Genomic DNA, 72,089 nt, shown 5'->3' with positions numbered 1-72,089 from the left:
TGCCACTTTGTGTTAATAGCATCTACCGGCAAAAGAAACTGCAATGTGTTGTCATAGAAGACAAAACAGGGCACTATAGCGAATGTAGCTTATGCGCCATTAAACCCCAATAACACATAAGATAACAATTATTAATAGGCTGGGAAAGAGTGGAACCGCTGTATCTCTTGATAAGATTTTTAACGTTGGTAAAGCAACCGTATCTGACAGAAATGAAATTTTGAAGTTTACTTCAAAGTTAGACAATGAACATGGCTCTAAAAAAAAAAAAAAGGGCTAGTGATGAGGAATTAGAAGATGCTGTTTATGGTTTCTACAAAAGAGAAGTCAAGGCAAACCTATTTCTGGATCTCTTATGTGAAAAGCATTACAATTGAATCAAAATTTTAAAAGCCAGTAAGTACAGGATGGCTGAAAATTTTCGAATCTTGCCGCGGTATAAAGGAGCTTGAAATTCAAGGAGAAACTATCAGGTGATGGAGTCTTTTCTAAAAATGGCGGAGGAAGAAGGTTTTCCAAGGATGACATTTACAATGCAGATGAAACTTCTTAATTGGAAGTCACTCCCTCGTAAATCGCTTGCATCACGACGCGAAATGGCTGCTCCTTGTTTCAAAGGTAACAGACAGCACTTTACAGTTATGGTAAGTGGACAGCATGTTTTACCATTGTTGGTAATCGGCGAATCCAAGGTGCTTTGAAGGTGTAAAGTGCCTACCAGTACAATAAAACGGTCAGAAAAATGCTTAGATGAATTCCAACAGTTTTTTGGATTGGTTTAGCCAAGATTTTATTTCAGGTGTGAAGAGGCATTGAGAAAACGAGGGTAAAGCTGGTAAAATTTTGTTTTTCAATAATGCACCATCCTCAACCTTTTGAATAAATGAATTCAATTGATGAGAACTTCATTGTCAGTGTTTTACCACCAAATGCTGCAGCCAATGGATCAATGTGTTATAGTTAACCCCTAAAAAATGATGTACAAAATACAAGTCTTGTGTTGCTTGCTGCTACCAGAGGGAGATGAAGAGAGCGTGACAAGAAGTGGTAAACATGTTTATCGTGACGAAGAGTTCTGTCTTAAGGGAGCTTACTTCGTTTAAGAGTAAATCTGTTTTGAGGAGAGAAAGGAAGAGCAATAAACAAGAAAAATTGACTAATGTGTTGAATGAAGTAGAGGTATTTAAGAATAATGATGAAGAAATAAGACAAGTGAACAGGAATATTGAAATGGACTTAAACATTGACAGTAAATATACGAATCCAGTTGAGGCTATTGACAATTTTAATGATTCTGCCAACATTGGTGCCGATAAACATCAGTATCATCATCATCAGCCATTTTCAATCCACTGCAGGATGAAGGCCTCTCCAGCAACTTTCCCGTTCCTTCTGTTTTGAGCACTGGCCATCCATTTACTACTCAAAAACTCATGAATGTCATCTATCCATCTCCGCCTTTGTCTTCCAGGTTTTCTTCTAGCTCCTCTTGGGTACCATTCTGTTATTTTCTTAGTCCATCTGTCATCATGTCTTTGAGCTATGTGTCCTGCCCAAGACCATTTTAGTTCTTTAGTTTTGATAAGAATGTCCTTTCTGCCTAATCCATGTGTTTCTCTTCTTATCTAACAGTCTGATTCCCAATATAATTCGTTCCATTCTTCGCTGTGTAGTTCTTAGCTTCTCTTCCATTCTTTTGGTGAGTGCCCAAGTTTCACTTCCATAAGTCATGGTGGGGAGTATACATTGATTCATTATTTTACGTTTCAGACAAACTGGGATATTGCTCTTCAGTATGTGACTATATTTCCTGAATGCTATCCATCCAAAATTTATTCTTCTCTTGACTTCCAGCCATTTATCATTATTACAGCTAATAACTTGTCCCAGATAAGTATATGACTCCACCTTTTCAATTACTGCTCCTTCAATCATTATTTCCCTTTCCGTGGCATACTTTTTCATCATTACTTTTGTTTTAGCCATATTCATCTTTAGTCCAAAATCCTTACTAACTGTGCATAACTGATTAAGATTTTCCTCTAATTCTTTGGGATCGTGGCTTATGACCACAATTTCATCTGCAAATCGTAAATGGTTTAGGTACTCTCCGTTCACATTGACTCCTTTCTGCGACCAGTCTAATCTTCTGAAAGCTTCCTCAAGGGCAGCAGTAAACAGCTTCGGAGATATTGTGTCTCCTTGTCGGACTCCTTTCTCGATTTTAAATTTCCTACTGTCTTTGTCTAGTCTAATAAAGGATGTAGCACTCTCATATATTTTCTTCAAAATCATAATATATGGAGTATCTATGCCTTGTCTTTCCAGTGCCCCAAACATTGCCTTATGCTGTATGGAGTCAAATGCCTTTTCATAATCCACAAATGCCAGGCATAATGGTGTTTTATATTCATTTGCTTTCTCCATTAGCTGTGATATTACGTGTAGGTGATCCATAGTTGAGAATCCTGTCCTAAAGCCAGCTTGCTCTTTCGGTTGATTCTCATCAAGTATTCTTTCTAATCTGTTAGTAATGACCCTTGTGAACAACTTGTAGATATGGGATAACAAGCTAATTGGTCTATAATTTCCAATTTCTGATTTATCTCCTTTCTTATGCAGCAAAACTATGATTGCATTATTCCACTGCTTAGGCATCACACCTTTTCTAATGCACTTTGTGAAGAGCCTTGCCAGTTTTTGTGTTATGTCTCATCCTCCCAATTTTAACAACTCTACAGTAACTTCATCTTCCCCTGGGGCTTTCCGATTCTTCATTTTCTTCAATGCATGTTCTACCTCATTAGGAAGAATATCGGGTATGTCGTATGTGTTGCTACTTTGCAATCCATGTTCCCCACTGCTGGTATCATTCCCTTGCTCCTTGTATAATTCTCTATAGTAGTCTTCTGCTATTTGAATTATGCCTTCTCTGCTGTTTATAAGTACACCATCGCTATTCTTCAGTTTCAGTATCATTTGTCTTTCTGTATTACTGCTCATGGCTGCTGATTTAAATCCTTTGTTTTCCCTTAATGCTTGTTCTACTTTTCTTGTGTTAAATCTTCTTATGTCCTCTCTGAGTCTCTTTCTAATAGCTTTGCATAACTCAGTATACTCAATTTTCTCCCTGTCAGTGTTTTTCTTGCTCTTCATTTGTCGTCTTTGGTTCATCATGACAAGTGTTTCTTGACTAATTTTTTCTTCTTTGGATTTCTGTTTCCCTATAGGTTTCTTGGGCTTTATCACTTTCAGAAAGTTGTAATATTCCTCGTCGATATCTTGGTCCTGAGCAGTCTGCAGAAGCACAAACTTGTTCTTAAGTTCCAGTACATACTGTTTTTTCTCCTCCTCTGTTATTTCAAAGACCTTTGTATTATTTACTCGAGTCAGTTTTTTCCTTTCCTTTCCTACATCTATATCAAGTGTACATCTTACCATTCTGTGATCACTTCCAACATTTACCTTATTCAGGACGGTAACATCATTCACAATATATCTTCTGTTAGTGAGGATGAAGTCGATTTCATTAGTTGTTAATCCATTTGGACTCTTCCATGTCCACTTTCTGTTCACCCTTTTCTTGAAAAAAGTGTTCATTACTGACAGTCCTTGTGATTCTGCAAATTCCACAAGTCTTTCACCTCTTTTATTTCTTTCACCAATTCCAAAATTTCCTATAGTTCCTCTTTCTGCGCTGTTTTGCCTTTTTCCAACCTTAGCATTGAAGTCCCCCATAATAATAGTGTAGTGGGTTTTCTGCTCATCTAGAAGACTCTCAATTTCAGTGTACATTTCTTCAACCTCTTCATCATCATGGCTCGATGTTGGTGCATAAATCATTATAATCTTTAGCTTGTACCTCTTAGAAATCTTGAGTATTAGTCTTGACACTCTTGGTGATGTACTTTTGAATTCCAAAATGTTGTTTTTAAAATCTTTATGGACCAGAAACCCAACTCCACCTTCACTCCTTTCACTGTTTCCATTGGTGTACAGCAGATTTCCACTTGATAAACTTATAAGTGATTCATTTCTTCTTCTTGTTTCAGCCAAACCGATGATATTCCAATTCACATTTTCTAATTCCTTTTCCAGCTCTAATATCCTGTCTTCACCGATGAGTGATCGTACGTTATAACAGGCCAAGTTCAATTTCCGTATACTTACACGCTTATACTTATATCAGTATACGTACACGCTTCTGGATATCAGTCACAAGATTTAGTAGAAAATGAACTGGATTATGAACCAGATTTAATAGATTCACAGTTGTTTGATAGAGATGGACTGAATAACCAAAATAAGCAGAAACAAGCACTTAACGATTTCCGTAACGAACCAATCAATGTCATGACATGTATGAGAAGAAAGTTAGAGGAATTTTTATTTGCCAAAAAATGTGGAATCAATAATGATGCTATCTCTCAAATATTGGCTAGATAGGGTTATTGAAAATTTGTCCTTGAAATTGGGAATAGATAACACCTAAGAAAGAGACGTTTAGTGGCGTCACTAACTGAATATATTGCAGTAATTACAGGTTTTAGGTGTACTGGTAAGCTATACAGTGAGGTTAAAAAATAGGAAGAACAACCAAATATGACAGCCCTCAAAGCAGAATAATGGGCTTAGAAATGTAGTTCAAATGATGTACTTCTGATGAGGCGTGAGCATGATTCCAAACTTAAGTCTAGCATGTATGTAGAAAAAGCAGTCACTAAAATGGAAAATTCGCTTAAAAGGGTACGAATTAGGAGAATGCGAAGTCTACCTGACAAGGGTATTGCGATTGAGACGGAGTCTAACAAGGAGCTTGAGTATAGGACATGACCTCATAAAGAAATTGAGATTGAATATCAGCCTAAGACACCTGGTGTGATGTAATTTAGGACATAAAGAAAATCTACTGAATAAGTTATATGAAAGAAACCTAATACGTATGTGTCTATGCAAAGATGACGTCAATGATGAGATGAAAATACATTTTTCTAATGAAAACAAAAATGGAATTAACTAGACCTTGAAAATATCCTGTTGAGTTAAAAAGTTTATTGATAAACACAGATCTTTATTGGATTGATGTCCTACAGGTTTAAGGAATTTCGTTTGGTTACCATTTGTTATAATTGTCAAAGGTATGGGCACGCTTCTAAGACATGTAGAAGTGATTTGCTGGTTTGCAGTCATTGTGGTGTGACCGATCATAATTTTAAATTCTGTGAAAATAAAAACAAACCTCAGCGTTCCAATTGTAGTGTGAAAAATAGGTATGCTGCTCATTCTGTTAGAGAAGTGTCCTGAATTTGCACTGAAAATTACTAAGGAAAGAGCGTATTCTGCACTTTACGGTAATGAGCAATAGCGCTCTTACCCATAGAAATAATATGTACGACGAACTCAAGGTTTTCCAAATAAATGCGCAGCGTGCAAGATCTGGAGCAGATGAACTAAGATTAGTTTGTGAACATGAAAGGGTTGACATTGTGTTCAGGAACCTTATGTTTATAGAGGTCAGCTAACTGGGTATCCCAACTCTATTAGAATTGTCTCAAAGAAGTCTGACAAACTAAGGGCTGCCATACTAATTTTCAGCTCTGATCTGGTTGTGACCAGAATTGATTAATTATGTGCGTCGCATGCAGTCTGTATTGGTATTGAATCTAGTTGGGGACAAATTTTCATTATATTTATGTACTGTCAGCCTGATGCAGGCCTTAATTGCTCTCTCAGCTATTTGGAAGAGGCATTATTCAAATTGAAAGGCAGAAAAGTGATTATCTGTCAAATGCTAAAAATCTTATGGTATTCTAGATTTACGGATGCCAGAGGCAGGTTATTGGAAGAACTGATATTCTCATCTAAACTTGAAATCATTAATAAACCGACGTTTTGCACTATTAATGAGGAATCTAGCATAGATGTAATGTTAGCCAATAGTATGGCCTTCAATTTCATATCTAATTATTATTTGATTATTATTATTAGCCATATGGTGCAAGGAAGCAAGAGGCTTATGCTGCACCAGGCAAAAAAAAAAAAAAAAAAAAAAATATTCTGAATTACCCAGAGAGAGATTTTTTGGTAAGTTAAACCAGATTGGAGTAACAGCGATTACTTTCAACTTAGGATATGCTAGAAGCAAATTTATTGAGCCTCATTCGTTACAACTTCAAAGATTTGCGATTAAGCACGCTCATCTGGGGGTAAGTTTGACAGATTTGTTAGGATAATTTTTGGTGAAAAGTCGTTAGCTGAGTTGGATAGGATTAATGCATTCGATTTGGTTCAATTATTACAACAGAAATTATTTGATGCCTCGAGTGTATCAATGAAATTAAAGCAAAGTAAACGTGCTACGGTGCAATAGTGGTCCTATGATATCAGGGCATGTAGGAAGTTCCAACTTCAGAATTGTGGGATAATAAAGAATCTGCTAGGTTGAAAACTGAGTATCAACTGATCAAAAGAAAATATACCCATTTAATAGCTAAAAAGAAATTTGATGCATAGAAAAACTTAGTGCAAGCAGCTGGTAATGAGGATCAATGGGGTATTGTCTATAAGTTGTTTGCACAAATTAAGGCCATCTGAGGATGTGATAAGTTCTATAGAACGCATAGAACTTACTCGGCAGTATTAATGTTATACTTGGTCATCTGGTCAATAGATCTCATCAGATGGAGCATTCTGATAGTACTGATCGGTTAGATGATGGTTGTGATATAGAAGAGCTTAATACAGCTGTTAACAAAATTTGTAATAACCAGGTGTCCTGCTGGTATGGGCTTCATTGAAGGGGAAGATATTAAGCGTTTCTTCAAACTGTTTCCTCAGCATCTGGTTTTCAACAAATGCCTGCTTGAACGAATTTTTCCCTCGCCTTGCATGGATACTCTTCTTAAGATCATTTTGAAGTCACCTGAAAAACCTAAAACAGCTCTTCTTATCTTCCGATTGCGCTTCCAGGTTTCGGCAAGGTCTATGAATGCATGTTTTCACAGCGAATGTGGCAATATACGAAGAAAATTTGGCGTTCTCAAATAAACAATATAGCTTTACTCCTGGTCATAGTACAGAGAATGGCGCCTCCGTAGCCAGGTGGGAAGGAGAAGCAGTGCGTAGCACATGCTTCTTGATTAGACCGGGGTTCGAGCCCGTTACCACCAAATACAGAGGATGCGGAAAGGTCAGGGAATGACCACCGCGTATGCCCGGAGTAATATGGCCTGAGTTGCTAATGCCCCTAAAAACCAAATAACAAACAAACAGTACAGAGAGAATGCTTTAAAATCTTTGGCTAAATTGATTAGAGATTCAAATGCAAAATATGTCCTTGGCATTTTCGTTGATTTTCAAGGGGCTTTTGATAATATCTCTTGTGACTGTTTTATTGATGCTTCGCCTTGCAAAATGCTCCTATCAGCTTTATAGCGTCATAGTGGATTATTTTCAGGAAAGACCTTTTACGGTTAAGTCTAGTTGGAATTCGGCAAATAGATCTGTTTTCAGTGTCTGCAAGGATCTGTTTTTGTGCCACTAATGTAGAAATTGCCATTACTTCATTGGAATATATTCAAGTCACTTGCAGTCTGCCAAACCCCTTGTACTTTTTCTGACAGAATCTCAGTTATCAGTTAATTCAACTATTGCTCATCTCAGTTGCTCAATTATTCACTGTATGCAGAGGCGGATTTAACGGCGGGTGCACTAGGCGCACGCCCTGGCCCCCAACTACTGAAGGGTCCATGCAAAACTCCAACTTTATATGCAAAACCCCAACAAATTAGTTGAACATATTAGTTCAACTAATAGTTGAACTAATATGTTCAACTATTAGTTCAAAACTTTGTGATTATTATTATGCTATTATTAATTATATTATACATATATTATATTCAAATTTTATTGGAAATAAAACATTAGTAGTACATAATATTTTTTCTTTATTTAAAAATATGGTTAACATGTATTTTTATTTTCCCCGTCTCTCTTTTTTTTTAAGGGGCCCAATATTTTCTTCTGCGCCTGGGGCCTCAACCGACCTTAATCCGCTCCTGACTGTATGATTCCTTTCGCCTGAAAGGTGGTACTTGTGTATATGTCCGTTCCGCTGTTTCCTGTCAGAGACTTGGTAATTTAGAATTTCCTCTCTTCGATCTTCTCTGGCTTAAAATCTGTCTACCTCACTGTGTCAAATTCATTTGTTGTCTCTACCGTTCTACCAACTCCACTAATCACTTGGAGCTCTTTGACTTCCTCTCTTTGCAACTTGACTCTCTTCAGTCCAACTTTCCTAACAGTGAGGTGATTTTAATGTACACAACTCTAGCTGGCTTCCGTTTTCTAGTCACACCGACCCAGCTGGTCGAGATGCTGAGGCTTTTACAATTTCTAATGACGTTGCACGGATTGTGCATTTACCTACAAGAATACCGGACAATCCTAACCATACAGCCAACACGCTTGATCCTTTTCTCACAAACAACCCTTCTAAGTACACGGTCGAAGTGAGTGGTCCTTTAGGTACCTCAGATCACAACTTGCTGATTGTTTCTTCTCCAATGGAGCCTTTCTCTCATGGCTATTCCCAACCTCGTATTGTTTGGCATTACAAGAATGCAAAATGGGATGAACTGTGAGATTTCTTTTCCTTGGTCGGATTACTGTTTCAAAACTTCTGATGTTAACGTTTGCTCAGATCGTGTCAGTGAAATTATTCTTGTAGGAATGGAATCTTTTATTCCACACTCCACTCTAAAATCTGGTCCTTTATCTAAACCTTAGTGTTCCAATAAATGTGGTAAGGCTGTTCAAGAGAAGAATGTTGCATGTCGTAATTGGCTTGTTTCCAATTGTTCAGTTTCATTTTCTGCCTACACCAAAGCTCTCAACAATTATAAAGATGTCATTAATCAGTCCAAACTAGATTTTGAACTGGCTAAGAGTAGAAAACTTGCTTCTTGACCTAATGGTAGCCGAACATTCTGGTCTCTTGCCAAAGCTATTGGCCGCAACTTTTGCCTATCTCTGCTCCCACCTCTGTCAAAACCAGATGGTTCTATTGTCACTTCAGCCAAGGCTAAAGCTAGCATCCCATTTCTCTTCCAACTCTTGTATTAATGATCTTGGTAAAACACCTCTCACCATTGCTAACACGCTCCATTCAATGCCTCCTGTGGTCTTCTGTCTTTCAGAAGAATTTTGGCGAATCTTGATGCTAAGAAAGCTCCAGGACCTGATGGTATTTCTTCACTTGTTCTCAAAATCTGTGCTCCTGAACTTACTCCTGTTCTTTGCCGTCTTTTTTGACTTTCTTATTCCAAAGGAGAAATCCATGTGTTTCTCTTCTTATCTAACAGTCTGATTCCCAATATAATTCGTTCCATTCTTCGCTGTGTAGTTCTCAGCTTCTCTTCCATTCTTTTGGTGAGTGCCCAAGTTTCACTTCCATAAGTCATGGTGGGGAGTATACATTGGTTCATTATTTTACGTTTCAGACAAACTGGGATATTTTTTCCTTATGCTTGGAAATTGGTCATATCCAGCCAGTTCCTATAAAAGAGTGACAAGTCCCTCCCATCCAATTATCGTTCCATTACAATTACTTCTACTCTTTCTAAAGTAATGGAGAAATTAATTAACCGCCAACTCTTAAACTACCTAAAATCCTTCCATCTGATCAACGATCACAACTATAGATTCCGTTAGTGTCGATCCATTGGTGATATTCTATCTTATGGAGAAATTCAATGTAAAATTTTGGTGAAACGCAAGCAGTTGCTGTTGATATCTCAAAGGCTTTCGATCGTGTTTGGCATAAAGGTCTAAACAAGCTTCCATCATCATCAGCCATTTTCAATCCACTGCAGGATGAAGGCCTTTCCAGTTCATTCTCTTTTGTGAAATGACCATCCATTTACTATCCACAAACTCATGAATTTCATCTATCCATCTCCGCCGTTGTCTTCCAGGTTTTCTTCTAACTCCTCTTGAGTACCATTCTGTTATTTTCTTAGTCCATCTGTCATCATGTCTTCGAGCTGTGTGTCCTGCCCAAGACCATTTCAGTTCTCTAGTTTTGATAAGAATGTCCTTTACTTGAGTATGCTACCTGTTAACTTGTCCCAGATAAGTATATGACTCCACCTTTTCAATTACTGCTCCTTCAATCATTATGTTCCTTTCTGTGGCATACTTGTTCATCATTTCTTTTGTTTTAGCCATATTCAGCTTTAGTCCAAAATCCTTACTAACTGTGCATAACTGATTAAGGTTTTCCTCTAATTCTCTGGAATCATGGCTTATGACCACAATGTCATCTGCAAATCGTAAATGGTTTAGATACTCTCCATTTACATTGACTGCTTTCTGCGACCAGTCTAATCTTCTGAAAGCCTCCTCAAGGCAATAGTAAACAGCTTCGGAGATATTGTCTCACTTTGTCGAAATCCTTTCTCGATTTTAAATATGCTACTGTCTTTCTCTAGTCTAATAAAGGAGGTAGCATTCTCATATATTTTCTTCAAATTCATAATATATGGGGGTATCTATGCCTTGTCTTTCCAGTGCTCGAAACATTGCCGTATGTTTCGAAACAGTGCCCGAAACAAATGCCTTTTCATAATCCACAAATGCCAGGCATAATGGTGTTTTATATTCATTTGCTTTCTCCATTAGCTGTGATATTACGTGAAGGTGATCCATAGTTGAGAATCCTGTCCTAAAGCCAACTTGCTCTTTCGGTTAATTCTCATCAAGTATTCTTTCTAATCTGTTAGTAATGATCCTTCTGTGAACAACTTGTAGATGTGGGATAACAAGCTAATTGGTCTATAATTTCCAATTTCTGATTTATCTCCTTTCTTATGCAGCAAAACTATGATTGCATTATTCCACTGCTCAGCCGTCACCCCTTTTCTAATGCACTTTGTGAAGAGCCTTGCCAGTTTTTGTGTTATGTCTCTTCCTCCCAATTTTAACAACTCTACAGTAACTTCATCTTCCCCCGGGGCTTTCTCATTCTTCATTTTCTTCAACGCCTGTTCTACCTCATCAGGAAGAATATCGGGTATGTCGTATGTGTTGCTAATTTGCGATCCATCTTCCCGCTCCTTGTATAATTCTCTATAGTATTCTTCTGCTATTTGAATTATGCCGTCTCTGCTATTTATAAGTACACCATCGCTATTCTTCAGTTTCTGTATTACTGCTCATGGCTGGTGATTTAAATCCTTTGTTTTCCCTTAATGCTTGTTCTACTTTTCTTGTGTTAAATCTTTTTATGTCCTCTCTAAGCCTTTTTCTAATGACTTTGCATAACTCAGTATACTCAATTTTCTACTTGTCAGTGTTTATTTTGCTCTTCATTTGTCGCCTTCGGTTCATCATAAGTGTTTCTTGACTAATTTTTCTTCTTTGGATTTCTTTTTCCCTGTAGGTTTCTTGGGCTTTAGGATCTGTGGAAATTGGCATTAGATCATTGGTTACGAAAGGAATATAGTCATATCACTTGCAGTCTGCCAAACCCCTTGTACTCTTTCTGACAGAAACTCAGTTATCGGTTAATTCAACTACTGCTCAGTACACTGTCCCTTTAACACCTGCCCATCGGAGATACCGTTTACAGTGGTGCATCGATCAAAAGGACCGGACAGCAGCGCAATGGGGTAAGGTACTCTTTACTGATGAGAGTAGATTCAGTCTCAGCAGCGATTCTGGACGTCAACTAATCTCTCGAGAGGTTGGCACACGGTATCACCCCCGCATACATCACTGAAAGGGATCGATATGGCGGTCGAGGTGTTCTCATCTGGGAAGGCGTTATCTTGGATGGAACGTACACAACTCCAGATACTGGAAGGTGGTACTGTAACTGGTGCATGCTACTGTACTGAGGTAATCTTTCCCCATGTGCGTCTGTTCCGAGGTGCCATTGGCCCCGAATTCGTGTTTATGGATGATAATGGGACACCCCATCGCACTGCAGCTGCTGATATGCTTTTGGAAAGTGAGGACATTGTTTGTATGGATTGGCCTGCCGGTTTCCGTCGATCTAAATCCCATCGAACACATATGGGACGCTCTGGGGAGACTCCTAGCGGCACATCCACACTCACCAGAAAATGTTCACCAGCGGAAGATGGTACTGACAGAGGAATGGATGAATACAGCTGCAAGTTACAGGCTCCGAAAAAACGATAAGTTTTTGCTTTTTATTTACATAATTGTTATTTTATATTGTACTTAATACGTAGTCTTATAGTTCTAATTACGCTGGTTATTTTTATTTTAATTTGTATAAACAGTTTTTGTAGATATACGTAATACTTTATAAAACCGTTATTTCATTCGAATATTGCAGGCATTGTTTTTGTATATAGTGATAGGGAATTCAAATTTTTAATTGAGGTAGTTAGGTAGCACTAACGTAGAATTATAGAAACAGTAATACGCTTCACTGTTTCTATTAGATAGCGTAGTATTGACATTTAATTTAATTTAATTTATTGATCTTATTAATTTAAAATATCATGCCCCAAACTAGAGCAGCAAAGCAACGGGCACAAAGTGGCAGGAGTGCTGTGACTCGGGGAAGAACTGCGGGGGGCGATTCTCCAACGCATCACAGCCTAAAAAAATGTGCAACTTGTGAACTGTTTGCCGAACTATCTGGAACGGAACATGATATTGCCATGGGGGATGTCTTTGTGTGTGCGATGCAAGGAGTGTAAGGAAATCAGGCGACAACTCAGCGTTGTTATGGGCCTATATGAGAGTTTGAAGGAAAGGGTGGATGCCCTGGAAAGATCTAAATTGAGGGGCCCATCAGGCTCTCAGCTGCCCACATCAACGCCAGAGCTTGAACTTGGTCATCATTGCACTTGGTCATCACCCCCAAGGCAGATTGCGCTGGTCCCAAAGGAACTAGTAGTTGTTGGTGACTCTATTGTCAGGGAAACGGGAAATATATTGTGTAAAAAGGATAGGTGGAACAGGACCAGGATATGTCTGCCAGGGGCAAGGGTTGATGACGTTGTAGAGCAGATATCATCTTTTAAGGGCACAAAAGGTGATATAGTTGTACACGTTGGCACTAATGATATTAAGAGTAGGAGACCGGCAGAATTACTTAACAAGTACAGGTCACTGTTGAAAAAAAGCCGTGAAGTAGGGTTGAATTTGAAAGTGTCTGCAATTCTGCCCAGACACGATAGGAGGGAGTATATGATGAGAGCCTTGTCGATCAATTCGGCCCTGAAAAGATTGTGCAAGGCTCAAGGGGTAGAATTTTTTTCAGTCTGGACTGTACTTGTTAACAGGAGAGATTGCTTCTACAGGGATGGGATACACTTAAATAGAAAGGGTGCAAGAATATTTGCTGATGCTATCGAGGCAGTGTTAAGTGGGTCGGAAAACTGATAGCTTGGGGGGATACAAGGACTAATAGTTTAACAGTAGCCGTAGGCAGAGTTGAAGGTGATTCTTGCACAACTTCTATTAGAATAAGTAGCGACCTGGAGCGAGGGGTGTTGGGGGTTTCAGGGACGGATGTCAGTCATCGTGAAACAGCTGGGTATATAGGATGTGTTAGAGTGGCTGGGAATAGGAATAGGTGCATGCAGGGCTCCCACTCCTGGGTTTTTCCACCCAGATCTGGGTTTTTTGATTGTCATCTGGGTTGATAGGTTTTTTTCACAAAAATATCTCATTATCTGGGTTTTTTCGGTAATTTTTAATTTTAAGTCAAAATTTATTTTTATTTCTTGTAAATACAATAAAATTTAATACATATAATAACAGTTTACAATTTTCTTAATTTTATATTCTAACAATACTGATCATAATTTGTAATATCTCAAGTGCTTTTACAAAATACTACAAATGTAAAAGGATTTCAAAGTTTTCGCAGGGTTTTACACTATGAAATTACGCTTACATGTTCGTGTTACTAACATGTATGAGCAGCCTATTGAGCAGGCTGAAGGCGGTCTTTACTGCACAGTCTTTCGCGATCGTTCGTGGTATTATTGCATTATTTGGTGTGATTTTTACATTTATGCGTGTACTACGTACAGTGATATAATAAATTTAAATTGTAGTGACTATTTCTATTTAATGTTAATGGTTAGTGATTTATTTTTTATTTTATAGAACATTTTAAATAAGATAACTGCTAATTAGCCATACCCACAAATTGCCCACAATGTCTGAAACTTGTTCCCCACAGAGAAAGATGAGCAAACGGTGGTATACTCAAAATTTTAGAAATGAATGGTTAGAAGATCCGGAATTAAAGGATTGGTTGAAAGAAGACAGTAATGAAAAAGGTGCATCTTACTATATTTGTTGTGAAATGAAATTAAAGAATGGCTACTATATAGATCGATATTACTAGCGCATAAAAATACAGTTAAACATAAAAAAAGTGAAAATATTGCTAAGACAAGTTCAACGTTAGACACGTTCTTCAAAAACATAAACCTACGGAGAATGAAGAAGTAGCAAAGGCAGAGTTAACAATTGCTGCACTCATTTCTGAGCATAATATTCCATTTGTGCAATGTGTTCACCTTATAGAAGCATGTAAGAAAGCATTTCATGATAGCAATATTGCAAAACAAGTTCAGATGAAGGCAACTAAAGTCTCTTATCTTATACAAGATGGCATAGCCTATCATGAAAAAAATATACATTTCTAACATATGCAGAAACAACAAGTTTTCAATGATAATAGATGAAAGTACAGATTTATCTTTATCGCAAGTTCTAGCTGTTGTTGTTAGATATTTTGATATTCAAAAACTTGATGTTGTAGATATGTTACTTGACACTGTTTGTGTCGAAAATGGTACTTCAGAAGGGCTGTATCAAGCTGTAAAAGATCTTTTCATAGAAAAAAACATTCAAATAAGTAATCTCATTGGCTTTGAAAGTGATAATTGTGCCACTATGATGGGTACTAAGAGTGGGTTCCAGTCATTGCTAAAAAAGGATGTACCATCAGTATTTATAATGGGATGTATTTGCCATTCTTTTGCATTATGTGCTAGTCATTCAGTCAAGGTACTACCATCATATCTAGAAATATTTATAAAAGATATCTCTTGTTATTTTTCCCGTAGTAGTAAAAGATTAAACGAGTTCAAAATGATTCAAGATGTTGTAGATACTGCTAAGCATAAAATCCCCAAATTAGCACAAACACGTTGGTTATCCTGTGGCAATGTAATAAAAATTATTATTGAGCAGCGGGATGCGTTAGTTCTTTATTTTCAGTCTCAATCAAAAATTGACAAAATCGATGGTGCAGGGAATATTTACAATACTATGATCACCAAAGGAACTAAGCATATGTTGTTGTTTTTAGGATATGTACTGGAGAAAATAAACTGTCTGAATATTGAATTTCAATCTGAGCATTTCAGATTGCACTTACTTCATTCAATGGTTTCAATTGAGTATAAAAATATTCTTAGTTTTTTCATAAAAGAAGAAGTCATTACTTCATGCAAGCTGGTTGAAATAGATCCAAGCAATGCAATAAATCATAAGCCTCTGAATAAAATATATTTGGGAGGTCGTTGTATGGCCTTATTAAATTCAACACCACTTGGTGACAGTGAAAGCAGGTTTAAAAATGACTGTTTAAAATTTCTTGTTGAATTTTGTATAGAAATCAGAAAAAGATTTCCTCTAAATGATGATAGAATTATCGCCAGTCTCAATGTTCTTGACCCAGCAGTGATATATGATCGTGCCAATTCGCCATCCTCAATTTTCCATTCTGAAGACAAACTAGATCTTCTAGATGATGAATGGAGATCATTTCGTTTAAATCAAGATTTAGATTTCTCTTACAAAACCATCCCTGAGTTTTGGTATCTGTTACGTAATGTAAAAGATGGCTTTAATAATTCTAAATATGAGATTTTATCTAACTTTATGACCAGTCTAACTATTTTACCTCACTCTTCGGCAAGCGTAGATGGTTATTTGGTTTTTAGGAGCATTAGCAACTAAGGCCATATTGCTCCGGGATATGAGGTGGTCATTCCCTGACCTTTCCGCATCCTCCGTATTTGGTGGTGACGGGCTCGAACGGCAAGAGTAGAAAGAATCTTCTCCCAAGTAAACCATATAAAAACAAAAGCCACAAACTCCCTTAAACCAGAAACTGTGAAAAATTGACTAATGGCAAAACAGGCGATAAATAGATCTAATCAAAATTGCTATACATGGAAACCTAAATCAGAATTGGTAAAAGAAGTCATACAAGGAACTTGTCATAAAAGATACGAAGAACGTTTGATAAAAATGAAAGAACTTCAAAAAATAAATGTGGAGGGAACTGAATGGGATGAAAATTCTGATTACAATTAAATAAAAGATATTTTTGCATGGTAAGTTTTATCTTATTTGTGTGCTATACTATATGATGAAAACTAGGTTTTTTTTGGGTTTATTTAAGTTACAATCTAAGTTTTTTTAAAATTTGTGAGTGGGAGCCCTGGGTGCATGTATACTTGCATGTATACCAATGCTAGAAGTATAGTAAATAAATTTGAAGTGTTGGTCAAGATATCAAAGGCGGATATTGTTGGGATATCAGAGACGTGGTGTCACCCAGATATAAGGAATGCCAAACTGAAATTTGGGGAGAACAATGTGTACAGAAAGGATAGGAAGGGAGGAGGTGTTATGCTGTTAATAAAGAAAAATATAAAATCAAAAGAAGTGCATCCAGTTGATATAGATGAACAGTGCACTGTTGAGTCAGTTTGGTGTGACATAAGCACTGCGAAAGCAAAAATTAGAGTAGGAGTGTGTTATAGGCCTAATGACTCGAATGAGTACAATGAACAATTGTACAGAGAAATAGAGTGGGCTAGTAAATCGGAATGTCTTATAAGGGGGGAATTTTAACTTCCCAGATATTGACTGGAACTTGTGCGTTGGTCACTCACACACTAGTCAGACTTTTGTGGATTTATTGGATGATTGTTTTCTGCAGCAGCATGTTCGAGAGGCAACCAGAGAAAGTAATACTCTTGATCTGGTTATCAGCAGTGATCATTCATGTATTAGGAATTTGCAGATAAAAGAACCACTAGGTGGCAGTGATCACAGTGTACTGACGTGGGATTTACTTAAAGATTTAATTACCATCAGGGGTAAAGGAAAGGGTTTTTGCTTCCGTAAAGGCGAGTACAGTGGTCTCCGACAGTTTTTAAATTCTGTACAGTGGGATCAACTGACGATGTTACCAACAGTAAATTCTAAGTGGGAAGCATTCAAGGAATTAATCGTGGATGCTACTAAAAGTTTCATACCTATTAAGAAATATTGTTCAAGGTTTAGGCCTAAATGGTTGTCAAATGAACTAATGAGACTCGTAACAGAGAAGAAAATGCATGGGATGCATATAAATTATCAAGCGACTCAGAAGCCTATGGCAGATATAAGTTAATCTGTAATCAGGTCACAAAGGAGGTTCGGCAGGCGAAGGCAGATTACGAGAAATCCTTGGCAAAACATGCTAAGAAAAACAGCAAGGATCTCTACTTATATAAACTCTAAAAGGAAGGGGATGAATCTGATTGGTCCACTTGACATCGATGGTTCGACTGTTGATGATCCTGCTCAGATAGCAAACAAACTGAATGAGTATTTTGCATCTACATTCACAAGTGAGGAATTATTAAGGTTTGAAAATGGCAGAAGGTTATCAAATTGTAGCAGGGTGCTTAATGATCTTGTAATAACTGAGAGCAAAGTGGATGAGAAATTGCTGAAGTTAAACGTAAGAAAAGCACCTGGGGTGGATGGGATCTAGCATTAGCATTAGCATTAGTAGAGGCATACGATGCAAGAAAGCAAGCTTATTCAGCATCAGCCAAAAAAAAAAAAAAAAAAAAAAACCCTCTCCCATTTCACCCCTCCGTTCGTTCGAAATACCTGTCCAGTTGAGCTTTAAATTTGTTTAGGCTATCAACTTCAACAACAAGTGATGGAAGTCGGTTCCACCAACCAACCACCCGCTGGCCAAAGGCAAATTTCCGCACATCTATCCGACATCCGTCCTTCCTCAATTTGAATTTATGCCCTCTGAGGTGATTATTCTGAGAAAGATGAAGAATCCCATTGGCATTGAGCATGCTCAAACCATTCAAGGCCTTATACACCTCTATCAGATCACCTCGCCGGTGCCTAGTCTCCAGACTCTGTAATTTGCAAAACTTAAGCCTTTCTTCGTAAGAGCAACCCTTTGTTCCATTTACTAATCTTGTTGCCCTTCTCTGTACCCGTTCCAGCAGCTCTACATCCTTCTTGAAATGAGGCCTCCAGACCTGTATACAGTACTCAAGATGTGGCCTAACCATTGCCTTATACAAGGGAATAATCACCTCCTTATCCCTGCTAGAAAAATTCCTGTATATCATTGACAAGACACCATGAGCTACTCTTGCAGCTCGTCTGCACTGCTCAGAGAACTTCATATCTCCCTGCACAATTACCCCCAGGTCCTTTTCATTCTCCACCACTGTCAGTGTGGTACCGCAGAGTTGATACGTTGCTCTGGGGTTACTGTTTCCCATATGCAGTACTTTACATTTGTCAATGTTAAACTTCATTTGCCACCTCTCAGCCCATCTGTTCAACCTTTCCAGATCCTGTTGCAGCAGCATAGCGTCAGTAGTGTCCTTGACGACCCTGCCAACCTTTGTATCATCTGCAAACTTGGACATTAAACTTGATATCCCATCATCAATATCATTCATAAACACCGAAAACAACAACGGACCCAACACTGAACCTTGAGGAACTCCACTAATAACATTAGTCCACGTTGAGCAGTGTCCATTGATTACCACTCTCTGTCTTCTGCCACTCAACCATCCCCTTATCCATAGCAGCAATTTGCCTCCAATGCCACACTGCTCCAATTTGTGCAGCAGTCTTCCATGTGCAACAGTATCAAAAGCCTTTCTAAGATCCAAATATATAATATCAAAGTTATTCCCTGCATCCAGTTCTTTTGTGACTACATCATAGTATCCAATCAAATTGGTCAGGCAAGACCTGCCCTTAACAAAACCATGCTGCGTCTGAGCTATAACTGAATTCTTGTCTAGATGATCCTGCAGTGCTTCTTTAACCAGTGCCTCCATTAATTTACCTGGAACAGAAGTTAAACTAACAGGTCTATAATTACTTGTGTCAGCCTTTGATCCTCCTTTGTGAATTGGGGTTACATTTGCACATCTCCAGTCTATGGGTACCTCCCCTGAGTCCAAAGAAGCTCTCATAATTATGGCTAGGGGTTTGCATACTTCCTTTGCTGCCTCCTTTAATATAACTGGATAGATCCCATCCACCCCAGCCTTTGATCCTCCTTTGTGAATTGGGGTTACATTTGCACATCTCCAGTCTATGGGTACCTCCCCTGAGTCCAAAGAAGCTCTCATAATTATGGCTAGGGGTTTGCATACTTCCTTTGCTGCCTCCTTTAATATAACTGGATAGATCCCATCCACCCCAGGTGCCTTTTTTATGTTTATCCTCAACAATCTCTCCTCCACTTTCCTCTCAGTTATTACAAAATCATCCAGCTCACTGCCAATGTTTACTTTACCTACATCATTCTCCTTCCTGAATAACTCCTCATGCGTGAATGTAGATGCAAAATACTCGTTTAGATTGTTAGCCACCTGAGCAGGATCCTCAACTGTTGAACCATCAATATCCAGTGGACAAATCTGATTCATCCCTTTCCTTCTCGAGTTCAAGTATGTAAAGAACTCTTTTCTGTTTTTCTTTGCATCCTTTGCCAAGGATTTTTCGTAGTCTGCCTTTGCCTGCCTAATCTCCTTTGTGACTTGGTTACAGACCAACTTATATCTATCATAGGCTTCCATGTCACCCATTAATTTATATGTATCCCATGCATTTTTCTTCTCTGCCACATGTCTCATTAGTTCATCTGACAACCATTTAGGCCTAAACCTTGAACAATATTTCTTAGTTGGTATGTAAAGCCTGGTAGCCTCCAAGATTAGTTCCTTGAATGCTTCCCATTTTGAGTTTGCTGTTGGTAACATCATCAGTTGGTCCCACTGTATAGAATTTAAATACTGTCTCAGACCATCATAGTCGCCTTTACGAAAACAAAAACCCTTCCCTTTACCTCTGATGGTAGTTACCTCCTTGAGTAAATCCCACTTCAACACACTGTGATCACTGCCACCTAGTGGTTCATTTATCTGCAGGTTCTTAATGCATGAAGAGTCACTGCTGATAATCAGATCAAGAGTATTGCTCCCTCTTGTTGCCTCACGAACATGCTGGTGTAGAAAACAATCATCCAATAAATCCACAAAAGCCTTGCTAGTGTGCGAGTGACCAACCCACAAATTCCAGTCAATATCTGGGAAATTAAAATCCCCCATTATAAGACTCTCTGATTTACTGGCCCACTCTATTTCCCTGTACAATATCTTATTATACTCATCAGAGTCATTAGGCCTATAGCACACTCCTACTCTCAATTTTGATTTCCCTATGCTTATGTCACACCAAACTGATTCGGCACTGCCCTGTCCATCGATGTCGACTGGCTTCACTTCCTTGGACTTTATGTGTTTCTTAATTAATAGCATAACCCCTCCTCCCCTCCTGTCCTGTCTATCCTTTCTATACACATTGTATTCCCCAAATTCCAGTTCCGCATTACTTATATCTGTGTGACACCACGTCTCTGATATCCCAACAATATCTGCCTTTGATGTTTTGAGCAATACCTCAAATTCATCAAATTTGTTTACCAAACTCCTAGCATTGGTGTACACGCAGGTATACATGCACCTGTTTCTATTCTTAGCTACCCTAACACAACCCATGTGTTTACTTGTAACGCAATGACTACCAGCAGTCTCTGAAATATCCTGCATCTTGTTTTTCAGACTTCTGCTCATTTCAATAGAAGCAGTGCAAGAATCACTTCCACCTCTGCCAGCGGCTACTGTTAATCTATTAGTCCTTGTATCCCCCCCAACTAGCAGTTTTCCGACCCACCTAACACTGCCTCGACAGCATCAGCAAAAATTCTTGCACCCTTTCTATTTAAGTGTATCCCATCCCTGTAGAAGCAATCTCTCCTGTTAACAAGTATAGTCCAGGCTGAAAAAAATTCTACCCCTTGAGCCTTGCACAATCCCTCCAGGGCCGAATTGATCGACAAGGCTCTCATCATATACTCCCTCCTATCGTGTCTGGGCAGAATTGCAGACACTTTCAAGTTCAACCCTAATTCACGGCTTTTTTTCAGTAGTGACCTGTACTTGCTAAGTAATTCCGCCGGTCTCCTACTCTTAATATCATTCGTGCCAACGTGTACAACTATATCACCTTTTGTGCCCTTAAAAGATGATATCCGATGATATCTATCCAGTTATATTAAAGGAGGCGGCAAGGCAACTAAGCAAACCCTTAGCCATAATTATGAGAGCATCCTTGGACTCAGGGGAGGTTCCCACGGACTGGAGATGTGCAAATGTATCCCCAATTCACAAAGGGGGATCGAAGGGTGACACGAGTAATTACAGACCAGTTAGTTTAACTTCTCTTCCGGGTAAAATAATGGAGTCGCTGGTTAAAGATGCATTGCAGGATCATCTAGACAAGACTGCAGCAATAATTCAGACACAGCATGGGTTTGTTAAGGGAAAGTCTTGTCTGACAAATTTGATAGGATATTACGATGTGGTTACAAAGGAACTGGATGCAAAAAACAATTTTGATATCATATTTTTGGATTTCAGGAAAGCTTTTGACACTGTTGCGCATGGAAGACTATTGTACAAATTGGAACAGAATGGTATTAAGGGTAAGTTGCTACAATGGATAAAAGTATGGTTAAGTGCGAGAAGACAGAGGGTGGTAATCAATGGGTGCTGCTCTTCTTGGACTAATGTTATTAGTGGAGTCCCACAGGGTTCGGTGTTAGGTCCACTGTTGTTTTGTATATTTATCAATGATATTGATGAAGGTATATCAGGCTTAATGTCGAAGTTTGCAGATGATACAAAGTTGGCATGGTTGGTAATGACAGTAATGGCAATGTGGTACTGCAACAGGATCTAGATAATTTGGGCAGATGGGCTAAGAAGTGGCAACTGAAGTTTAACCTTGAGAAATGCAAAGTACTGCATATGGGTAGAAATAACCCCAGAGAAACGTACCAACTGTGTGGTACTACACTTAAGGTGGTAGAAAATGAAAAAGACCTGGGAGTAATTGTGCAGTCAGATATGAAGTTCTCTGAGCAATGCAGACAGGCTGCCAGGGCAGGTCATGGGGTTTTGTCAATGATATATAGGAATTTTGCTAGCAGGGAACAGGAGGTGATTATCCCTCTGTATAAGGCAATGGTCAGGCCACGCCTTGAGTACTGCGTACAGGTCTGGAGACCTCATTTTAGAAAGGATGTAGATTTACTTGAGCGGGTACAGAGAAGGGCAACAAGATTGGTGAGTGGAATGAAGGGATCCTCTTACCAAGAGAGGCTTAAGTTCTGCAAATTGCAGTGGCTGGAGACTATGCACCTGCGCGTTGATCTGATTGAGGTATATAAGGCCTTGAATGGATTGAGCACGCTGAATTTTGATGGGATCCTTCCACTTGTTCAGATTACGAACCTAAGGGGGCATAAATTCAAATTAAGAAAAGACAGATGTAGAATAGATGTGCGGAAATTTGCATTTAGCCAGCGGGTGGTTAATTGCTGGAACAAACTTCCATCTGTCGTTGTGGAAGTTGATAGCTTGAATAAATTTAAGGAGGAACTGGACAGGCATTTGGAGGGAATGGTGTGATTTTTTTTTTTTTTAGCTGATGCTGCATAAGCTCATACATTTGCTTTCTTGCATCACATGCCACTACTACTACTATGTTACCACAAGAACTTATCAACAACATTGTTCTAAGTATGGACAGGCGGTGCAAAGCCTGCATACATTAGAGGTGGCAATATCTCCTACTGAGGACCACCTCTAGCCTTTATTCCATCTTTGGTCAGTGATGCATCTGTATCATGGCAGCTAGTGCTATGTTGCCATATTTGAATCAAGTCCCTCTGTACCATTTACATTTTTTTTTTTTTCCATTGTTGTGTCGGTGTTGTTTCCTTCATCATTTCTGTATCTCACGAGGTTCTTTGTATGCTTTTCCCATATCCAGGCCACTTATGAGAAGCTACAGATGGAAACCTGACTGGTTCTTAAGTTTTGCGCACCAGTGTAGTAGCATTTTTTTAAACTAGCGAGTTATTGCTTGTTGGGAATAAGTTGGCTTCGCAGGTAGTTGAGCCCGACAGTTTGAATAAATTTAAAGGTCGACTGGATAATTACCTGAGAGCTAGGAAGCACAGTCTGTATTTTCTTATCTACTTTTTTCTTTTTCTGCCAGTGTACCAAAAGTCTGTGGCTTCCATGACGATTACGACGGCGAATACTATGACGATTCTTCAGGCTGTGGTATAAACCCATAAGAATAATGATTGTGTGCTTAACTTCCTCATGCTCTTGGCAATGAGCACACAAAGAAAGGCACCTCACCCCACGACTTTCATGTCCTACTAAAAGATGTTTGCAAAAAGAACAAGTAAAGCATAAAACATTGTCCAGATATTCAGAACTGCCCTAGAAGTTCTCTCTTGAATCAAAGTATTCCCATTGCTTTGAACGTGTTTCTTAACTGCCATTGCGTGTAGCACACGTGGTAGAATCGTCGTCCTCCACACATCGGGTGAAGAACAGCTCAGTTTACTGGGTCGGGACCTTTCGCTGATATCAGATGTAGCCGTGTGGTCAGGACCGTGAATGCAGTCGCATGCGCTCTTTGAGTGGACCGGGGTTCAAGCCCGTGACTGCTAAATACGATTAACGTTTATTATTAGCCATATGGTGCATGGAAGCCGGATATTGATGATTTATTAAACCCCACTGACCTGGTGGTCGTGCAACACATCCAGGTAGATGTATAAATTGCTATGAAATGTAGACATGTAGCTTCTTAAACGTGTAAAAAAATATAGTGGGCCTCCCTTACAGCATCCCATCCAGGTAGATGTATAGTGAAAAATGTAAAAAGGTAGACCTGCTTTTAACATCTGCGGTCTAAAGAAAAGATTGGTCTTGAAAATACAGTATTTTTTTTTTTTTTAAACTACACTCGGGTTATCTTTTCAACTTGTTTGTACATAAACTTGGCACATTGTGGATCTGAGTTTATTCAGCTTCTTAAGAAACGTGAAAAACAATATAGTATACATGCTCTTATTCAGCTTTTAATATCTGTGGTCTTAAGAAAAGATTAATTCTGTGAAATGTAAATAAAATCATCTGTGAAAACAAACACCAAATGAACATTTAAAAAAAATTAAATTGACTAACACATCAGTTAAGCAGCTTCTATGACGTCAGAGGGTCAGGGCCTTTTCCCAAACTGACAATATGATTTTTAATGTGTAATTATATTCTTTGAAACAATATAGTACACTTGCTTTTATTAAACTTTTAATATCTGTAGGCTTAAGAAAAGATTAATTCTGTGAAATGTAAGAACTTCACAACACTATGAAAATGCAGTATACGTTTTTTTAAATTAGACTCCAGGTACTTCTTTTCAGCTTGTTCGTGTATAAACTTGGTACATTGTAGACCTTAAGAAACGTGTAAAGGTAGATTTGCTTGTAATATCTGTGCGAAATGTAGTGTTCTGTTAAAAGAAAAACAAAAAACAAAAACCACTAACACCGAATGAAATTCCAAGTTTTAATGAACAGTTTAGAAAAGGTACAATTCAAAAAAAAAAAAAGGGGGGGGGGGTTACGAACAACATTTACAGTTGTATTGAAGCATTTCTTTCTCCAGCCTTCCTGCTCTAAAATGGTTATCATCACAAATATAAGCAGTGCGATTTTTTCCTCATTCTGTCGTTACCTGTCGGGAGAAAAAAAACAATGTTAGCAGACTATTATAATCCCAAGGTAATAGGTAGTTTCAGTTCTATTAATGCTCTTCAAAAGCATACAAAATTGCCCAGATATGTGAGTGATTTCTGAAAGAATTTTCAGAGGAACAAAGTTATAGTTCCAGAATTTAATCATACATTCCAATGTGATCTGGGTGACATGTCGGCTCTTGCCAATGCAAACAATGGGTTTCGTTTCCTTCTGGTTTTTGTGGACTATTTCTCGCGATTTGCCTTTTAAGAAAGTATTAAAGTGTTAAAAAATGCGATCATTTTTTATCCCTTTCGCCTGCTTTTAAGAAGCATTTATTCCTTATAGTGCCTAATGCTTTTTCCACAGCCTATACAACTAACCTGACGGAATGAACTCCGTTTAAATTTCGGTTTCGCACATGCAGCCAGTCGCCGCCCCAGGGGTTGCGGCCGGTGAAACAATATATCTCCATAAGTGCCCAGATCAATTAGATGACGTCAGACCCCCTTCTCCCGACGGCAACGGGCAGTCCGCGTACGCTTAATTGCCCCAGGAACGACAAGAGCAGATCGCGACCTTTGACAGAAAAGGGTGAGAAATCAGAACATGAGACAATTTCTTACGCAATCGAATCTGATAAACACTCATTGGCTGTCATTTCAAAATTCCGTTCGTAAAAGTGCATCGATTTATGTTCGATGACCGCGATTGCAAAACAAAAGAAATTGCCCTACACAAATATGAGATTTCCTCTATCCATATAACATATCATTTTTAGTAGTGTCAAATCCCAAAAGTTGACAGTCCCCAAGCGTAATTCTTTTCCCCACATTATTGATCAGTGAGATCAGAACAGGTCATGGGAAATTCAGATAGGGGGACGCAGAGGTATTTATATGAAAAGGGGATAGAAAACGAAGCCTTTTGCCAGTCTTGATGTAGATTTCAGAGGATTCGGAGTTGGAAGATGAGAGTGAGATCCGAGAAACTTAGAGAGCAGTTGAAGATATCCAAGAGGTTTTCCCAGTTCTTGTAGAGTTTTTCTAGAGCCGAAAGTAGGGAAGAGAGAGTTGAAGATAAGCAGATAAAGAAAATCGAGGAAGTTAGCTCAAAGTCTTACTTATGGATCAAACAGTAGAACAAAGGAGTGCCGAGAAAGAAAGACATTTTGTCGGTAAGTGACTAGCCTTTTCTAAAAGAACTCAAACCCAACTATTCGAAGTTAATCATACTTTCCCACTGCCTTTAATTAATTCACAACCACTGACCTCTCTTCTCATAAAAACCATTCTGACAATTGTATATTTACTTGTCATAATTAGAATCTAACAGTTAACGCGACCTGTCAAATTAGTTGTTATAATATTCATTGTAATTGTTAAGTTGACATATATATTCCTGTTCTAATAGTAGAACAATTGTATGGCATGACTGCCACCAGTGATTGTGAATTCTCACAAGAGAAATAGTGGAAGAGCCACATGAAGAACACTAAAATTGTAATGCTATTATCAGTAGGAGCACACTTGCTATTCAGTTAATTTACCAAGCAGCCATATACCAATTAATGCAAAGCTTCGACCTGTTCATTTGTATAACTTATATGTTTAATAAATCTTGTTTTGTTGATCATTTTGCCTTGTGACAATTCTCTGGTACACATAATTCACTGAGTAGATTATGAACTATAGTTAAGCGGGCTCAAAGGTCGAATTAAGAAGAACCTTTTGAGTTTAATCACAACGCGATCTTGATGCTGCGAGCTTACTCTTATTTAAATTTGAGTGGGTCTTCAGGGTGCAAGATTTTGTCCTAATCTAACTACTGGACTATCATATGAAACCCAGGTCTTCTGGATACACATATTAGCGTGCAGCCTTGTCTGAAGCCGAAGTGATTCACAGAGAATGTTGTTAGGCAAGCACACGCGACAACAGAAAAACCTGCGGAACAAAAGCTTAAAAGCAAAAAATTAACGCAATGGTAAAAGCAATTTAAATCTATTTTCAAAGAAGAAACTCCTGTGTTGCATGGGCGTCCACGGAAAATTTTCCGGGGGAAGGCCAAAGCTTGGAGACGAATAATTACATGAATAATTTCTATCTGTTTCTATCTGTTTCTGTTTGCCAGATGGCAAACAGAAACAGATAGCTTTAGCTAATTATTGATGGGATATATTGAGTGGAGCTAGCCTTAACGATCCATTCAATGTATCCATATATCTATAATTAGCTATATATCATTTTAATTTTACTATTTTATATTATTTTATTTTATGTGTTTATTTATAGGGTACAACAAAAAAAAGTCCAGCTTAGGTTACCTAAACTTGGCCCTTTGAACTAATGAGTATAGTTTGCACCCCTAATACATTTATGCTAAATTCTCCAATTTATCTAGTTGGTATTACAATTAACTAAAAAATTGTTATATACAGACAGATGTAATGTACATTCATAAATTTGGTGGCATTAATCTGTTCTGTCACTCTTTCTCCTTTTCTATTTCTTATATTCTTTTACATAACTTCATATATATACAGGGTGATTCACTACCAGTGCGACAAACTTGCAGGAGGTGTAGGGGGTAACAAAGACGAATCGGAATCACATAGCATTGCACGGTCCGAAATGCCTTCGTCATGCGGTAGAGGACGTTGAACGGGAGGTCGCGTGAACAGCGATCCCGCTGGAAGTCAGCATTTGCGAATTTTCTGTTGAAGAAACCAAGTAGCAAAAGTCCTCTGGAGTGGATAATCCGCAGGCTCCAATGATTGGACGCGTTGCAGATGGTATGAACTCATTTGGTTTGTTGACAGTATCCTCCATACAGTGGATTGGGAAATACCCAATCGTTGGCCTATCGCTCGAGTACTCGTACTCGGATTGCCTTCTGCAAGACGTAGGACATTCTCCTCATTGTCTGGCGTCCTCATCGTTCGCTCTCGATTCATGGTACCTCTCGTGAAACAACCAGTCTCGCGAAACCTTCTGTGCACACGTGCGAAAATCGTATGATGAGGAGCACGCCTGTGCGGGAAACGTTCCTGGTACAAGCGCAGAGCGTCGCGCCCGTTACCGTCCGCAGCTCCATACGCGAGATGCACGTCGGCCAGTTCAACGTCCATCCTACTTCCTCGGGAACCGGTTTGCAAATACTGACTTCCAGCGGGATCGCTGTTCACGCGACTTCCCGTTCAACGTCCTCTACCGCATGACGAAGGCATTTCGGACCCTGCAATGCTATGTGATTCCGATTCGTCTTTGTGCCCCCTACACCTCCTGCAAGTTTGTCGCTCTGGTAGTGAATCACCCTGTATATAGATAATAATAATTTCAATAATCACGTATCGTATAAGAATTTAATTCTCCGTCTATCGCTTGCAAACCCATTGATGACATTTTCAAAAAATTTCTTCTTTACAGCTTCCTCTTCTAGTTTCTTCCTGTGCACACTAATCATACATAAACCTTATAGGCTAGTTTCTGAGATAGTGGACACCTTAACTATGTTTTCACACGTCTCAAGGTGCTGAAACTTCTTTCAAGGGTACAGGTCGTAACAGGTAATGTCATACTAACAGTTATTACCGAATTAATAGAAGGGAAATAGTCACAATGTTCCAAAACTTGTGGTAAAGTTTGGGGAATATCAGTCGATGAACCAAAAACAGGAACTTGTTTTATTGCTGAAATAGAGGAAACAAGTGTTCTATCGTTACCCCGCCAAGGGCCGAAACCGGCCAACCCATAATAAAATTTTAAGGCAGACAAAGCGTCCCATGGTCGAGGGTGTAAGATTGCATATCTCAATCACTTTTACGATTATAATTTGTGGAATTTTTTACTCGATCCCAGGGAGGGGCAAGTTCCCCATTTGCCCCCCTCTGCGGACGCCCATGCCTATGTGTGTTAATATCTACCAAGGCAAAGAATTCACTAATGCTCCCCTTCGAGCTTTATTCAAATCTCTTAATATCAATTTTACTTCAGAAATCGAAGGAAGGTTTTACGAATCGCAGTTACAGAAAGTTAATTTTGACGACGTCATAACCCCCCCCCCCCACGACGTTTATCCGATTGAAAAAATACTTAAGGAGAGTCTATCCCAAATTCCAATTGTTGGGTAAGGGAGCAAGTTGTTTCCCCGGAAATTCCCATTGTAGCTGCTTAACTTTTTTTCTCTCTGTCTGGCAAATGAGAAGTCGCACGAGCCAAATTTCCCTAATTTTTGGGATAATATTTCCAAAGGGTGGAACGAGTTTTCACTTTTTCCTAAAACGAAAATGTTAGAGCGATGGCCGTATTAAAAGAAAAGTATAGCGATTTCCCAAAACTTATCGATGTTAATTCTCTGGACAGTAACATTCAACTGAAAGTTAAAACAGATAGAACGAAAGAGCAATTTGCGTTACGGGTGAAGAACGACGGCGTGGTGAAAATCTGTAAAGAATTTAGTCGGGTGATAGGTCTCGAGAAGACCTTTAGTGAGGACCAAGGAGGGCTATATATTTCTCAGAGGTTTACATGTAGGTGAGTGGATTATAGGGCAGAAATCATAAAGCCCAAAGATGAATCCAATAGCATTATCAGATAAAGTAGTGAAGCCTGAAGCTGTCCAGGTGTGTAAATTATCCCGAGGGAACTACAAAAGTATATCCCAGGTGCTTAAATGACCTCATGAAATTGGCTCCGCAGCATGATAGAAAATTTAACTCCATAGGTGTTGTTTCCCTCGAAATCGATCCTACAGTTTATCTTCGTTTCCCAAAGACCGGGCACTGTCATATGCTGGGTTTTAAAAGCCTATGTAAAGACTTAGAAGGAGAGTTTACAGTAAATAGGTGCTGTGACTGCTTCCTGTCCAAATGCATTAAGAATTCTATATAAATAGTGGTGTCGATTCCTATTTCATTTATTGCAACTTGATCGAAGTTCAAGTAGTGGGTTATACCAAAGCTCCACTTTTATGCGTTCTGTCTTTTTCTAATAGTGAAGAGTTCTCTCATTTAGACTATTACCTTCTGCAGCTGACGACATTTCACTCTGTTTCCATTAAAATGTGCACAGAAAGTGGCGAACTAGTGCCTTTTAGTGATGGAAAGACGATAAACTCCATTTCCACGAACGGTGTATGCTTACGTTCATTACTACACTATGCAGGCTGGGGGAAATCACTATTTGTAGCCCCCCCCCATCCAAAGAGGTTACGGATTAGGCATTTTTCGCTCGGCATTTAGCTTCCTCTTGCCATTACTGAAGTCGGCCGCCAGGTGTCTGCGGGTTACTATTATGGTTGACGCGATTTCTGGACATCGAAAATCTATCCAAAAAACATCGGAGAAGGTTCGCTTGTGGCTAATGCCCTAGAGATAATGAAATACAACGGACCTTTCCACAGCATCCCAAAAATGCTTCACAGTGAAAGGGGAGGCCATTCCATGGTGGTAAAACTGCAGAATGCTCTTTGAACCATGTTCTAGTCACCACAGCTCTGTGGGGAGGTACTTTGTATCTCATCTCTCCCTTCTGCTAAACTGAGTCTAGCCCTAGCTGCCATACTTCTGCTGGTTGAAGTCAATACTTTTTTTCGTCAATACTTTTTAAATGAATCAATACTTTTTAAATATTTCGTGTTATCTACGAAATATTTATGTTTCAGTAACGAGTGTTATCTACGAAATCCCTTTATATAACTTCCGTATCAAGTTATGTATTAATTATTTATTTTTACTAATTATTTATGTTACGTAACCTAAGTGGTTATATGTATAGTTAAAAGTACAATTTAATTGCCAATGAAGTTCGACAAGATTAATAGATTTTACTGATTAATTTTCCCGTAACAATGACGGATATTTACGAACGGTAAACACGTGTATTTGATACCCTTTCCGATACTAAGTAATACCTACAAAATCTCTATCTAAGTTACTTTAAACTTAAGTACCGTAATAGGAATATAAAGCAACTCTAGAAAATAAGTTAATATGTCAATTTAAACTAATAAAGCAGAAAATAAATCAGAAAAAACTTCTCTGTTCCAAGAGCAGTAGAAAGGCACGTCCGCACCGGCAACCTCGTCCTCAGTTCAAGGTCCGCCGAAGTGTTAGAATGGCGTGCAGCAAATAACTTCCAGAAATGTTAATGTGCTTGGAAGAAACGTATGGAACAGTGTGTGCAAACCCAAGTCAATTGTTTTGATACGGATAACTTGTAACATTCATAGCTACACCTCGTAAGTAAGTAATCTATTTTCTTGTACTCAATAATATCTCCCTCATTTGTACTCAATAATATTGGTCAGAGAAGCTTTTCTACCCTTAAACAAATCCGTGCTATCACTGCCATCCTGTCAAAATGCATTAAGAATTCTACATGCATTAAGAACCTGCAGATAAAGGAACCACTAGGTTGCAGTGATCACAGTGTGCTGAAGTGGGATTTACTCAAAGAGGTAACTACCATCAGAGGTAAAGGGAAGGGTTTTTGCTTTCGTAAAGGCGGCTACGGATGTCTAAGACAGTATTTAAAATCTATACGGTGGGACAAACTGATGATGTTACCAACAGCAAATTCAAAATGGGAAACATTCAAAGAATTAATCTTGGAAGCTACTAGGCTTTTCATATCAAATAAGAATATTGTTCAAGGCCTAAATGGATGTCAGATGAACTAATGAGACATGTGGCAGAGAAGAAAAATGCATGGGATACATATAAATTAATGGGTGACACGGAAGCCTATGATAGATGTAAACTGGTCTGTAACCAAGTTACAAAGGAGGTTAGGAAGGCAAAGGCAGATTACGAGAAATCTTTGGCAAAGGATGCAAAGTAAAACAGCAAAGAGTTCTTTACTTATGTAAATTTAAACTCTAAAAGGAAGAGGAGGAATCAGATTGGTCCACTGGATATCGTTGGTTCAACTGTTGATGAATCCTGCTCAGGTAGCTAACAAACTAAATGAGTATTTTGCATCTACGTTCACATATGAGGAGTTATTCAGGGATGTGAATGCCAGCGGTGAATTAAACGCTGGCAGTGAGCTAGATGATTTTGTAATAACTGAAAGCAAAGTGGAGGAGAAATTGTTGAAGATATACACAAAGGCACCTGGGGTGGATGGGATCTATCCAGTGATATTAGAGGAGGCAGCAATGGAAATAAGCAAACCCGTAGACATAATTTTGAGAGCTTCCTTAGACTCGGGGGGAGGTACCCATGGACCGGAGATGTGCAAATGTGACCCAAATTCACAAAAGGCGACAAGTAAGTACAGACCTATCAGTTTAACTTCTGTTCGATGGAAATTAATTGAGGCACTTGTTAAAGAAGCACTGCAGGATCATCTTGATTATCAAGGATTCAGTTATAGCTTGGATACAGCATGGTTTTGTCTTGTCTGACCAATTTGATTGGGTACTATGGTGTGGTCAAAAAGGAACTGCATGCAGGGAATAACTTTGATATTATATATTTGGATCTTAGCAAAGCTTTTGATACTGTTGCACATGGAAGACTGCTGCACAAATTGTTACTATGGATAAAGGGGTGGTTGAGTGGGAGAAGACAGTCAGTGGTAATCAATGGACACTGCTCTTCGTGGACTAATGTTATTAGTGGAGTCCATTGTTGTTTTCTAAATTAATGATATTGATGATGATATAATCAGGCTTAAGGTCCAAGTTTTCAGACGATACAAAGTTTGGCAGGGTTATTAATGACGCTAATGACAGTACGCTGTTGCAACAGGATCTAGAAAAGTTGGGCTGAGAAGTTGCAACTGAAGTTTAACATTGACATTTTTCTGAGCAGTGCAGACGGTCTGCAAGAGTAGCTCATGGTGTCTTTGTCAATGATAAACAGGAATTTTTCTAGTAGGGATAAGTAGGTGATTATCCCCTTGTATAAAGCAATGGTCAAGCCACACCTTGAGTACTGTATACAGGTCTGGAGGCCTCATTTTAGGAAGGATGTAGAACTGCTGGACCGAGTGCAGAGAAGGGTAACGATTAGTGAATGGAACAAAAGGTTGCTCTTACGAAGAAAGGCTTAGGTTTTGCAAATTACAGTGTCTGGAGACTAGAACCTGCGAGGTGATCTGATTCAGGTGTGTAAAGCCTTGAATGGTTTGAGCATGCTCAATGCTGATGGTATTTTTCCTCTTGTTCAGAATAATCACCTGAGAGGGCATAAATTCAAACTGAGGAAAGTCAATTGTAGGATATGTGCGCGGAAGTTTGCCTTTAGCCAGCGTGTGGTTGATTGCTGGAACAAAACTTCCATCTGTTGTTGTAGAAGTTGATAGCTTAAATAGATTCAAGGCAGAACTAGACAAACTTTTGGAGCGAGTGGATGGGTCAAATTAGATTTTTTTTTTTTTTTTTTGGCTGATGCTATATAAGCTTGCTTTCTTGCATCATATGCCTTTTTTTAATGCTAATATGATCCTGCATTACTTCTTTATCCATAATTCTCGTTGACAGAAGTGCAGCTTACAGGTCTGTGATTATCCAGTTCGTCTTTTGATCCCATCTTTCTTTGTGAATAGGAGAGACAATTGCACATTGAATCTGTGGGGACCTCTTTGAATCAAAGAATGCTCTGAAGTTATGGTTATAAAGTTTGCTTGCTTTGCCTTGTATGTATTTAAAGTCAAAGGGTGGCACCCGGACATGCATCCATCTCCACCAATTTAGCATGTAGGCATAATACCATGTTCTCATAAATGGCCTGTTAGTGTAGGTGTGTATAATGTGTTGTAAAGTGAAACAGGCTACTTTGCCACCAGGTGATAGTCCATTGGGCAAATACCACCTGGTGCGCATCCCTGGCACGAGGAGTCGAGCCTGGGTCTACTAACTCTGGCGTGACCTCCTTGAATCAGAGAACGCTCTCAAGTTATGATTATAAAGTTTGCTTGCCTTATTTTCTGCTTCTTTTTAATATAATTAGATAGATTCCATAAATTTCAGGTGCCTTATTTACTTTTAGATTCAGTATTTTATCACCGCCGTTCTCATAAAATTATAATAGTTATGATTTTATAACTTTTATGATTTTTGATTATAATGAAATCATTTTGCTACCAATTAGAGTTAATTATACGTCCGGTATCCCCATCCCTCAAAACATCTTCTCCTGTGAATGTTGTTTTGGTTTTTAGGAGCATTAGCAACTAAGGCCATATTGCTCCGGGAGCTGCGGTGGTCATTTCCTGACCTTTCCGCATCTTCCGTATTTGGTGGTGACGGGCTCGAACCCCGGTCTAATCAAGAAGCGTGTGCTACGCACCGCTGCTTCTTCCCACCTGGCTACGGAGGCGCCCTGTGAATGTACACGCGGTTATAAACCTATTGAATTACACATAAGGATATTATTATTATTAACTATATGGTGCAAGGAAGTCTGAGGCTTATGCTGCACCATCCCAAAAAAAAAAAAAAAAAAAAAAATTCTGAATTACCCTGAGAGAGAGAAGTAGAATAGAATCACCAAGAAAGAGAAGAATGATGATATCCAGCTCATGGGTGTGCCATTAAAGGCTTATGTCTCGCTTGTATCGATCTAATTAAATGGCATCTAAATTTTCTTCCAATTCAGACTGTTGTTTACACTTAAATTTCTCACTCAACTTAGAAGAAATTCCATGTACTCAATCATATAAATGCAAGTGATATCAAGGAAACATCGTTAGATACTCTTTCTACAAGAGTAATAAAATCTTCTCATGATGAGCCTAAAAGAGCCATTATTGTATTAAAGAAAATTTATATATACTTATCTGTTTCCTGTCTATCTCACAATTTGCCACCTGTATACAAATTTCTAGTGCTATTGTATCCTTTTGTATCAATTATTACGTTGTCTTCCCTCTATCCTCTGACCAACATATTCATTATTTATAAACAGAGTTTTTGAAATTAAGATAAGAACTTATCATAGTTCTTATGAATGTAAACTGAAAATTCACTCCTTGATATAGTAATTCTCACCATATCGTATCGCCTCTTTTCAACTCAGTGTTCTTACCAAGCTCAAATGTTTTGCAATAGCTAAGGTAATCTAATATAACTGTCTTATTTAGCAACTGACAATATCTCAAATTTGATTTATGACTGGGACGTGAATGCGGACTGGGCTGTTTTTGATCACCACCTCATTTCTTTTAACATCTGCTGTTCTAACATTTCTCATGATTCCTTATAATATCAATTCCTCAAAGATTCCTTATAATATCGATTTTTTTTATCATCAGTTCCTTAAAATTCAATTTGCTTCCTTATAATATCAATTGTAATTTGTTTTTTATTTTAAAATATTATGCAACAGTAATTTGTAAGCTTGCTAACCATTGGTTTAGCCTTACTGTGCGAATCTTTTACATCGGTATATAAGCTTAATTTTGTATCTTAATTAAATTAAAACAAAAAAAAAAAAAAAAAAAAAAACTAAGGTGAAATCTGAAATTCCAAGTGCATGGGCTCTGAATACCGAAAAAGGTAAATCATCTCCCTTCGGTACGTTACATATACTAGAATAGTACGTGTTTTGAAATTTCGTGGTGCTTTAATTTCATACTTTTATATCATATTTCCTTTAATTGTCAATAATAGGATAAGCATTTGGAGGCAGAGGAATTGTGAAAGGTAATGGATGCACATAAATTATAGCGCGAACCAATTATCTTTTAGATAAACTATTTTTCCAGATATCTGTTTACTTCATTTCTGCTAAGAATGTCAGCACACTTCCGCGAAGCTTCTGGATCGGCTCCAAAAACCTGCCCTTGTGTTCGATTCGTATCTTTCTTACCTCCGTAAACAGATGGGTTTATAGAGGCGAAAAAGGGATTTCCCTAACCGTCCTTAGCACATCAGAGCCGATGAAGAACACGTGCAAGATGCGTTGTGTGGACTTCCCCAAGCCTGTAGGCGTTAATCAGAGACAAGCTTCTCTAAATGAATCCGGCTATTATCACTGTCATGTCATGACATGACCCTCACTAGCGGAGGAAGATGGGATATCCCTGTTCGCTTATTTGGCGGGGGTGATCCATTAACACTGTTACACCGCCTCCAATCGTCCTTCTGCACTTCGTGATCGTCACGGCAAAAAAAGTCTTCTGGGGAACAGACATCAGAGCTCTGCTGTCATCCAGAATATAAACACTTCTTTCCCTCACTTTCCTTGAGGAAAAATAGGTTTGTTTGAGACGAGAAGTATGATGCTGATTCTTAATCTCGCGTTAGTGACACTCTTTTCTTCCGATTTCTCTGTCGCTTTACCGGGAGTTGCCGAGGAAAGAAGAAAGCATTTTCTGGCTACATCTCGAAGTCACAGACCTCCTTGTGCTCAACCTGGGGCGACTTACTGCGAAGAAATCGACAACTATCCAGGGTAAGTGTTAATTAATTTATTCATTCATTTATCATAGCCAGTAGGAATTACTATTTTTATTTGTGGTCGTTCTGTGCTGTCGTTTCGAAGTAAGAGTATAAATAGAAAATTTATTTATATCTACAGTGTGTATATATATATATATATACACACAGTATATATATTCAGAATTTTGTATTCAGGGTTAAGGAAAAAATTGAGACAATTATTTAAAAGTACAGTAATGGGGATAAGGGAGATTACGTTAATAACGAATTGGAAAATTTAAAAAAAAATTATATAATTTTAATTAATATATATATATATATATATATATATATATATATATATATATATATAGTAAGAAATGGCATTGTACACCTTTAAATTTTTATTATTTTTTATTTTTTCTACTACTATAGCAGTATGGGCTTATTTTATATGTATACACACAGAGACTTGGCTTTGCATTAGCAACACTTCCTTGTGTAGGAATGAACTGGTCTGTAACGCTGCTGAAGGCTCAAAGTCAGAAAAAGCTAATATAAGGTGATAGTTCGCACACGTGGCAATCAGTTTTTGAATGTCTGCGAGGAAAAATGGTCAGCGTCGAGATCTTTTCGACTTCGAACATGGAATGATTGTGGGGACAAGAGTGCAGGTGCCAGTATCTTGACAACAGCCAACATGGCTAATTGGCCCATTCTAAGGCAATACTAGTCTACCGTGACTAGCTCAACAGCGGTCACAGAACCAGCTAAAGGTCAATTGGGACAGCGACGTGTGAACGATGACCGTGGTTTGAGCGTCGTGTACGTCCTTTCTCGAAACACAGCAGCGACGCAGCACACTGACTCACTTAACCACGCTCTACAACAGTGGTTTTCAACCTTTTTTTAATAACGGCACCCCTAAGTAGTTTATTTTATTTTGCGGCACCCCTACTCAATATAATATTAAAAAATATATATATATATATATATATATATGTTATATGGTATTTATAACCCAAATTACGTGGCACCCCTGGAATGTTGTTGCGGCACCCCGGTTGAAAACCACTGCTCTACAACGTAGAATAGCAAGACACGTGGAACATGCGCCAGACAGTTGACGGCAATCACTGTAGTTGTGCTCACTGGGAAAGCCAAGCTATGCCTTGCATCGGTATGTCAGCACCAATGCTGAATCACCGACGTATGGAAATTTGTTGCCTGGTCTGATAAATTTATTTATTTAATATCACACATTAGTTGTAGCCACTTAAATGCGTGAGAAAAACTGTCATATTGTACATATTATGCAATACGGAACATAAATGAGATACAACCGTACAACGATTGAAAAGGGAGAAAAATTCCCAATAAAAATATATTTACAAATAACTATAAAAGATATATAAACCCATGAAATTATCTCTCTATAAATTAAAAGTTTTCCTCCTAGTGATATTTATTCGAGCCAGTGGAAGAAGAGGGCAGGACAATTACGTCACTACAAATGTGCAGGTAAATAATTACATTGTTCTATTCCATTGAAAGACAACTGCCCCCATAACGTTCACCAACCTCGTGCTTCACTGTCTCATACATGACCACGCCCGGCATCATTTGATGTTCCATTGTAATGTCAGCTGTGAAGGAACCCGATATAGTTTGTATATTTGTTAGTCCTGCTCTTTCAGATGCAAGAACATTCCGCATGCTTTATGGAACCTGAAGCAAAAGGCTTTTTCCGTAAGTGACCTATGTAAGCAATTACACAGTAGTAATAATTGCACCTTGAATTCTAACCAACTCAATTCTAATCTCAACGATGTCCATTTCCACTTGCAGTCTGCCAAACCCCATGTTTTCTGACAGAATCTATCGGTTGTTTCAATTACTGCTCATCTCAGTTGCCCAAACTATTCGCTGTATGATTACTTTCGCCTCAAAGGTGGTACTTGTGCATATGTTTGTTCCGATGTTCCCTGTCAGAGACTTGGTAATTTAGAATCTCCTCTTTTCGATTTTCTCCGGCATTTGAACATCTGCGAGGAAGAATGGTTAGGTGGAGATCTTTTCGATTCCGAACATGGAATGATTGTGGGTGCAAGTATCTTGACAACAGCCAATATGGCTAATTGGCCCGTTCTAAGGCATCACTGTACCTCAAGATCTCTCTACCTCATGCTGTCAAATTCATCTGTTGTCTCTACTGTTCTCCCAACTCCACTAATAACTTGGAGCTCTTTGACTTCCTCTCTTTGCAATTTGACTTTCTCCAGTCCAACTTTCCTAACGGTGAGGTAATTTTCCTTGGTGATTTTGATGTTCACAACTCCAGCTGGTTTCCGTTTTCTAGTCACACTGACCCAGCTGGTGGAGATGCTGAGGTTTTTGCAATTACTAATGACCTTGCACTGATTGTTCATTTACCTACAAGAATACCGGACAATCCTAACCATACAGCCAACACGCTTGATCTTTTTCTCACAAACAACCCATCGAAGTACACGGTCGAAGTGAGTGGTCCTTTAGGCACCTCAGATCACAACTTGGTGATTGTCTCTTCTCCAATGGAGCCTTTATCTCATGGCTATTCCTAAACTCGTATTGTTTGGCATTAGAAGAATGCAAAATGGGATGACCCGCGAGATTTCCTTTCTTCTTTTCCTTGGTCGGATTACTGTTTTAAAACTTCTGATATCACCGTTTGCTCAAATCGTGTCAGTGAAATTATTCTTGTAGGAATGGAATCCTTTATTCTACACTCCACTTTAAAATCTCGTCCTTTATCTAAACTTTGGTTTTCCAATAAATATGCCAAGGCTGTTCAAGAGAAGAACGTTGCATATCATAATTGGCTGGTTTCCAATTCTTCAGTTTCATTTTCTGCCTACACCAAAGCTCGCAACAATTGTAAAGCAGTTATTAATCAGTCCAAACTAGAGTTTGAACAGGCTAAGAGTAGAAAACTTGCTTCTTGTCCTAATGGTAGCCAAGCATTCTGGTCTCTTGCCAAAGCTATTGGCCGCAACTTTTTGCCCATCTCTGCCCCCACCTATGTCAAAACAAGATGGTTCTGTTATCACTTCAGCCAAGGATAAAACTGACCTGCTAGCATCCCATTTCTCTTTCAACTCATGTATTAATGATCTTGGTAAAACACCTCCCACCATTCCCAACACGCTCCATTCAATGCCTCCTGTGGTCTTCCGTCAAAAGGATTTTGACAAATCTTGATGCTAAGAAAGCTCCAGGTCCCGATGGTATTTCTCCACTTGTTCTCAAAACCTGTGCTCCTGAACTTACTCCTGTTCTTTGCCGCTTTTTTTCACTTTCTTATTCCAAAGGTGTTTTTCCTTCTCCTTGGAAATTTGCTCATATCCAGCCAGTTCCTAAAAAGGGTAACAAATCCCTCCCATCCAATTATCGTCCCATTGCAATTACTTCTATTCTTTCTAAAGTAATGGAGAAATCAAAGAAGGAGTGATGAAGGTTTTTTTTTGGACGTATGATTAAAGTTTTTTTCGGAGGTAGGCTCGGGAAACAGTCCCCGGAAGTAATCCACCAGTAGAACCAGTTATAGTGAGTTGACTAAGTTCTGATAGTGTTAGTAAAGTATAGCTAAGTTACTGTAAAGGGAACTTTCTCGAGATGGAAATTAGAAGTCCGAAAGCGTCCACCGAGAGATATTTTTAGAAGGAGGACAACGAGATAATGCTTATGGAAGAACACCGGACCGTCTTCTAGCCTACAGCAAGAAATAAAGTAATGGGAAGCGACTTCTATTGAATGACCCGGCACAGCAAAGAAGGATATGATCGGCAAAGCGAATAGTGTTCCTGGCAGAAGTAAGCAGTCCGGAATCGGAGAAGAGCGTTTCCAAACCTAGGGTGGATCCCGATGCAGAGCGGAAAGTCACAGGCCAAACATTGTATTAGTGGTAGGATTCAAATCCCCAGAAGTAAGTGATTAAACAACGTATATACCCCTACGTAATTGCAAAGGACTGCAGGGAAGATTAGATAAATATTAAGTGAGATTTAGGGAAACATACAGTTAACTCAGTGCATGTTGTATAGATAAGCAAAGAAATATTGTAGAATTAGTTTAACGAAGGATTGATTATAGTTATGGTTTATTTGCTAATTAATTAATGGAAGGAAGTTAATAATGTTGGACGGGTTAACCTATAAAGCAAGTACAGTGGTATGTTACTTATATAATATTACTGAAGTAGAGAAATTAGTCGCTAAATGCTGAAGTTTACCTGAGAGGATGAAGAAATAAATAAACCAATGTATATTTCATTAACATGTAATTTTAATGTGTTAGGGTGAGAATAGAATAGAATGTGTAAAGTGGACATTAAATTCCAGAAGAAGAATTGTGTTAACCATGAAGAAGAATGTAGGATTGTGCTAGATAAGTATGATTAATAAATAAAAAAATGTCAATTGTATTTAAGAAAGAATTAGGTGAAACTGATCGTAGGAATGTGTTAGTTGCCGAATATTAAGAAGATGATGATAGGAGAGCCTAATGACCAGGAACGTCATCCATGCCATGTACCTATATATGAAGTGAATAATGTGTAATGAATTGCTTGATCTTTTATTTGTAATTATGTATAATAAACTAATTGTATCTAACTTAATGCAAATAGTGTTTGGTCATTTCTGAATACACAGCAAAAAAAGAATCCAAAGGAGGAGTGCACTAATATAGGAACTCCCACAGGACCGGAATTCTTCTGTGAGATAACTAGTCAGATGCAAAGTGGGGATTTTTAAGAATATAAATAATAATAAATACTATAGTAATAATATAAACAAAAAAAAATAATAAATATAAATAAAACGCCACCCCCACAAACCCTTCTAGTGTAAACCCAATGTATTAAATTGCATATATATCTGATGTTACATAGGCAAATTTGGATAATATTAGTATGTTCCTGAGTTTTGATCACTTTATCATGTGGTATAAATATGTAAATAAACTGTTATTTATTAATTGGTGAGTTTGCTATTCTTGAACACTCAGCCTTTCCGAAGGGAATTATACATAATTGAGAAGTTCCGTTGAACCTGAATTCTCCTGTGAATCCAAAGTCAGATGTGTAAATGGGGATATAAGACAAGGGGTCTATATATCTATTAGGGAACAAAATAAGATAAATAATATTAAATAAATAAAAAATAAATAAGTAGAAGAAAAGATAAGCCCCACAGTTCCCCAGGGTTCAGTGCTGGCTCATCGTTGTTTATCAATGAAGGTATATCAGGCTTGTCCAAGTTTGCAGATGATACAAAGGTTGGCAGGGTTGTTAATGACAGTAAAGACAGTGTGCTACTGCAACAGGATCTAAAAAAGTTAGGCAGATGGGCTGAGAAGTGGAAACTGACGTTTAACATTGACAAATGCAAAGTTATTATTGTTATCATCTTCATCATCTGGTTATTTCTCTTTCGAGACATCCATTAACAGCATGTAGCTAGATTGTGATCTTACATTATTTCAATATTTACAAGCATATTTACATGAACTTATTTACAAAATTTTGAAGATGAAAAAACAGAGCATGTGGTTAATGAATTAATTATTAATAATTTTAATCAATTACTAAGTAATTGTTAAGAAGTAAATCTTATTGTATTAATTATTAACTAAGCGTTCTTGTTATATTTGTACCTGCCGGTACACATAACCAAAGATTTCTGTCCTATACGTTTTGTCTATATATAGTTTCTCTGGATCTATGTTTAAATTATTAAAATACTTAACCGTGTTTGCTGGGAAGAATCTCCCCAGAGAGTCAGAGTCAATTCGCACTTGAGACTTGATTCTGCCCCATTTATTCTCGGTCGTATCATCCGAGGGCGGATGATCACATTTCCAACTTTCGGGGCATCTAGTCTCTCCATTAGTAGCTTTGCCAGAGTTAATATTCTTCTAGTAATGATGATATACTTCCAGGCTTTGATGTCAAGATTGGCATATAAGACCGCTCTTGAAATAGTAAACGGTTTCCCGGCGATCCTATTTAGCCATCTCAGGAGCCAGTATTCTACTCCTAAAGGCCGCTACACACGTTCAGGTAAACCTGTCAGTTATGCCTGCGCAGGCACGCATGTACAGGTCTACCGGACGCTCATAGTGCATCCACACGCTCCGGAAAACCTGTCACCATTCATTCAGGCTAACCATGGCATCGACAAACGACGTTTTAGCAATAGTTGGCTTATTATTTGCAACGAAGTGTTTTTTTTTTTCCATAGAATTTATGTAATTATTAATGATAGTCGAATAGGGAAATCCCCAATCTGGCAGTGCGCTTGCCACGCCGCTACACACGCTCCGGTTTGCCTGCACAGGCCATTCCAGTTCAGGCAAATCGAATGATTTTTCATATTTCCTTCGGTCGCCTGTGCAGGTCAAAATAACTGTGCAGTTTTATCATCCACACGTTCCGGTAGACATGTACAGGCGTGCCTGCGCAAACATAACTGACAGGTTTACCTGAACGTGTGTAGCTGCTGCCTTTAGAAGGCTTTGATGTTGTTCTCGGGGGGGGCAATGACCAGATAGTCGTTGCGTACGACGGAATTGGTGTGTGGCATTTAAGGATGTATTGAATCATAAGATGAGGGCTTCGGAGACCGGTGAGTTTTTGGCTAGTGCTGCGTATGTCTTTTTTCTAATGTATTCCAAGTGAGGTATGAAGTTTAATCTTTCATCCCACTTAAGGCCAAGGTCGACATGAGCGGGGACTTTTTGAACTTCTTTCATTTTTCTTCTTTTTGTTGGGGAAGGTCATTTGGGCAGTTTTCTTTTCATTAAGTTTCAGCCCAATGTAGTTTATATATTCTTCTAACTTCATGATTTGTCTTGTTTGCTTCCTCGGAGAGATGAAGTGCACAGTTTCTTGTTCTTTAGAGGTAACAAAAAAAATTTTCAAATCGTCTGCATATGTAATGAATTTTTGACAGTTTTGAGCTAAAAATGGGGCTAGTGCTATTGCGAAGAAGGTGGCGGACAATACGCCTCCTTGGGGTACTCCCCTGGAGATACAGAAGTTGCTGTTTGTTTTCCATTAATTGCAATAATATTTCTTTCTTGAAGGGTGTTAGTCAGAACACTTAAAGTGCTTCCTGTAATAAAGAAATACTCCTTCAGGATTACTGTCATAACTGGGATAGAGATGTTGGCAAAGGCTTCTGCTGCATCCAGGAAGACGATGTCTAACTGTTGTTTATTATTTAATGCTCTCTGTATCCATAGTAGAGTCTCCATTAAATTTGCAATAGTCGACCTTCTGGGAAGCACAGAATGCAAGTATTCTGGCCTGTCCCCAAAGCAGTGTTAATTGATGGTGTTTAGGATTGTTTTTTCAACTCTTTCACTTTTTTCTCCGATAAATTCTCTTTTTTCGCGCGCTCTCTCTTTTTGTTCCCAGAACTCTACACTTCCCCTCAAGCCTGGCACGCCTCCCCCAAGGACTCCAACAGTTTAAGTTCTGTTTCATTCGCTAACACCATTCTCCCTAGCACGCAAACCAACCCCTTTTTCGAACATTATTTTTTTCTCACAGGCAACATGACCCTTTGACGTCCACCGGCAACCTCCACAAACACTCATTCTAAAAGTATCAGAAGACTCAAATATTAGTCAGCCTGACGCTGGTTTTAATTTGGAATGAACACTGGACCTGCACTCACTTCCTGTTTTGGTCTGACGGTGTTGTAGATCAAAGGAGGCGCTTCGTCTAATCCAGTCTCCCGTCCTATTGTTCGTTCTCAAGCAACCCTTTTCACACCTATTCTCAAATGTCACCCCTTTACCTAGTCTTGCTGTCCCTGTTTGCTCTCTTGTATTATGGGAATTGATCGTTTACCCTTTAGCTACCATTCCTAATTCTCACACTTAACTATCCCATCACTAAATCTAACGTTCTTCTATTTTAATCTTACTTTGAGATAAAAAAAAAACAAATATTTTTATTTTAATTAATTTGTAAGATTTTACATCTTACATATCCATTACTTTCTGATGGGCAATTAGTTTCACGTTTTGTTCCCTTAGTTCGCGATTTTCCTTTTGGATTACCTGGAGAGTTTTGAAAATGGGGAGAAGTTCTTCTAGTAAGTCTTCCTACTTCCGTATGTCGTGGGCTATTAGTTGCGATTCGCTTCGTTTTTATTTTCTCTCTGGGATACATTACAGCTCGCTTCTATAATGTGGTCTAAAATGTTACTAATATCCCGGGAACGTCACTTGTTTTCTTATGTTCACATTCTTCCAGGCATGTGTCACAGCCTAAAATTTGAGCCAAGGAGTAATTTAGTTTTTCGTTCCTCTCTGTTACTGTGCAGTTGCTAGCGGGTTGTGGGGAGGGGTCTTCATTTTCTGAGTCACTGGTGTCTATGATACATGATGGCGCTTCAGTTGTTCTGTTCTGTCATTTTCGTTTGTGCACCTACAACTTGCGCAAAGAAACTTCTTGCGTCGTTTCTGATTTAAACGGACTATATCCATTTGAGAACAGCAGCTTCCAATTATGATGTTGTACAGTGAACACTTGATGGTGTATTTATTTGCGGTCTTACAAACTCTGCACGTCTGTTCCGTTGAATCTGATGGTTGTTTTTTTCATGCTTAAAATATATATTACTCTGAATTGTATGAGACTATAACAGCGAACTGCACAGAGTAGTAATATATCTTACTTCTCTGTGACCAACTGGATTCTTTAATCCTCCAGGGAAGAGTTGGCATTTGAAAGAGTTTAGCGTAGCAGGGTGCGTGACCTTGAGGATACTTGCAGGGGACGAAGATGAAATAGCAAGTCATATGCATGCCGAACATCATTAATAAAACTTTACCTGCGCTTTAATTTCTTCTTCTGCTGGTATATTCAGAAGGAGGCAGTCAGGCGCTTTTTTTTTTCTGCCAGAGGGAAGCTTATTTGTTGGAGTAAACTTCAAACTGAAGTTGTGCAAATGGATAGTTTGAATAAAGTTAAGAACGATAGATAAATTATTAGACGGAATAGACCCGTGATGCGGGAAGGTTTTTTTTTTTTTTTTTTTTTTGCTACTGTATAAGTTTGCTTCCTTGCTTAATTTTCTACTAACACTAATGAGAAAGAACGTACAAATTTGTATTGCATCTTGTCTTGAACTTTTACGCATAAGTTATAATTATTAATAATTTATCTAAGTATTATTTCTATACATTGTCAGCGTGCTGCTGCACCCAAATGTATATTAATTTTGGTTTCCAAAGAATCTTAAATAAGGAATCCCCTTTATAATACAACAAGGAAAATAGGATTACATTTAATGACTTCTGCATTTAAGTGACTTTTTTTTTTTTTTTTTTTTTCAGGAATACATTTAAATTAAGGATTGCTGGCATTGAATTAAGTTGTTAAAAGGGCTGGTATAAAAGATTTTTCTAGAGAGAGAGAGAGAGAGAGAGAATACACGAAATATATTTGAAAATCAATCACTTCAGCTGGGCGTCTGCTGTTAAACGAAGAAAGAAAATTGCCTAATGATGCCAAGAAAAGTATAAATAAGAAGCTTACGAATGAAAATATAGAAAATAATAAAAAGGGAAAAACTGCTTTACGATTGTCTAGTATGAAGATATTTTGGACAAAGCTCCGTCCACAATCCAAATTTTTATAACTTTTCAATAATCATTAATTATTTGTAACATCTGCAATAACACACCATTAAGATATTAATGTTCTCATTGATCTACCGGTAATTTATTATTCTTGCCTTTTCATTCTTTAGTATTCTTAAATCAGACCCCCCCCCAACCCTCCTTCCGAACGCACACGAAACTGTATCCGCTGATATAAACCTTAGTTTCGGAACTCAATAGTCATTAATATGGTTTATCACTCCAACCTTCAACCTGATCTGGATATCTATGAAACGTTATTCTTGGACATCCCACAGATACACATTGTGATTGACTCACTTGTCTGCAACAGTTATAAAATAAAATAAAAACACAAAAAACCCCACCTTTTTCAAATTCAACCAAAGTTATATTTTCTGCCATGGTCAGTTCTGATCTTTTAATTTTATCACACGAGAGTTCAAAACAATTCAAATTTATCTACTATTCTACTATATATAATACAGTACTATCCTATTAAACACTCAATTATTGTTCTAATTGGGGAGAGGGAATATATGTGCCGCAAATTCTTTTCAGCGTACATATACGTTAACAATGGAAGGAAGGAGGGAGAGAGTTCTTACTTCATTTACTCATGGCTAGAGAAAGTGGGTAAGGAGGTTACGGGGCCGAAAGCAGTTTATTCTGGTATGACGAAGCAGAGGTCTCTCCGGTGATGGCCACCCACGTTGCTTTTCCTAACTAAAAATTTATGTTAATTCTACGTGATACTCTATGTCATTTAGAACACCAAAACTTCGAACAGCAAGTCTATGTTGGGATAATATTGAAAAAAAATAATAATAATAAATAATAATTGTGTGTTGAGCACGCATAGCGGAAGTTAAATGAAACTTCTTTTGAAACGTTTATTATTTCAATGTTACAGTGGTTTAATATTTTACGTTTATTACTAAGTTTTTACAGATCTCTCCTTTGTACTCAATGGAGGTGGTTTCGGTGGTCGCATTGCACGCATACGTGCTCTATACGCCTTACAACGCTCACTATTAGCCTTCGGCATGTTCAATTATAAATTTTTTTCCTCGAAATTTTTTATGAAATACAGTAGAGAATAACGCAAGAAATATTTTGGTTTTTAAATTCTGACTACTAGAAGCTGAGATATAGCGATTTAAAACGTAAACGCAACACGCGCGCGAGTTTCACCGCAGCCGAACTATAGGGGTACTGATTGCGTCATGCATTTCTGCTGCGTACTGTGCCGCGTTGCTCGTGCCTGGTACGGATTGCTACAATGGTCGCGGGGGGGGGGGACGAAGAATCGTTTCTTGTCGCATTTTCGTGGCGATTTTTGTCAATCCACGTACGCAAGTTATTCCCATTTGAAAACTTCCCGGGGCGCGCCTAAAGAAGTTTCACCTCAAAAAAACTGAGAATTTCATGCATCTACCTAATAGGTAGAACTTAGTAAAAGAATGAGCTTGGGAAACAATGATAATAAACTGGTATCTTGATTCGGTAATGAAGAGAATCATGTGCAGGAGTAGTCTTAAAAAGAACATGGAGTTATTCACAACCTTATGATCGTAATGTCGATTAATAGACATTTGAAACTAAGATGCATTTAGGGCTAAAGCTTCAAGCAAATTTAGACTATGTATATATTAAGTGCAATAGCATCATTAATACACAGCCATTTCTGAATAAACAGAATATTTATAAGAAGACATCGTTTTAAGTTATATCTCATATTGCGAATGCCTTCACAACGAGTTGCCATGATATTGCACTACTTCGAATAAGTAACGCTTCACCTAAAGGAGAAGATTAAATGTTACTTATTCTCAGAGAGAATACCTATCTGAGAATAAGGAGGAACAAAATATTGAGGACTTATTTTGCCGATTTACAAATAGTACATAATACTATTACGTTAACTTGTCATTTCTGTTTGTACACGTAAATGCAATAAAATGTATGTTTGGTTGTCATGATTACCATTTGCATGATTTCTCATGCAAATGGTAATCATGACATTAATTACGCATTTTACCCTTTAGGATGATATTTATGGCAATTAGGTATCAGGTGGAGTCTTTTTATTGGATTTCATTCACAGAGATACGTATATATCCCATCTAACAAATGCACTTCGAACATTTCTGCAACCCACAATGCAGTGCAAAACTCATTTGCATTTGTAAAATTCACAAATGAATTTTGCAGAGGTGCTAGCCTGTTGATTCTTGGCACAGGTTTTAGTCCTCCTCTACATAGACACCGTGCAAATTTACACACTTTTCCCATCCATGGATGAGGCTACGGATACAGTTTTTGTAGAAGTGGTGAGTTTGGTCTTTGAACCATGACTGTTGCAGAAATGAGTGCCTCGTCGTCAGGGAAGTGGGTCCCCGAAGAAATGATTTGAGGAAAGGAAACAAGAAATCCGACGGTGCAAGATCAGGTGAGTAGGCTGGATGGGGCAGTATTTATTTCATATCCACAAGTGGCCGCTTGTGTTGTTGCAATTTCAGAAGTGTGAACTGGGGCATTGTCTTGAAGCATTCTCAAACCTTTGGACAGCATGCCACGCCTACATGTTTTGATTTTCTCCCGTAATTTTGTAAGTTGGCATAATAGGAACCTGTAATTGTTCTACCTTTCGGCGAGTAATCAGTCATTATTACGCCTTCCTCATCCCAAAACACTGTCAGCAAGACCTTTCCTGCTGACGCTTGCCTTTTTTTTGGGGGGGGGGTGAGGAACAATGATGTCGCCATTCCATGGGCTGCTTTTTACTTTCAAGGTCGAAATGGTGTATCCAACTTTCATCCTGAGTGATTAGACGAGAAAAAGTCTTCCTCATTATTTTGGCACAGGGCTAACAACTCTTGTGATTTCTGTTGTCGATCAGCCTTCTGGAAACCAGTCAATCGAGGAATCCATCTTTCACTCAATTTTCGTCAATGGAGTTGGTCATGAAGGACTGTTTCAACAGAGCCCACATTAATCTTCACCTCCTGGGACAATTCACTCACAGATATCCGGCGATCTTCCATGATTAACGACTCCACTTTTTTGATCGTGCTGTCATCAATGGCTGAATGGGGACGACCTGGAATGGGCTCAGATTCTACCGATGTCCGACCACACCTAAACTGGCTGTGCCAGTGCTTTACAATGCCATAGGATGGCGCTTCATCCTTATATATAGCAGTCATCTCCTCGTGTATTTCTTTAGATTTCCCCTGCAAGAAGAGATACCGGATTACAGCTCTGGCTTCAACTTTGTCCATGATACTACTTCGTCACACGTTCAGCTCTGTAAGCGAAAAACAAATTAAGATACAGAGCTGAAATTTTACACCTTTAGTACAGAGATATGTATGATGCCACACACAAAATATCATGACTCCCTGATATGTGGAAGTAAGTGAGGGCGATTCTTTATTGAACCACACACTGGCGGACAAAAAAACTGCATCACTTGTGAATTTTGTTCCCTTGGATCATCTTGATATCACGTTAATGTGTTCATCAGACACTTTATTGGCCCGGAAGTTTTTTCCATACTGTAAGCAAAAATAATTTTTTTGAGGTGGAAACCCTGTGTTGGACGGAAATCCAAGCGAGAGGCCGTACTGAGATATAGAGTTTAAAAGAGTATCAAAAAGTCTTGTTCAGGTGATTACATACGCCAATAAAAACTAATACACGTCAAAAATAAGCTGGCTGCTGTGGTTTGAAATCGGTACCGCCATTGGCACAGATATGGGAAATCAATGACAATTTCAAGTTGAAAGTGGATCTGCTTTATCTTTACCCACTAAAAATAGCCTGCAGAAACAAATTTTCATTTTTAACTGCGTACGCTGCAGATGTTCAACATTCTAGAAATAGTCTACTTCGTGACAACAGATGGCGCAGCTGCAGTAACTGGAAAGCTCCAAGGATTTACAACTAAGGAAACTCGAATTGTTCTGGTGATGTATAATTGCGTGAGATAGGGATTCTCTAAATGCACTGAATTTAACATAAATTCCAAGCCTGATGTAGACAGGGGATATTTATAAATTTGAGCATAGAGAAAATATTTAAATACGAATCCTCTTAGGGGGGGAAAAAAGTTCCCCACAGAATGGGCCATAGGAAAAAAATTCAAATAATAAATTTCAGGTACAAAAATAGTACAATAAACTGAGCATTTACTGTGGTCTAAAGCGTAAATTTAATCGCATCTAATTAATACAGCAAATCCATGACTCATTTTTCCTGTTAACTTCTCTAGAGCGGGTGGCCTTAATATGACAGTTTTTCGCGGTCTATCTCAAAGTATCACATAGAATTGAGGTACAGACATGAAGATACAACTACATCTCGCTGAATAATATCTTCTTGCAACTGCAAATGAATTCACCAGAAAAATTTGTAACTTCCTAAAAATATTTCTTTTAATGTTTGGAATGAGTTATGTGAACAGACTTTTTTTTCAGTAATGGATTACGTTAAAAAATTATGACAAGGACAATCCTGTGAATATATCTACCAACTCTTAAACGTTATGGGCCTTCGTGCGTAGCACAGTTGGCACAATCACCTTCTTCACCACACCAGGTGGAAAAGACCAGAGTTCGAATCCCGTCAATGATGCGATGAATTTTTATGGATCTTCTTTCCAGCGTATCTGGATTAGTCGGTCTCAGGAGCGGGTATAATGGTTTATATTCTGGAGACTCGACTTCTTCGTCCAGCAAATCGACAACAAAACATATGCAATTTACAGACATTATATGCTGCGCAATATGTCTAAATTGCTGATGCACCTAAAACCCTATAATAACAAAAACAAGGTTGTAGTTTTTGTTATTATAGGGGTTTTTTTTATTTTGTTATAATCCCACCTGATTTCAAAATCCTCCACAAAGCTAAAAACAAAATACCTTTAAGGACAATTTTAGTTTCTAGCTTTGTGGAGTCAAATTAAATTTGATGTTTTCAGGTTAATTTTACCATGTGGTCGGTTAAAAAATGAACATTTGAGGAGTCGTGTTTTTGATGACTCCGCAAATGTTCATTTCAAGTTAACGGAGAGATAAAAAAAAAAAGTGACGCACCACTTTTTTTTTTTCTGAAAAAAAAAATGGTTCTCCATCTATTGCCAAATATTTCATAAATCAGATGTTTTATTATCATTTTCAAATCATATATAGATTATGTATGTATGTATGTATTTAACTGTCGAAGGGTGGCACCCGGACATACATCCATCTCCACCAATTTATCATATAACATATTCTCATAATGGCCTGTTAGTGTAAGTGTGTGTACACGCGTGTGTAATGTGTTATAAGTGAAACAGGCTATTCTGCCACCAGGTGATAGTCCATTGGGCAATTACCACCTGGTGCCCATCCCTGGCACGAGGAGCTATGCCTGGATCTATTAGCTCTGGCTGTGCATATTGCACCTAAATCCCGCACCCACCAGTAAGGGTGCAAGACTGGTGGGTGCCAGCAGTCCCGCTCCTGGGGTGCCCACACCCAAAAGCCAGCAAAAAAAAAAAAAAAAAAAAAAAAGCACCAACTAGGAGAATACATCTTACTAGTGAGTGCAACAATCCCGCCTCATGGTCATTCCACAAGGCCAGCCAAAAAAAAAAAAAAAAATTTTCTTTTTTTTTTCCTTTTTCCCTGTTTTTTTTTTTTTTTCCTCCATCTTTTTTTTTTCTGAAAAAAAAAATGGTTCTCCATCTATTGCCAAATATTTCATAAATCAGATGTTTTTATTATCATTTTCAAATCATATATAGATGATCTGAAATCATGTTCTTCCATTTGGCGGGATTTATATAATCACTTAGGTTAATACGATTTCTCACTACTATCAGCTCTAATGACGCCGCCGACGATATCAATGGTCGAGTTCAAAGTAAAATCCTGGATCTGAATCACCTGTATTCGGGCACTTCTTTAATCCAGCGAAGCCGAAGCAGTTGGCTTTTTCAGTGAGAAAGCCAACTATTTCTGCTACAACCCCAGCTATGCAATTCCACTTTGAATCAAATAATGTCCACTTTGAATCAGTATTAAGACGATCCGCGATCTCCGCTGTCCAGCAGAACACTGATTTGGGTACAGTTTTGACTAGAGGCTCTCCTTCCTCACACATACAGATCACCTGAAATCGGTGGATGCCCAACCAACAATTCTCACACTTCAAAGCCTTATTGTGTGCAGATAAATTAAAATCTGTATTCACCCAGTTATTCTATATGCTTTCTCAGGCTGGATACCGAATTCTCCAATGCATTTCAAACCGATTTTCAAGGGCTATTTTTTATTTATTGAAGTAGTTCATTTGGAAATTTCGGCTTCCTCTCGCACTAAGGACATCTTAATGACAAAGACCGTCTTTGTCATTAAGATAATAGTCGATATCTTTTCTGAACCCCACTTTTGGGTTCATGCAGCTGAAGGAATTCGATCTTATGCGTTGTCTAATCCATTCCTTCAGAAAAACCTGGTTTCTACCCAAGCAAACACCGGAGTACATAAATTCGTTGGATGGCGACCTATAAGTTCGAAGTGGCCAAAAGAATAGGCGAATCCTACTTCAAGAGCAATCCGCACCACTCACAACCACACAGATCTCATGTGTGGCTGTTACTAATTTCCTCTCAAATGAACTACGTAATGCGGTTGATCATGATTTTATGATTTACTGTTCTGTAAATGCTGATTGATATTTATTGTATGAGACCGTCAGAATTTCTGAGTGGTTTCTACCACTAGAATTCAAGTGATAAAGTCAATGTAATAAGTGTACTTATTCAAAGTGCATTAAATTTTAAAATATGTTAATTTAATAATTTTGATCTCATAATGTCTAAACACTTAGCTGTGTTCATATATATAAAGCACTGTCATCATAGTACTTTATATCTTTCCTTTTTTTTTTTTTGGCTTATCATAGTATTTATTATTCAAGCATATTGTTTTTAATGTAAAGCGCTGAATTATAAAGACAGTTATTCTTCTACATTCAAGAAATATGTACTTCGCCTGGAAATTGTTTTTTATTTTTATTTGTTTGGTCTTTGGGAATGGGTTAGAACTAGTCACCCTAACTGATCTCATATAGCCATTGAAGCACTTGAATAAGTCAGTGCTTAGTGCCTAAATATAGAATTATTCTAAATAAGTTAAACATTTTGCGCTTTACACTGAGTGGATACTTTAAGAAATCTTTATTGCAATAATAATACAATTCGATAGATTGCAATGTTGCCCTTCACGGCCACCAGGCCAGGGGTTAACAGTAATAATACAATATAAATAGGGAGCATTGATATATAAAACATAGGAAATTCATATGTGGAAGTACAACTCAAAACTCCAAGTATCATACAGTTATTTACAATACAATGTATAAAGAAGATATTGGCGAAAACAAATAATTTTATATACATATAGTAGTATAAACTGAACAGAAGGTAGTTAGTCATTCTAGTAAACCAAAAAACTCATAATGAATAATACGGCCACTACAAGTTTTTCTAACGTTGTGGGTGTGAATTTTGGGGGTATAAAAATACTGCAAATAAACTGCCAGCGTTCACGAGTGGTCATGGATGAAATAAGAGTGGCGATGATTGAAAATAATTATGTCTAGTCTACAAGATTTCCAGAAACAAGTTAATCTCCGGAGACATATATAACACTGTTATATTGGATGGACAAGAAACTACCGACTGGTACTCTACTGTTGGTACTATTGTAAATAAGCTTTTTCCTCAAGACAATTCAGAGGATGATTCTCCCTAACAAGCAGAAATTAGGAGAGACAATCAACAATATATTGGAACATGTGACATCAATCCTTTTACTCTTGTTGAACTAGGAACAGCTGTCTCCAAACTAAACAGTAAAAAATGTCCTGGGATGGATCTGATAGAAAACCAGATAATAGTCAAATTTTATGACCTATTTCCCAATATCCTCCTCAATCTCATGAACAAGTGTTATATCGAGGGAGTCTTTCCAACCAAGACCGTGGAAGATTGCCCTACTTAAAGTTTTACATAAGCCTGGGAAGTCGACATCTAATCCCAGGGCTTACAGACCAATCTCCCTATTGGCAAACTTGGGGAAACTTTTTGAAAGGCTGCTCTCTCCAAGAATACAAAAAACGTTACAGGATAACCATCTATGTTCAATTAATCAGTTGGGGTTTAAAAAAAGGTTCTTCAACAGAAGTTGCCATTGCCACCCTCAAGGACTATGTAGAAAACTCCCAAGCTAAGTACGTGTTGGCAGTGTTTATTGACTTTGAGGGGGCTTTTGACACAGTATGGTGGGAGAGTGCCCTTGTGTCACTGCGCTTGGAAAGATGTGACAACTATACTTACAGAAGCATCAGGTCCTACTTCCAAGACAGATCCATCAGAATTTGTGCAAAACACCTAGTGTATTCAGCTACTGTTTCCAGAGGATGCCCTCAGGGGTCGGTACTGGGGCCTCTCCTCTGGAACGCAGTCTTAGATCAGTGGATGACAAAATATCACGAGAAAGCTATGAAAATCGCTTATGCCGACGACTTAGTAATTGCTGTAGAGGGCCGTTCGACCAAATTTATGACCTTCAAAAGCTCATTTTCACTATAATCGACCTCCTAAGATCTTGATAGACAACTCTCAAATCCAAAACAAATATTTAGGCATCCTAATCGATGATAAATTAAGCTTTCTGCCACATGTATGTAAACTTAGAGATAAAATAAGGAATTTTACTGCCTCAATCATAAGAATATCAAGGAAAGAATGGGGTCTTAGTAAAAGAATCTTGTTTTTATATTATAAAACAATATTTCTGCCAATAGTCTCATATGCTGCAACCATTTGGTATCACAGAGTCATAACGGTTAAAATGAAAATGAAACTTATTTCTCTTCAAAGATCCATTATTATCTGTTTTAAATTCTCCTAGAACTGTATGAAACAACGCATTACAAGTCTTAGCAGGAACCATTCCCCTGGATCTGTATATCGTAATCAAGGGGATGACAGGTCGGCTTAGGAATGGTTTGGCTTCGGAACTAATGGGAAAAACATCTGATCCAGTGAACGAGGTCAAACAAGAAAAGAAAAGATTGTGGGGACATCTGTGTGGTAGGATCGGTGGAATGCCAGCGAACATGGAACAGTTAGGAGGCAATTTATAACCAAAGTGAATTTTACTGCCGCCAAGGAAATAAATCCTTGGTTTGCTCCTTCGATGAATACAACGTACTTATTAACGGGCCATGGATCCCTTAGAGCCAAGTTACATGAACGTGGACTTGAGCTAGACCATTACTGCACTTGTGGGGGTGTGGAAACTTGGTCTCGTGTTTTATTTGACTGCCCACAGTATCTTCAGGCACGTTTAGTGTTGTTTAGCAGTGTATCGGATCTGACAGAAGGTAACGTAAGTCCCTTAGTAGAAAGCTGTAGGAATTTTAATGCTTTACAGACATTTTCAGCGACTGTTTTTAAAAGAAGACTAGAAATAAGACCCCTTCACCCTCGAGGAAATTAAATGTAGGATGTACAGATTAATTACTAAAGTCATGGTGGTCTTCTCGGTTTTGTGCCAGCATGTATTAAAACTCTTCTTTAGGTGGTTCTCTTCTAGTTGCTGAAGACTTCTAATTATTCTTTTTCCCGAGAGTCCTAACTTGTGTATAATTTGGAATTCCAGTAACAGTCCATGGGTAAGAGAATGTAGTTCATATCTATATGGTCACAGATCTAGATGTCACTTAAGACCACACAAGGTATAACTCCAAATGTTTCAGAGGAGGTTGTGCTTGTAAACTATGTTTCCATCTAGTTCCTTAGTTTTTGATTTCGGGTGTCACGCCCCAGAATCAATCAACATTCTTATTGAGAATCCTGTTAACACCCGAGGGTCCCTGTATATCCTCCCATTAGAGTTCTATTGAGGCATCCAATCTGCGACTTCCAACCAGCTGAGATCCGGGGAAAGACTACTGGAACTGACTTCTTTTTCTTGAATGAAATCAAACTGGACAGTTCAACTTGTGACTTCATTTGAAAATAAGAAAATGTACTGAGAGTAAATGAACTGTGGTGAAAGAGATCATGTATATATGTTAATATAATTGTTACAATTGTTTTACTAGAACATCATGTATATAACTACTAGTTTTTTTTTTTTTTTAGCTGGCTCTCCGGTAAGGGCAACCTGGGAGCGGGATTGCAGGCACTCGCCAGTATTGCACTCCCTCCGGCGGGTGCGAGATTTTCTGTGGTAATAACACCGGTATAGAAGGACTGTTGACCAGGCCCGGTGCTAGGGATGGCCACCAGCTGCCCATACGTTGGCTGCACCCTGGTGGCATAATAGCCTGTCACAAACAAAACAAAACACATACACTGACACTTTTCAGGCCCATTATGCAGAGTTTCTGCACCATAACAGAGTACAAAGGTGGAGATGGGCTAAGGCCTAGGAGCCACCCCGATATAAGAACACACATGCAAACACACACAGTACCTTGATTACCATTATATAGAATGGATATATATATGTATATGATAATGTCCATAAAACTGTACATAATCTTGTATATAAATTGTTTATATCATGAGAATGTACATAAAATTGTGTGTGTAAATAAATGGAATGGAAAAATGGAATGTCATACTGAAGAGTTAGTATGCCGTCTTCACATCACTAGGTATACTTGCCCTTTTCATGAAATGAAGCTTTCCTTCAATAACAGCATCACGTGTTTCTACCATGCGATATAATGTAGTTGGGCAGATACCTAGGAATGCTGTATGACAGTATGTGTGCAATTCATTTTGAAAATTGAGCAAAAATAAAATTTAAATGACGTTGAATGTGGCATGGTAGACGGCGACATGAGCATCTTGGAAACTGCAACACTGCTGGGATTTTCACGTACGACTGTGTCTCGAGAGTATCGACTCCAACCCCAGAGTAACGTATCAACTGTGTGGTACAACACTCAGGGTAGTGGAAAATTTAAGAGCTGGAGGTAATTGTGCAGTCAATGAAGTTCTCTGAGAAATGCAGACATGCTGCCAGGACAGCGCATGGGGTTTTGTCAAATGATATACAGGAATTTTGCTAGCAGGGATATGGAGGTGTGATTATCCCATTGTATAAGGTAATGGTTAGGCCACACCTTGAGTACTGCATACAGGTGTGGAAGCCTCATTTTAGGAAGGATGTAGAGCTTCTGGAACGAGTACAGAGAAAGGCAACGAGATCGGTGTGGGGGAACAAAGAGGGGTGCTCTTACCAAGAAATGCTTCAGTTCTGCAATTGCGGCGTCTGGAGACTAAGCACCTGCAAGGTGGCTTGATTGAGGTGTTTAAGGCTTTTGACTTTCTTCCTCTTGCTCAGACTACCCACATGATGGGGCACAAATTCAAATTAAGGAAGGATAGTTGCAGAATAGATGTACGGAAGTTTGCCTTTAGTCAGAGTTTGGTTGATTGCTGGAAAAAAAATTTCCGTCTGTTGTGGAAGTTGGTACCTTAAATAAATTCAAGAACTAGACAAACTATTGAAGAGAATAAATAGGTGGAAATGGAAGGAGTCTTTTTCTTTTTTTTTTCTTGCTGAAGCTGTATATAAGCTTGCTTTCTTGCATCATTTTCCACTACTAATGCTAACATTCAACCAACGTAACACCGATACTGGAGGTTTGGCGGGGGGAATTTGTCTGGTTTGACGAATCCAGTTTCCTGCTGTTTCCCACTGACGGAAAAATCAGAATTTGGCAAAAATAACATGAGTTGACTGGCTTATCCTGTCAAGTATCAATAACACAGGCTAGTAGAAGGGATGTAATGGTGTGGTGGGTTTTCACGGTGTACATTGCGACTCCTCATGTCAATCCAACCAACTGAGTCGTTTCATAGCCATTTTACAACAGAATAATGGACCATGTCACAAAACTAGAATTGTAGTTTTTAATTGAAAAAAATAAAATAAGATTTACGGTTTACAAATTTAAATTTTGCCTAGTCAACTGCTTTTTTCTGAGTGCGAAAGTTTTTGTTGTCATCGGTTTAGTCTAAAAACATCATTGGTATATTTTGGAAGCGAATTTCAAATAAACCCAATTTTATTTGAAGTAAAAAACAACGAACACACAGACGCATCATGGGGGCGGAGATGGCGGGAACCCCCGGTGCCGTCGGACAACAACAAAAAAAAAAAAAACGCATAATGGTTGTACAATGACTGTGATGTTTGCGCCTATCTACGTTTTTCGAATAAACCAAAGATGAGGAACAAATTTCTCTTCAGTGCCTAAAAAACATAACGCTACAATTGTCATGTTTTTTTTTTTTCGATAATGTTTTTTGACTAAACCGAGAATAAGAAACAACTTTCCCATTGAAAAAAAGAACTGCTTAGTCAACAAAAATTTTAGTTTAGAAATTCAAAAACTTCAGCCCAAATATGATTAAAAAAAAAAAAAAAAAAAAAAAAGGTGCAGACACCGAATAGCCTAAACCTAAAAATAAGGAAAATTCCCCATCCCAGTCCCTTTTCAAATAACCTTGTATGTTATAACTGTATTTTTATGGGTTCTTGTTATCTGTAGGGGTTTGATTCTGAAGCGGATTTCTGGATCGAATTCTCCTGTCTTCAACTCCTCCTCTCTATTCTTTGATGAACGAGAAGGTCTACAGGAACCGCCCAAACCTCTGCTCTTTTCCAAACTTATTTCTGCCCCACGATTCTCTAGAGACGTTTATGGAAAATTGCCTTCTCTTACGACCTCCACTGTTGCTCAGCTAGCGAATGAAGGGATCAAAGTGTGTGAAACTAAGAAGACGACGATATATCCTAAAGCAGCTATGAGTACCAGAAAAGAGTGGAAATACATAGTTGGAACACCGAAGAAACCTGCCACGGACCTTCTAAGTACAGTCGCGATGAGTGTGGAATTATGCAGGTAATCTCTCTCTCTCTCTCTCTCTCTCTCTCTCTCTCTCTCTCTCTCTCTCTCTCTCATAGATAGATAGAAAGAAATTTCTTGCCTACGTTTATAAGTTATATCTTAAAAATCATCTTCTTCTTCTTGCACAAAGCACAACGGAAATACTTAAAATGACAAGATGAGGTATAGACAAATAAAAGGGATTAGCGAAAAACCACTCAGTTTCTTTTTCCAGCCTTTTTTTTATTGGTTTCATTTCCTTTTCTCAGCCTTTTTTACTGATTTTCTTTCCGTATCTTTTTCTGCCTGAGAAAAAGACAAGTCATTTCATGGTTGATTTCAGTTCCCTCAAGTCGCCAACCTCAATTACCTACGACTTTCCGCTTATTGAATTGCTGTCATATAAATGGCACTTCCAAAAGTATATTGGGAATTGGCACTGCTTTTATAGCTGTTTCATTGATGCTATGATCTCATCAGACCTCGGACAACATTAACTTACAATGGCAAAGTAGATAATAGAAGTAGCTTTATTGAGAGACCATTTTTGTGGCTTTTGGTTGTTCTAAATTTCGCGCCGAGGAAACTAAACCCACGAGAAGTCGTGTTATCGTGTCTTAAAGTGTGAATTGTATGCCTATTTTTTCTGTTTTTCGGGATGAAAAAATCTGAATTATCAAGTGAAAGGCCCATGAACTCACTCGAGACCGAATAAACTTGACCACGTAAAAAACGGTCCCGAATCCGAATTTTTTTTTTTTTTTTTTTTTTTTCTAATGGGAAAACCGAAGTCCATAAAATCCTTCCACCTAGACTGAAGAATGAATCCAAACTCAAGCTTTTCCACGCAGTGTGGAAGAACAGCCAGGTAACCAATGATTTAATAGCTAGGGTTTAAGTGGTGTTCGAAATTCGTTCCTCAAATAGGCCTCTGAGGTTGGGTATATTCATATTACGTTCTTAGCGTTTTTTCACCAACCTTTCATGGAGTAAAAAAGGTTGGTGAAAAAGTCGTACGGAACCGTTCATCCTAAAAAAGGATGAACGGTTCCGTACGACTTCCGTTCGAGCCACTTCCGGTTCCACAATGCAAGAGAGCGGAACACGTGAGAATGGAAACATGTGATGCCTACCATTACCCTGCTGATATTTAAAGGTGTACTGAATAATAGAGAGTACTGCTGAAGAAGAAGGCTGGAGCCTTTGAAAGCTACGGGATTTTATCGCTTTTAACTTAGTATATTTTAATGCATTTTAATCTTGTGTTTTAATACTTTTAATATTGTAATACGTATATTAATTTTGTAAATACAGGTTATTGTAAATATAGTTATCAAGATTTGTTTTTATTTATTTATTTTAATTTTATTTTACTCCATGAAAGGTTGGTGAAAAAACGCTAAGAACGTAATATTCGAAATTCGTTCTTAGGAAAATATGAGGTGAGCTTGTAGCAAATGAAAGAAATGTTTAAAAAAGAAAAGCGTACACTATTCAGTATACTTTGATCATAGAAGTTTTTTTTTTTTTTTTATGAATATAAAAAAGGGTTGCAAACGATTATCTCAGTAGCAGAAATATCAGATCTTGACATTGTGCTTATATACAATTTATTGCAATAATAATACAATTCGATAGATTGCAATGTTGCCCTTCACGGCCATCAGGCCAGGGGTTAACAGTAATATGCATGTTTGGGGCTTAACTTCCGAGATATTTAAGCTGCCTCTTATCTCGCTTAAGCATTAGCAAAGGCATATGATGCAAGAAAGCAAGCTTATACAGTATCAGCCAAAAAAAAAAAAAAAAAGAAAAAAACAACACACACCTTTACATTTACCCATCCACTCGCTCCAGATGTTTGTCTAGTTCTACCCTGAATCTATTTAAGCTATCAACTTCTACGACAGAGAGAAATTTGATCCAGCAATCAATCACCCGTTGGCAAAAGGCAAACTTCCACACATCTATCCTACAACTGCCTTTCCTCAATTTGAATTTATGCCCTCTCAGGCGATTATTCTGAAAAAGAGGAAGAATCCCATCAGCATTGAGCATACTCAAACCATTCAAGGCCTTATACACATCAATCAGATCACCTCGCAGGTGCCGAAGTCTCCAGCCACTGTAATTTGCAAAACTTAAGCCTTTCTTCGTAAGAGCAACCCTTTCTTTCATTACTAATGCTGTTACTCTTCTCTGTACTCGTTCCAGCAGCTCTACATCCTTAAAACGAGGCCTCCAGACCTGTATACAGTATTCAAGGCGTGGCCTGATCATTTCATATACAAGGGGATAATCGCCTCCTTATCCCTACTAGAAAAATTCCTGTGTATCATTGACAAGACACCATGAGCTACTCTTGCATACCGTCTGCACTGCTCAGAAAACTTCATATCTGACTGCACAATTATCCCCAGGTCCTTTTCGTTCTCTACCACCATCAGTGTAGTACCATACAGTTGATACTTTATTCTGGGGTTACTGCTTCCCATATGCAGTACTTTACATTTGTCAACGTTAAAACTTCAATTGCCACCTCTCGGGCCATCTGCTCAACTTTTCTAGATTCTGTTGCAGTAGCGTACTGTCATTAACAACCTTGCCAACCTTCGCATAGTCTGCAAACTTAGACATTAAGCCTGATATAACATCATCAATAAATACAGAGATCAACAATGGACTCAACACTGAACCCTCAGGACTCCACTAATAACATTAGTCCACGAAGAGCAGTGTCCACTGATTACCACTCTGACTTCTCCCACTCAACCATCCCTTTATCCATACCAGCAATTTTCCTCCAATGCCACACTGCTCCAATTTGTGCAGCAGTCTTCCATGTGCAACAGTATCAAAAGACTTTCTAAGATCCAAATATATGATATCAAAATTATTTTCTTTGCATCCAGTTCCTTTGTGACCACATTATAGTATCCAATCAAATTGGTCAGAGAAGACTTTCCCTTAGCAAACCCATGTGTGTCTGAATTTTTTTCAACAGATTGTCTGTAGCAGACTTATTTCCTAAACATTTATGTACAAATAAAATATTAATTATATAAAAATTAATTTATACAAGTAAAATGCATTCAGTCATCATTTTTAATAAGTTTTAAATAACAGAGCTGTGGCTGAACATTTAAAAGCGTGTCACTTTATTACAGCAATTCAATAAATATTTAAAGTTGGTAATTTTACCAAACAGACATATCAGAAATAAATGACACCTGGATGTGAGGTCTAAAGCATTTCTTCATATTCAAGAAACTATTTTATGAACTATTTTAAGTACCCTAAGCTGGGAATACTTTGCAGAAAATTTTCTATTCATTCTGAGAATTTTAATTCTGAATTATTGCTGCAGTCTTGTCTAGATGATCCTGCAACGAATCTTTAACCAGTGACTCCATTATTTTACCCGGAACAGAAGTTAAACTAACTGGTCTGTAATTACTTGTGTCGCCCTTTGATTCTCCTTTGTGAATTGGGGTCACATATCACATCTCCAGTCCATGGGTACCTCCCCCGAGTCCAAGGATGCTCTCATAATTATGGCTAATGGTTTGCTTACTTCCTTTGCTGCCTCCTTTAATATAACTGGATAGATCCCATCTACCCCTGGTGCCTGTCTTATGTTTATCTTCAACAATTTCTCCTCTACTTTAGTCTCAGTTATTACAAAATAATCTAGCTCAATACCAGAGTTTAATACACCTCTGGCATTCCCCTTTCTGAATAACTCCTCATGTGTGAATGTAGATGCAAAATACTCATTCAGTTTTCTAGCTACCTGAGCAGGATCATCAACAGTTGAACCATCGATACCAATCTGATTCATCCCCTTGCTTCTAGAGTTTACATAAGTAAAGAACTCTTTGCTGTTTTTCTTTGCATTCTTTGCCAAAAAGAATTCTCGTAATCTGCCTTTGCCTGCCTAACCTCCTTTGTGACTTAGTTACAGACCACCTTATTCTATCATAGGCTTCCGTGTCACATGTTAATTTTTATGTATCCCATGCATTTTTCTTCTCTGCCATATGCCTCATTAGTTCATCTGACATCCATTTAGGCCTAAATCTATTTCTTAGTTGGTATGAAAAGCCTAGTAGCTTCCAAGGTTAATTCTTTGAATGCTTCCCATTTTGAATTTGCTGTTGGTAACATCATCATTTGGTCCCATTGTATAGAATTTTAATACTGTCTCAGACCATCTTTTTTTTTTTTTTTTTTTTTTGATTTGGTAGTTATTGGCGCATCGGCTTCTGTGGCCATATTGCACCTCCCAAGGTTTTTGCAGTACTTTGATCCAAGCCCGAGGCGGGAATCGAACCCGCGACCTTTGGGTTGCCGGGCAGGTACTTTACCCACTCGGCTAGCCCGGTCGGCTTCTCAGACCATCGTAGTCGCCTCTACGAAAGCAAAAACCCTTCCCTTTACCCCTGATGGTAGTTACCTCTTTGAGTAAATCCCACTTCAGCACACTGTGATCACTGCCACCTAGTGGTTCCTTTATCTGCAGATTCTTAATGCATGAAAGCCTTCCACTGACTGTTGATAATTAGTCTGTTGAACGTGAAAGTTAATTAACAAACTGACTTTATCTTATGAATTCTGATTGAAGCAGTCTGCCTTATATATTTCGCTACGCTATCAGCGATTGCCGATTTTAAAGTAATTAAAAAAAAATCAAATTTACGATGCTTTTGTATCTTAGCCAAGATGCGAAATAGGAGATTGCATTTTTCTTTTTTTTTTTTTTTTTTTTTTTGTATCTTAGCCTTATCTAAGATACAAGAGGGCTAATGGCTTTCACTTTGATTCTTAACGAATTTCTGAGGACCGAGTTCCCACTTTATGCTACAATTACACTGTACCCTTTTAGGTATTGTGTTAGTGACAACGTTAGGCTAGGGCTCTGAAACTGGGCGGATAAGGTACGCAAAAGGCAAAGAGAAATTTACATAAGCAATAAATGTATTTTTATTTATGTAAAATAAAAAATATTTTTACAGGACACCTACGGTGGTGATGATACGCCACTGCATATAAGATTTAAATAATATTCGCCTTTTGGACAAGAGCAAAGCATTGGTGTAATTAAACTTACCAAATTCATAAATGATTATCGTGTTTATAGTTGTAATAATTATGTTTTATTCTTATTTAATTTCATAGCAATTTTAACCAATCATGTTCTGCTGACGTCCCAGGTTCGAATGGTAGCTGCGTCCAAATGTACCGAGAAGAATTACTGCTGTCTGTTGATGCAAAAGGACGACTACAAAAAGACCACTTCCTTTTTCCAGCTGGTTGTACGTGCATGAGAGAAAATGTTTCTGACCGTCCGTAAAATAAAACCGCCAAATAAAGTGTTTTTTTATTTGTATTATTGCTCTAATAACTTTAATTCACCACCATAAGCTATCAACGTTAGCATACACAGTATTACACGTTAGTATTCAAAGAAAGTGCATCATCCCTTAAATTTGGAATTTTCGTCCGAATAACGTAAGTACATGGCAATATTTCTTACAGATTGCATCAGATAAGATTGACACGCGTAGGTGATGACGTAATATTGCATCAGCTGTTATTTTCAGCTATATAAGCACGCTCTGCAAGAGTTGCAGTCATTCCTTGCTTGTGTCAGGATGGCGAGTTAACGTACAGTTGACGCCACGAAGAAAGAGGAGTAGATTTCTTCCCAAACTCAAGAATACTGGTTCTGCTAATAGGGAAAAAAGAACCGGACGCAAACAAGTCTCTACGCCAAAACAGCACCGCGTTTTGAAGCGCTTATCCTTAAAAACCGTAAGGCTTCTTCGTCTGAGCTGAAAAGAGAATGGGAAGAACATACAGGAGTGGTAGCAAGTGCAGTAACAATCAGAAGACGTCTCTTCAAAAATGGAGTTATAGCCCGTCGTCCTAAGAAGAAGCCCCTCCTCACACAAAAAATGAAAAAAGGCCCAATTAATTTGGTGTAAGGATCATGTAAAATGGACACCTGAGCAGTGGAAGTCAGTTATTTTCTCAGATGAGAAGAAATTCAATCTGCATGGCTCTAATGGGAGACAAACGATTCGCCGTAGACGCGGTGAAGAATACCATCCAGACTGTATGGTGTTTACAGTGAAATTCCCTACCAGCCAAATGATATGGGGGTGTTTCGTATCGCGGAGTAGGTCACCTTCAGCTTATAAAAGCTTCCGTAAATGCCAATGGATACCTGGGTTTATTGGAAGGAAAATTGCTGCCAACCATTAGAGACCATTTCAACCTGCCAAGTAACTGCATCTTTCAGGAGACTCTGCTCCTTGTCATCGGGCGAAAAGTGTAAGTAGGCACTTCTTTAGTTACTTTAGCTTCATTTCTGCATTATAGGTTCGACAGTAATGTGTTTACATTTGTTACAGGTGAAAAGATGGTTGGAAGAACGGTCCATTACAACTGTTAGCTGGCCAGGAAACAGCCCGGACCTGAATCCTATAAAGAACTGTTGGCATCGTGTGGAATCTGCAGTTGCCAGAAAGAAACCAAAGACCCTTCGTGAACTTCAGGAAGTCATAATTCGTGTTTGGAACCACGAACTATCAGTTGATTATCTTCAGAAATTGATCTTGTCAGTGCCTCGACGGTGTGCTTCTGTCATCAGAGCCAGAGGCGATTCAACTAAATATCAATTTGCACCTGGTGAACTTTTCATTTTGTTTTCCACTTAAAATGATAAACTGAAGCAAATTGCGGGCTTCTGATAACATTTCAGCCATAATTGTTGTGTTTACCAAAACTGTTGTATGAAGGTTGCAAATGCTCAATTTTGGAATATTTTGAGAGCATCTGTCAAATATTACTTAGCTTTGCCTTAACTATTAATAAATATCTTTTGTTTATATTTCTATTTGTGATGCTAGTCATTAAAGTAACATACCATCGCAAAAAAGGTTAGAAATGTGAAATTCCTAGTTGATGCACTTTCTTTGAACACCAGTGTAGTGGAGGAAACAGGTTTCATTATCCCTGGAAAGCTGCGATGCCAATCGATGTAAAGAGTATGGTGCATCAAGGTATCTAATTCTACGTATAATCATAATGCAACCAATCGCCACAGAATCAATTTTTTTTTTTCTTTGTTTTCAATCCTAGTCTTGAAGGGTCTTGTGGGTACCACACTAATAATAATCACCGTCTTCTCACAACGGGCAGAAAAGCCCTACTTTGAATCCCGTCAAATATGAGAATTTCTATGGATTTTTTTACAAGTTAATTGGTTTCAGACGAGAGTTGTATGGGTTATATTCCCGTAAAACTCGAGCTTTTCGCCCAGCAAACAGCAGACCAAAGAATACACGCAATACAATATAATGAAGCCTTACGTTCGTGGTGATAGCTTTGATTATCAAACATAAAATACACGCCTTCAGATGGAAAAGGAACAGCGGATAATATATGGATATCCCTGTCGCATATCCAAAATTCCTTAAAGATTTTTTTTCTTTTCATTCTGTACTCTATACCATGGGAAAGAGTTGTTTTCTACATTACTGGATCTCCCCAGTGGTGACATCATTGGGGGTGATTGTGGATATCCCAAGAAAGGTCGCGACATACTGTAACATAATAAATGTTCTTGTTTATACTCCCGCACGACCAGCAGGTCAGTGGAGTTTAAAATAAATCATCAATACAAGCGTCAATTGTATTTAGCAGTCAAGGGCTTCTGATTCCGCGGACCACTCAAAGAACGTGTGCTAGTAGCACTATCGCTCCTGACCACTCGGCTACGTCAGGCCTGGTTAGGACATGGAACAAAATGTCAAGTGAAGAGAGAGAGAGAGAGAGAGAAGATGAGTTTGTTATGACTTGTAAGAGGGTCGCGGAGTAGTGTCGAATTTTGATTCGCTTAAAAAAAAGGAACGGGGTCAGCAGATCGTAATTTCATACATTCTGCATTTTGAAACGTTCGTAGCATTGCAAATCCAATTAATTCACAATGACATAACCAAACACCCAAGTTCTTAAAGTCACCGCATATAAATATCTTAAATTGTGGAGCTGTTATAGTTTGTTTTAATACCAGTAGCAAAAGCAGAAACGGTTCAGAGAGAGTTTGTTAATCTTTTAATGATTAATAACATATTTATCAGATGTTGGATGGATACTTTGTAAGGATCCGAAACGTCAAGTGGGTCCGTCAAGTTTAAAATAAATCTCAGATTTTCTTTGTGAGAAAAAAAATAATAATAAAAAAATAAAAAAAATTATATATATATATAAACACTGAACAACACATTTTGGGTCATATCTTGTTATGTTTAATTCATAGATTTTGGGGTACTAAACACGGAAATAGTGCGTAAAATGGCAGATTGGCTCCTGTTTTCGAAAAAGAATTTTTTATATTTATAAAAAAAGGTACTTTTTATTTACATGGCAGATGTAACTACGAACATACCAGTGTCAAACACGGGACCTCTTCGCCTTTCGCTTGTATTCGGCCTCGGAAGCATCCCTTTTCACCATCCAACAATAATCGGCTAACACGGCGACACTCCATTTGCTTTTGTACCCTTGTTCGATCGCTGCGATGTCTTGATGGAAGCGCTCACCATGTTCATCGCTGACGGCACCGCAGTTTGGCGGAAGAAATCCAGGTGCAAGTGCAAGAAATGCATCTTCAATGACACGTTGCACCCCAGTTTTCCGTAAGAAGTAATGTGATCTTCCAAAAAAGTTGCCTGTAGTTGCCGGCTTTAACATTTCCTAGAAAACCAATTGAAACATTTTAAAAGGCTTTCCACGATGGTTTCTCGCTATCATTAAGGGCACATAAGAACTGTTCGTCTTTGAAAAGTTGCCTTATTTGTGGACCAATGAAAACGCCTGCCTTAATCTTCTCTGTACTGTCTTCAGAATTTCCCTTTCAAGTATGTGAACGCAGGACCGTTCACTTCCAAAGCCATCACGAATTTTTCATGAGCCTCCAGTTTGATGTGGAGTGGTGGAAGCAAAACCTTGTATCTACCAGAGAATCAAATGCTATGTTCTTCACTCCAGGTGTTAATGATTTCGTTGAGGCCAACTCTCATAGCGCACATCCTTGGCACGACTATTTGACTCGCAGAGAAAGCAACAATACTTAGAGTAACCCTTTTGTAATCCTAATAAAATGGCGATTACCTTTAAATCAGGCGGAGATGGGAGAAACCCCTGGTGCCGTTAGACACGAACACACTATACCTTTAAAATCACCACATATATGCCACTCATACTTCTGATAGTGTACACCTAAGAAGATGTTTTCCATGATTGAATATGTTTCTTTTTTGTGGACGGCATACGCAAGAGGTATTGAAGGCAGAAAATTTCCATTGTGTAATAACACAGCCTTAAGATTAATCTTAGAAGCGTCTATAAATAGTTGCCATTCTTCACGAATGTACCTCATGTTCATTGCTGCCATTACACCAACGTCCTTACAAACTGTAGGTTCACCTTCTGTTTGATAGAATTTATCAAAATCTTTATTTCGAGTACGAAATGTTGTCACTTTCACAGAATAATCTAGAAGATTCCACTATCGTAGGCTCTAGGCCAAAACCTCTACCTTATTCTTCGGCAGTTCGAGATTCCTGATGACGCTTTCTGTGATCTTATGTGGTTGAGAAGGTGGACGGCTGCTATACTTCTTCGTGTATATCAAGTTGATGTTCATCAGTGTACAGAAAAAATGGTCGGGTAATTCAGGAATATGTAGTACTTCACCGTGAGGCACGGGACGAATTGCAGATTGTATATTTGGGTACATCACTGTCCACTTTTTCTTCATTGCCATCCCTTTTCTAATAGGAAGTACCATACAGAAGTAACAATCTGTGACGTGATTTGTTGGCTTCCTCCAGAAGCGGCCCCAGGTCTATTAGCGTCCAGTGCGAGATTTTTCGGTGGGTCGTCTCCGACTTGAAATTTACAGCAAATCAGTGAATTTTCGGGGAATTTTGCGGCCCCTAAGTTTTGGAGCGCTGGTCCGTGGAAATGCTCGATTGTGCCTTAAGCCGGCCCGGCTTCCTCCATATCATGGGGCACTGCGAAAGGCATAAAATGTCCTTTCGATTCACCCACGCGTTGAGTTTTGATGAACATATAGTGCAGCATAAGTGTGGAGCCCAGTTCTTGTCCACTACTGTATACCAAAGTACAAAGAGTAGGCCTTTTTATGGCTTGAGTTAAGGATTGCTTTCTTGAAGCTAACGTGACTTCTCCACATACGTAACAGAAGACGTCCGGACTATTCGCACAATTACGACACAAATAGTAGAAATCTCACAGAGAACAAATCACCCAGTACCTAGCCATATTGGAGGATTACTGCAACAGTTGAAGACGCATTTGAGGGAACAACTTATCACGTGATGCAGAGCGAGGCAATAGTTGCCGATCACGTGATAAGAGCGTTTTGGCACTGAAATTGCGGTGTTGCCATGCGTTTTGCCGAGAGCCGTAGATGATAATGTAGAGTAACTCGCTAATATGAGACCAACTTTAATTTGAAAACAAGAGCCAATCAACAAATTTTAATGTGATTTTCGTGTTCAGCATCATAAAAGTAGTCAAGATTTTCGTAACATTTTACGCGTTGACCAGTGTAATATCTACCATTTTATTTCAAAATTTATTATTTGACTTTTGGTATATACATTCCTGTACCGTATAATATTTAAATCGTTTAATGCTCCGTTTCCCCATTAGCAGGTTAGCTGCACCTTCGCTCTTTGTCAAATAATGGTCGGTGTCCCATGTTTTTGAATGAAAAAACGAGTATCCTGACGAAAAAGCTATGCAACCCACTTCAATACTGCGAGGTAGGTTGGTATGTGAATATCTACCGATACAAGTAAGGTCAATGCTTATAAACCCTTTGAGAACAGAGAAAAAGCTTAAATAGGAAGAAGGAATTTCACAGCAGCACAAAGTTTCAACATATGTAAACTTAGAGTTATTGCCGAATTAGGACCTGTCCTCCGTGAGAGTAGTGGTTTTGTCACTTTTGTGATGTTGGCTTAAGAAAATGGAGGAATGCTTAAGGTGAGCCATTGGCAGATTTCAGTGGTTGCTTAGAGGTATAAACAAATTGTCTAAATTTGGCAATATTAAGCAGGCCATAACATCAAAGTCTATGTACTCGTATAATTAAAAATAAATTATAACTGAGCAAAGGAAAGTTAATCCTCCTATAATTGGTAAAGTTGCTTAAAAAAAAAGTTACTTACGAATCCCCACACCGCTTATGTATTACAGCTATCATTGAAATTAGTGATTAATAGCTTTAAGAAATTTAATTTCTTGTATTTATTTTTCTAATTACAAACAGAGTTACTAAAGAAACAAATAGAGAAATAAATTAATGACATATAATACCAGGGGTGGCCAACAAGTCGATCGCGGTTTTAGTTTCGGTCGATCACGATGAATTTTAAATATATATAAAAAATAGATTAGTCAAATTCTAAATGTTATCATTATTATGCGCCCCTGCATATGCTTATTACAAATCCTTTGCACCACATGACTACACTTGTCACCGCGCAACCGTTGTGGAGAGCATCGTGTATGTGTCGAATTCTTATTTAGATTACTTAATATTAATAACTGGACAGTACTTATAAGTTAAATTTAATACCCTTTAATTTAAAATGAATACCACGAAAAAGAGTAAAACGTATCATTTTCATCAAGAGTGTGAACTAGAATACTTTTTTTGTAATGATAAAAAGAAAAAAAAGTTGTTTGATTTCAAATGCTTCCGTGGCTATATACCTTAAAAAAGGAATTTAGAAAGGCACTTCAACGCACTCCGTGGTAAATACTAATCGGATTTTCCCCCTAATAATGACCTTAGAAAAAATAAATTAAAATAACTTAAATCCAGACATTTATTCGCACAACAATTTCTTCGTGACACCTAATTTACATCCTAAAGCAGTAACTGTAGCATCATTTAAAGTGAGTCATCTTGCAAAAAATTCAAATATTTTATTGCAAAAATTAAATTACCACTATTTAGGCTCGTATCAATTACAACAGATGGCGCTAAAGCAATGACGGGCATCTTAACGGATTCATCGCATTGTGCCAAAAGGATGATGAATTCCCAGTTTTTTTGAGTTACCACTGTGTCATAGTTGGATGGTTTTTGCTCTGTAATGTTGTGTTAGAATAAGTCTCTTGGATTTATCTGGTTTTCTTGTGTTTTTAGGCCCTCCCCCCAGTGAAAGTATGTGTCCCTGAAAAAGAATGTTGTGGTGAGTAAGTGGTTACTTTTGGTTAGTTTGTCAAAGAAGGAGAAGCGCCATACTAAGTGGAAAACAAAAAATCATTTTTAGCGTTCATCTTGAACTATTTTAACATCGGAAAATGGCCGACGATTAACGTTAGTTTTCCTTCGTTGACATTTTCTCTTGTTGTTTTTGGCTTCTGACCCCTCCCCAGGGGTGTTTGAGGTCTTGTCACCTTTTGGAACTTCAGGGAGGCTGATAGGAACAATGGGAATTTGACAGTATAATTTATTGATGTTCATAGCCAGCCTAGTGAAAAATATAAATTTTGGCATTGCCCTCACTAAATAAAAAACTACGTCGTAGTTCTTTTATTAAGCAGACATATTGTCTTCCCCAAATTCCTGTCCAATAGGATTAGTTGGAGGTAAATTTTGGCGGGATTGCTTTTGGGAGCTACCATCTTGGATAAAACGTCATACTTTTGGGTTGTCATGACAACCTTATATAATTGAATGAGTGTTATTGCTGCCTAGGTTATCTTGACTTTGGAATATATTGTGCATACCGTAAATACACTATCTGGTAAAAAATATTAGGTGCTATGTAATATGGTTGCCCCCTACTGATGCTGCCATTTTGGATTTCCTAGTTTAGTCGATTCATTTATATGACGGTCTTATGTATATTTTGCAAAAAATAATAGTTTACCATGGTAAGTATTCTATGGCGTATACTCACAGGTCCCAATGGGCTTTTTTGGGCTATTTTTGAGAAGAAACTTTAAAGTG

The 72,089-nt window shown here is 38.2% G+C and overlaps 1 protein-coding gene across 1 annotated transcript; it reads left to right on the top strand.

Moving 5' to 3' along the window:
• Window positions 1-35,881: 35,881 nt before the first annotated feature.
• Window positions 35,882-64,411, top strand: LOC150089719 (uncharacterized). The gene is made up of 3 exons (XM_090389616.1): window positions 35,882-36,407; window positions 58,685-59,038; window positions 64,202-64,411. Exons 1-3 carry the CDS (start codon window positions 36,232-36,234, stop codon window positions 64,374-64,376), a joined length of 705 nt encoding a protein of 234 aa, XP_090245742.1. The 5' UTR covers window positions 35,882-36,231; the 3' UTR covers window positions 64,377-64,411.
• Window positions 64,412-72,089: the final 7,678 nt, after the last annotated feature.

This window comes from Mastigoproctus giganteus, chromosome 2, assembly GCF_048544385.1.
Source record: "Mastigoproctus giganteus isolate SK-2022 chromosome 2, ASM4854438v1, whole genome shotgun sequence".
Taxonomy (NCBI): Eukaryota; Metazoa; Arthropoda; class Arachnida; order Uropygi; family Thelyphonidae; genus Mastigoproctus; species Mastigoproctus giganteus.
The sequence above is the reverse complement of the archived record's forward strand: the minus strand, read 5'-3'. Positions and strand labels throughout refer to the sequence as shown.

Bases quoted from the DNA above. Each gene is read 5' to 3' on its own strand.
- LOC150089719 (XM_090389616.1), top strand. From the start codon at position 36,232: ATGATGCTGATTCTTAATCTCGCGTTAGTGACACTCTTTTCTTCCGAT. The intron at 36,408-58,684 runs GTAAGTGTTAAT...TGTTATCTGTAG, and splicing joins GAAATCGACAACTATCCAGG to GGGTTTGATTCTGAAGCGGA. The intron at 59,039-64,201 runs GTAATCTCTCTC...TTAATTTCATAG, and splicing joins ATGAGTGTGGAATTATGCAG to CAATTTTAACCAATCATGTT.